We start from the raw sequence: 58,229 nt of genomic DNA on the forward strand, positions 1-58,229 counted from the left end.
TGTGATCCCATTTCCTGTCCCCTCACCAGCCCTGATGCTTAGGCTCATACCAGACTGGCTCTGATTAGGCCCAGCCGCTTTAGGGCTCCCAGTAGGCATGGCAAGGAGTTTTCCTTCTGGCAGGGATCCAGTGGCCCCAAGGGGCAAACATCAGCAAGGCCCCAATCTTTAAACATCTTGTTGTCTTAATAGGCAAAGATGAATACTTTCCCAGAGCCTCAGTAGATTTCCAAGTATTGCCTGCATTGCTCCATCTATGTTTATCTCCAGATTGCTAACTCCCCCTACCCATCCCTCAATTTGTATTCCCACAAGGCAGCCAGGGGTGGGGCTGCCAGCTGCGAGCCAGGCCAGGCAGAGGGGTGCACACCGAGTTCCTCCAGCAGGGGTGCACACCGAGTTCTCAAGTCTGCCCAACCAGCAGGCTGATTTTTAGATAGACTGTCATGGGTGCTGGTGGAAGGCTCCAAGGGGCACAGATGATGGGCTTCGATTGGGGTGCACACTTGTGGAGCTGGAGGAAGCAGAGCAGGTCTTTCTCTATGATCAGGGGCTGTTCCATGGAACTGTACGTACCACCTCACCGCAACTTCTCTTGTCAATAAGGATCTTGTTGAAGTGCCCTTCGATGGAGTTTCCCCAGTGCCCCTCCCCTGGGGCTGGACTTTCATCCACTTCCATGCGGGTGGGCGTCATGCCCATCCACACAGATCTTGCTATCGAATTGGACATTATAGCCAGCAGCGAACCCTTTGATCTCGGCAGGAATCCCTGCCTCCTGCCTCCCAAACTGGTTGCAAGGGAAAGCCAAGATCCATAAACAGCACTCAGCATATCAGCGCGCAGGTCGACCACCTGAGTGTACTTTACATCTGTTTTGCCTCATTGGGAAACCACGAGGCACCTTGGTGACAATACACACGAAGCCCTAGTACTAGTCCAGGTTAACCATGTGCTGGTCGATGCCCTTGGCTGAGAACTCGGGCATGGACTGAGCACAGCGCCAGTCGTCCAGGGACCACACATGGTGCTGGCCAGAGCCCCACCCCACCCCACCCCACTGCTAACCCTTCCACCCTCACCTCCCTCCACCCCCGGCACCCCTACCCCCCTCACACAAAGAAGTGCTGGCTTCAGCAGGCGGCTCCAAAGTGCTTTTAAAATGTGAATTTCCCTTTCCAGAAAGCCTTTGAAAATAGCATAGTTATCTATTTATCTGCGTGCTTTTTGCAGAGACAAGAGAGTAGGGAGAGTAATTTGTTGAGTTTTATTTTTAAGCATAATATAATCCTTAGCAGTAGAATAAATATTTATTGACCGTTTGCTATGAGCCAGTCAAATTCCAGTCCTCAGATGAGACAAAGAAAAGTAAAACAGAGTCCTTGCTCTTGAAGAGTTTTATGGTCCAAAGGGGACTTAAACGAGTACACTGCAATAATTACATTCAAAGCAGAATGCAATAAGGACCACAAACCAAGTAGGAATAAGGTGAATCGGGGGTTTTGAAGGAAGGGTAGCATTTACTATAGGGGACTTTTATTACATCAACAACGTTCTATAAAAATAATACCCTAATAAGTACTGATTTTCCTTTCTCTGTGTTCTCTTACACATCCTTACTCATACATTTACATGATTTTTATAGTATAATCATAATACAATTTTGTGCTCTCCTAAGCATTACAAGCATTTCCTTTTGCTAGTTTTCATCATAATTTCCATCTGTTAGTGAATGTAATTTCCTTTTCAGTACCCTCTTGTGTGGTAAATGGGTTATTTCCAGTTTTTTCATAGTATTTTCATAAAAATTTTTCATAAAATTTACAGTATAAGGGGTATCTTTATGCATGTAGCTTATTTCTTCTTTAATATCCTTTCGTTAGCTCTGCAAAATAAGATTGATGGGGGTCAAAGGGCAAGAACATTTCTCTACCCTGAAATATATTGCTCCATGGTTCCCCCCAAAATATTGGACCCATTTACAATGTCCCCGGCAGTAGATGTACCTGTTTGGCACAATTGTGTTGGCATTGGGTATTTTTTGTTTGTTTGTTTTTCCGATCTGCTGATTTCATAGGTATCTGGGATGCCTTGTTATTATCTTAATTTACGTTTTTGATAACTATGTTTCCAATATCCTTCCTGGTGGGAGCTCTTCAGGTCAGAGGGGCAGGATTTCCACAGGCAGACGATGGCATTTTGTCAGCCAGAGGGAGGGGAGCGCGCATGCACGAGCAGGAACACGTGTTTTTGCCTGGGAGAGAGGGGCCACTAAAGAGGGAACTGGTGGAGGTGAGGCTGGAAAGGAAAGTGGAGGCCAGCGTGTGCAAAAGTTTGTTTTGAATCCTGTATGGTTTTTAGTTTAGCTTGTACACTATGCCTCAGAGGAGTGAACAAGTGGATTGGCCTGTCTCTCTCTCTTAACTCTGATGAATCCATGGGCCCAGCAAGCTAACTCCACTTGCCCCTGTTGCCTCTAGCCAAACTCCTGCCCCCCTATCACTTCTTTTCCACCTGGAGCCCGCTGATTCCCACAGCTCCTGCTCCACCTGGCTCCCGCCCACCCACCTGCCTCACTCTCTCATCTTCAGTTTCACCCTCCTGCACCCCGGCCCCTCCTCTCCTCAGGTGCCCTCACTCACTGTCCCTGCATACTGGGGTGCAGTCTCCTCCTGTGCACTGACCCGCCTGACCCAGCCAGGACCCAGCATCAGTCCCGGCGTTGGATCTCCGGTTCCACACTCCCCCTGCCAACCCTCGCCCCTCCAGGATGTGTTCTCTCTGTCTTCCAAGAGGGTTAAAAACCACCAGGACTGGGAGGGAGGCATCCACTGTGTTGCTCCTCCTCTGCGAGGAAAACTCGGGAAGCCTGAAGCAGAACCATAGACGAGAGACCTTGGTTCCCAGGAGCTGCTAAGCCCGAGGGGGTTGTTTCCCTGATACCCAGAGCTGATAGGCCTTGTGAAGAATCATATTTCTTCCTGCACATCCCCCAACCGAGTTCCTTGTGCTGCTGAAAGAGGCAAAGATCTGACAAATAGCACAGGGCACTTTCCAGACTCAGTCCCATAACCACAGAGAGGCCTCCAGAAGGTGTGCAGAAGGCCTGGACCAGGAGACCCAGACTGTGCGAGTGAGCCATGCCAGGCTTCGCATTGCCCCGATGGACACGGGACACAGTGCATTTTGTAGAATCTTAGGTGATAGTGCTTGCAGGTATGAAAACCCCAGGTGTGAAATAAGGGTCCCTAGGCAATGCCCTGGCAGCACCTGCTGACTTTCTATAAGCAGACTCTTTATAGAAGCCCTTGGTCCCACACTGTCTGCTGGGTGCCTTTGGGAAATTTCTTTACTAAGTCTCAGTTTCCTTATCTGTGAAATGGGAATAATAAAACCAATGCAAGGTGTTGTGAGGACTAAACGAGTTAATATAAGCAGAGTACTTAGTGCCTGAAGACAGGTACTCTGTAAATGGTAATCGTGATAATTTGGGTTGCTTTGGCTGCCTGCCTGCCTCTGCCTCTGCTGAGGGCTCCAGCCTGAACCCCCATGATGAGGCTGTTGAGCACCTGGCCCCAAGCCCTGAGAGGAGCCACCCTCGGGACCATTCCCACCTATCAGATCTGCAGACCAGAGCTCCCTTTCAGACATCTGTGACTCAAAATGTGGGTCTCCTGCTGTCCACCCATCTTAGGAGCAACTGTTCCTCCAGGGCAGGCAGAGGAGAGGCCCCAAGGCCGTGGGGCACAGCACAACAGCCTCCCCATTGGCTGGGCCTTGGTGGAGCAGATGCCCTGGGGCCCTGCGTGGGTGTTTCCCTGAACGCATTGCGGCTTCCACATTGGTTGGGGGTTTTGCAGAAGGTGGCACAACCGAATCCCAATGGCCACTGATGGGCTACTTCCTGAGCACACAGTGCTTCGCCCTCCTCCCAAAGGTAACGTCATGCTCTCCACATGGGAGTTTAAAGGATGCGGAGGGTGCAGGCCCCTGGTGCTCAGTATGGACAAGCACCACGCCTCCATCAAAGGGTGATGTGAAATTATGTCTGTGGCAGCGCCATGGAAACAACCAAGTGCTACCCACTGTGATTTCTGGCATGAGCCCCATCCCCTGCAACTTCACTGGCCTTTGAAGATGCTCCACAGGTAGTGAGTTTTTGATATTTAAGTGGACTGCACAGCCCATCGGCATGGCTTTTCGGCTCCTCCTTTCTTTTCAGACAAGGTGGATTAAATCATATCTTCATCAGACTGGGGTCTGGCGTGAGCTATGTTGATGATATCATTCCAATTCTAAGCCTGTCCCCACAGTTACCAGCTGCACACCCCTTAGGGAATTCTGGCAGCTTTGAAAAGTAGAAAAACAATTGCTTTTGATACTGGACCACAGTTTGCTCTGCTACAGTGGGAGAGCAAGTCCTAACTTGTCTTAACTTGACATTTAAAAACATCTTAGTATCTGTTTTTTATTAACCATATCCCACCAGACAGTGTAAGACAAATGAAGGGAAAGGTGAAGCTTTGAACATTATCTTAGGGACCAGCTGGGGAAAACAGAGAAATCCTATCAGCATGTATTAAGTGCTTCCCTCCACCAGACGCTGCCTGCATTCACATCGTATCCTCACAATAATATAGGGATTTACTATCACCATTTTTTAAGCAAATGAATCTTAGTTACTGGGATAATCAATATTTTATCTGATTTTTAAAATGAAAAATAAATTAAGCTTTCAGTCCAGGTTTCTCAATGCAATGGCTTCAGGGATACTCACTACAAGGCCTCACTCTGGGAAAGGCAGAACAGTACCAGCGATGTGTAGGTACATGCTGAATGAACTCAGGGCCTGGAATAGTTCTTAGTGAACAAATCAGAGCTTGGATTCGTAAGAATCAGAATTTCCAAGAGAAAATAAGCCCTATTGTAGAGAAAGATGCCACAATATTCTGGAACAAAGGCTAGGTAAGATGGATCAAATTTCAGGGAATGAACCAGGGAAGGTGTCTTCATCCACTATGGTGATAACATTTAAGCCCTCAGGATAAAGGAGGACAGATAACCCAGAAGAAAAGAGAAGAGAAAATACTTACTTGACTGAGTAGTTTAAAACCAAAATGACTAAGAAACACCTTCAACTGTCTGCATTTGCCTGGAATAGACTATTGTCTTGTTATTGTTGTTTATTTATATTTAACCAGGAGGAAAAATGGGAGCTCAGGATAGTGTTTAAAGTTAAAATACAGAAAAATAAAGTTAGATTTTCTTTTTTAGATACTAAGGCTGTAGCCTGGAAAATACAATGCCCACAAAGTGCATTATTTTGTTTAGTCTTCTCAATCACCCCTACAAGTTTGGTATTATTCTCATTTTACAGATGGGAAAACCAAGACTTGAGAAGTAAAATAACTTAATATTATATATCTTCTAAGTTCTGAGATTTGAACCTAGACTCCAAAGCTAATGTTGTCTTGGGAACTCCAAATTCCCTCTCACGTGGGGTTTATTTCAGCATTTCTAAGAGAAGTTCATAGATCTGCCAACTGTTTGGCTCTTAAGGACCAAATTATATTCTTGAGTGGAGAAGGTAGGAAAAATGGAAACAAGGGAGGAATGGGAGAAATAGAGGGAAAGAAGTGAACCTCCCATCTCTGGTGCCCTTTTTGGAGAAAAGCCTCTTATCTGACTGTTCTCTCTCCCTTCATTCAGCACAACTCAACCAAGGTGTGTCTCTCACTCTGCCCTAATTCCTGGAAACCCAGTGCTGTAGGGCCTGATCTGAGAAGGCTTGAGTTGACAGGATAGATCATGGTTTCATGCAACAGGATACCTTTTTTCCAGAGTGCCCCCAAGGGACAATGATGGTAATTTCTCCTGAAGGCAAATAAGATATGAAATCTAGTTACTCTTCAATAGGACCAAAGATCAGGGAGCCACAAGTGAAGCTGTCCCCCACCCCCACTCCCTGACCCAGAGTGTTAGTGACTACTTATTATATGAATGAGTGAGTGGATGGATGGATAGACAGATGAAGGGTAAGTGTTGAACAGTAGATAAGTAAGTAGGGGGAAGATGGATGGATGGATGGGTGGGTGGATGGAGGATGGGTAGATAGAAGGATTGTCTCCTCAGTAGTTCTGCCCATTCTTCACTATCCCCTAATTATGGTGGTTTACATCATTTCCTGGTTTCAGCCTTCTATGCTTGGAGTCTCTCAGAGTGCATGTATGACTAGACTAAAAAGCAGGTCTCCTCTCTGTTGTAGACTGTTCTCTCAGTTTGATTTTATAAAATTCAAAAGATTCTGCTGCAGATGGTCTTGTATGATCAAAGAGCAACAATATTCCTATTATAGATTGTTTATATAAAAATAGGAAGGATGGTTGAGATTCTGGAAGCTGGAAATCTTCTGACCTAATTATAGTTAGTAGTAAGAGAGCTTCCTATTTACCAAATATTTCCTTTCCCTTGGCCCCAGAGTTACTGAGTTCATCAACCCTGTTTTCACATTTTGGCCAATTATCTGCCCTTAAGGATTGTTAATTAATCTCCTCCTCACTCCTTTCCTGCACCTTGGATCAGATTTTTTCTGTTCAGTTGTCCCATCAGTTGTTGATAGAGAGGTTTTAAAATTTCCGACAATACTTGTGGATTTGTCTATAATTCCTTGCAGTTCTATCAATTTTTGCTTCATGCATTTTGAAGCTCTAGTATGAAGTACATAAATGGTTAGGATTATTATATTATCTTGATGAATTGACACCTTTGTCATTATGAAATTACCCTTTTTATCTCTGGCAGTATTCTTTCTCTAAAATCTACTATGTCTGGTATTTATGTAACTACTCCAGTTTTCTTTTGACTACTGGAGTATTTTCTTCCATTCTTTTACTTTGAACCTATTTGTGTTTTTATATTTACAGTTGGTATCTTGTAGACAGCATATAGCTGAGTCTTGCTTTTTTATCCAATATAACAATCTCTGTTTTTATTTGGATATTTAGTCCATTTACATTTATTGTGATTGTTGATATGGTTGGCTTTAATTCTACCACCTTCCTATTTGTTTTCTATTTCCCCCTCTATTTTTTGTCCATTTTCCCATCTTGTTCTGCCTCTTTTTTGATTAATCATAATTCTTTATTGTGGCTGCTTTAGGGTTTATAATATACTAGTGGCCCGGTGCACGGATTCGTGCACATGGAAAGGAAATTGATTACTGCAGCTCAGCAGTAAAGCAGATTTGGGGCCAACAGTGCCCCAGCAACCACATAACCCACAGCCAAAGGTGGAATGATGTGGCCCCACGAGGAATCGGGCTCCCTCCTCTCTGGTTCCGGGGTGCATCACCCAAGAACTGCCGCTGCCAAGTCACCACAGCTTGGCAGCTCCTGCGTTGAACATCTGCTCCCTAGTGGTCAGTGCATGTCATATGTACTAGCCGGTCAGCCAGTCGATGGTCACCTAGCCTTTTATATATAGAGATATCCTTTAACTTATCACAGTTTACCCTCAAGTGGCATTATGCCACTTCATCTATAAATGTCTTGTAATAGTAAACTTCTATTTCTCTCCTCATGGTCTTTGGGTTATTAGCTATGAAGAAAAATATCTTTAAATTTCTGATGTTCTTTATTCCTTATATACATCCAGGTTTCCCTCTGGTGTCATTTTCCCTCTACTTGTAAGACTTACAATAACATGTCTTATGTAAGTCTGGTGATTAATTCTTTTAGCTTTTGTATGTCTGTAAAAGTATTTCACCTCCTGTTTTTTTGTTGTTGTTGTTTTTTGTTTTTGTTTTTTCCTGTTATAATTCTTTCTTTTCAAGGTTGTTTTAGGGCAGTTTTACGTTCACAGAAAAATGGGAAGAAAGGAAATACAAAAATTTTCAATGTACTCCCTGCCTCCAAACATGCATTCAACCCTTTATAGCTCTCCCATTATCAACATCCCACATCAGAATGGTACATTTGTTGTATTTGATGAATCTACATTGACACATAACAATCAAAAGTGCACAGTTTGTCTTAGAGCTCACTGTTGGTGGTGTACGTTCTGTGAGTTCTGGGAAAATGTATAATGGCACATATCCACTGTTATGGTATAATACAGAGTATTCTCATTGCCCTAAAAATCCTCTGTGCCTACTCATTCTTCCTTCATACCCCACCCCCTGGCAACCGCTGATATTTTTATTATCTCCATAGTTTTACCTTTTCCAGAATATCATATGGTTGGAATCATAAAGTATATAGCCTTTTCAACTAACTACTTTTACTTAGATATATGCATCTTTTTTCATGGCTTGTTAGCTCATCTCTTTTTAGCACTAAATAATAGTCCATTGTCTGGATGTACCACAGTTTATCCATTCACCTACTGAAGGACATCTTGGTTACTTAAAAGTTCTGGCGATTATGAATAAAACTGCTATAAACACCATGTGCAGGTTTTTGTGGACCTAAGTTTTCAACTACTTTGGTAAATACCAAGAAATCTGATTGATGGATCTTATGGTAAGAGTGTGTTTAGTTTTATAAGAAACTGCCGAACTGTCTTCCAACGTGGCTTTACCAGTTTGTATCAGCACTAGCACTTAATGAGAGTTCCCGCTGCTCCACGTCCTCACCAGCATTTGATGTTGTCAGTGTCCCATATTTTGGCTATTCTAATAGGTATATAGTGGTATCTCATTGGTTTACTTTGCATTTCCCTGTTGACATATATTGTGAGGCATCTTTTCATGTGTTTATTTGCCATCTAAATAACTCCTTTGGTGAGATATTTGTTAAGATTTTGGTCCATTTTTTATTTCTTTTTTTTTTAACCTTCACCTGCGAATATGTTGGTTTTTTTAAAATATATTTTATTTATTTTTTTACAGAGAGGAAGAGAGAGGGATAGAGAGTTAGGAACATCAATGAGAGAGAACATCCATCAGCTGCTTCCTGAACACCTCCTACTGAGGATGTGCCTGCAACCAAGGTACATGCCCTTGACCGGAATCGAACCTAGGACCTTTCAGTCCACAGGCCGATGTTCTATCCACTGAACCAAACTGGTTAGAGCTATTTTTTGTTGAGAGAGAGCGAGAGAGAGAGAAAAGGAAGGAAGGAAGGAAGGAAGGAAGGAAGGAAGGAAGGAAGGAAGGAAGGAAGGAAGGAAGGAAGGAAGGAAGGAAGGAAGGAAGGAAGGAAGGAAGGAAGGAAGGAAGGAAGGAAGGAAGGAAGGAGGAAGGAAGGAAGGAAGGAAGGAAGGAAGGAAGGAAGGAAGGAAGGAAGGAAGGAAGGAAAGGAAGGAAGGAAGGAAAGGAAGGAAGGAAGGAAGGGAAGGAGGGAGGGAGGGAGGGAGGGAGGGAGGGAAGGAGGGAGGGAGGGAGGGAGGGAGGGAAAGAAAAGAAAAGAAATAAAGATCAATTGGTTGCCTCCTCTAGGTGCCCCACCGGGGATCAAACCCACCACCCAGGTATGTGCCCTAACTGGGAATTGAACCCACAGCCTTTTTGGTACACAGGACAATGCTCCAACCAACTGAGCCACCTGGCCAGGCTATTTGTTTGTTTTCTTACTGTTGAGTTTTAAGAGTTCTTTGTATGTTTTGGATAACAGTCTTTTATCAGTAGTGTCTTTTGTAAATATTTTCTCCTAGTCTGTGGCTTTCTTCTCATTCTCTTGATCATCTTCATTTTTTTTTTTAATATATTTTATTGATTTTTTAAAGAGAGGAAGGGAGAGAGATAGAGAGTTAGAAACATCAATGAGAGAGAAACATCGATCAGCTGCCTCCTGCACACCCCCCACTGGGGATGTGCCCGCAACCCAGGTACATGCCCTTGACCGGAATCGAACCTGGGACCTTTCAGTCCGCAGGCCGACGCTCTATCCACTGAGCCAAGCCGGTTTCGGCTCATCTTCATTTTTAAAAGATATTTTCAATGGGTATAGAATGCTAATTTGATCATTTTTTAATACTTTAAAAATTCTATTGTCCTCTAGTTTGCTTTGTTTCTGACAAGAAATCTGTCATCTTTACTTTGTTTCTCTGTGATAATGTGTCTTTGTACTCATCTGCTTTTGATTTCCTCTTTATTTCTCACTTGAAGCAATTTGATTCTGATGTGCCTCCATGTTGTTTCTTCAGGCTTTTATGCTTGGGGTTTGTTGAACTTCCTGGATCTGTGAGTTTTAGTTTTCATCAAATTTATAACATTTTGGCCATTATTTCTTTCAATGTTATTTTTGGCTTTGGCCCCCAATTTTAGGGACTCCATTCTCTAAATTACACATATGTCAAACCACTTGAAGTTATACCATAATTTAATGATTCTCTGTTGTTTTAAGTCTTTTTTCTAAGTTTCATTTTGGATAGTTTCTATTGTTATGATTTCAAGTTCACACTTCTTTTTTCTGTGGTGTCTAATCTAATAATTTTAGTTAGCCTGTTTTTCATCTTAGACATTGTAGTTTTTCTCTCTAAAAGTTCACTTTGGGTCTATGTTATATCTTTCATATCTCTAGTTATCATGTTGAGTCTTTCCTATAGCTTCTTGAGATATAGAATACTAGAGGCCCGTTGCAGGAAGATTCCTACAAGAATAGGGCTTCCTGCGCTCCCTTCTCCACTGCCTGGCTCTGCTCCTGTGTCTGCTGCCTTGACTCCTCTCCCGTGTCCGCTGCCTCAGCTCCGCTCACGTCTCCGCAGCCTCGGCTCCCTCCCTTCTCCGCCACTTCACTCCCTTCTGCAGTGCTTGGCTTCCTTCTAGCTGTCTTCAGTCTTTGCTCCACGCCTGCATATGCAAATTAACTGCCATCTTTGTTGGGTTAATTTGCATAATCGCTCTGATTGGCTGGTGGGTGTAGCGGAGTGACACCAATTTGCATGTTTCTCTTTATTAGTGTAGATACTCATAATTACTCTTTAGAAATATTGTTGTATATGAATTTTATCATCTGTATTCTCTCTGGGTCAGTTTCAACTAATTGATTTTTCTCCTCATCCTGGGTGTATTTTCCTGCCTTTTTGCATGTCTGATACTTTTTGTTTGGATGCCGAACATTGTGAATTTCACTTTGTAGGATGTTGAATATTTTTGTATTTATAAAAAACTCTTGAGTTTTGTTCTGAAATGCAGTTAAGTTAATTGGATATAGTTTGATCATTTCAGATCTTTTTTGTTGTTGTTGTTAGGCAAGATCAGAGCTACATTTAATTTAGAGTTAAAATTTTTCCCCAAGGCAAGACCCTTCTTGGTATTATAATCAGAGCCTCCTGAATTCCACTCTGACTGTGGAAACAGGCATTCTTTTTGGCCTTGTGTGAACTCTGAGTACTTTTCCCTCCAATCCTTTCCGGTGGCTCCTTCCCTGGTCTCCGCAAGAATCTTCACACGTGTGGGCTGAGCAGTACTCACATGGATACTCACAGGGGTCCTCGGCAGATCAGAGGTCTCTGTATTCAGCTGTCTCCTCTCTGCTACTCTGGCCTGTGAGCTCTAGCTGCCTTGGCTTTCCCAGACCCCATTTCTGTAGATTCAACCCAGAGAGTATCCTGTGCTCTGCCTGGACTCCCCCTCCATATGCCACAGCCTGGAAACTTTCTCCAGGTAGTGAGCTAGATAATTGCAGGGCTCACCTCATTTGTTCCCCATCTTATTTATTGCCATTGTTTCAAATATTCTGTTCAGTTTTTTAGTTATTTTATCTTATTTTTTAGGGTAAATTCAATCCTTGTTACTCTATCTTGAATAGAAATGGAAGTGGGTTTCTTTTTTTTTAACTGATGTTAAATGCCCCTCTACATTTATGGGAATAAACAGAGAACCCTCCCAGACCAGTTCATGGCTATGAATCCTCAAAGCAGCCCAGCAGGTCTACCCCTCTGGGGACTCAGGTACAAACCCACCTGGCCTGGGCACTCTTCAAAGGCAAATTGACAGCCAAACATTGTGCTGGAACAACAATGAAAATGAGATGAAAAATCAGATGACATTTAACAAGATAGACTTGTATTCCTGTAAGACCACACTGGTCTATATCTTCCACCGTGACAAAAGTGAGGAGTAAACTAGAATTGACATTACCCCCAAATCCACCAATGGTCCCTAGATGCCTACTAGCATAAGACCCCTCTAATATCCCAATGGTTTAGTCCAGTGGTCGGCAAACTGCGGCTTGTGAGCCACATGTGGCTCTTTGGCCCCTTGAGTGTGGCTCTTCCACAAAATACCGACTTCGGCGCATGGGCCACGAAGTTTCAATTGCACTGTACATGCGCGCCTGCACGTGGTATTTTGTGGAAGAGCCACACTCAAGGGGCCAAAGAGCCACATGTGGCTCGTGAGCCGCAGTTTGCCGACTAGGGGTTTAGTCCATAGCCATAGCCCATTCCCCTCTCTTAGGTCAGCTCTTTCCACCCTATTATGTTAGCAATGGTAAAAAAAAAAAAAAATCATGGATCTTATACTTTGATATTCTGATAGCTCCCTAATCAGACTCATTCTCTAGAGCAGCAGTTCTCAACCTGTGGGTCGTGACCCCTTTGGGGGTCGAACAACCCTTTCACAGGGGTCGCCTAAGACCATCGGAAAATACATATATAATTATATATTGTTTTTGTGATTAATCACTATGCTTTAATTATGTTCAATTTGTAACAATGAAAATACATCCTGCATATCATATCAGATATTTATATTATGATTCATAACAGTAGCAAAATTACAGTTATGAAGTCGCAACGAAAATAATTTTATGGTTGGGGGTCACCACAACATGAGGAACTGTATTAAAGGGTCACAGCATTAGGAAGGTTGAGAACCACTGCTCTAGAGGTCCATATAAGGTCCATGGAGCAGCAGAAGAGCATCATAAGCTTAAAACTGTAGAATTTCAGCCCTGGCCAGTGGGATCAGTGGTTAGAACATCTGCAGAGCACCAAAGGGTTGCAGGTTTGATTCCTGGTCAAGGGCACGTACCTGCCTGGGTTGCAGGTGCCATTCCTGGACCAGTCAGAGCGTGTGCCAGAGGCAACCAAATCCATGTGTCTCTCACATTGATGTTACTCTGTCTCTCCCTCCGTCTCCCCACTTCCCTCGCTCCCTTCCTCTTCCTCTCTCTCCCTCTCTGCTTGTCTCTCTCCTCCTTCCTCCCTCCCTCCTTTCTATTCTCTAAAAATAAATGGAAAAAACATCCTCAGGTGAGGATTAAAAAATGACAAAAATGTAGAATTACAGGTCTCAGCCTAAACCTACTGGATTAGAATCTGTAATTTAATAAGATCCTCAGGGGGTTTGTATGCACATTACAGTTTGAGATGCTCTTCTCTAGAGGCAAGATTCTGAGGGTTGGTCTGTGATGAAGTCCATGTATCACAAAACCTTTTCAATATGAGGCTGTCCCCGAGTATGTCCTAATCCTCAATCTTGACCTCAGCTACAGGGCCTTGGTCCAACCCCTGGTAAAGTCAAAGACATGCCTACCTTATAACCCAAGAACTCTGCTTCTAGGTATTTACTTTAGAACTTCCACAACATGTACGCAAGGAGACTTGTACAAGAGGGTTCACTGCAGCAGAGTTTGTGGTACCAAAAAATTGAAGACAATTTGGATGTCCCTTCACAGGAAAATAAATAAGTACATTGAGATCTTTTCATTGTCTTAGTCTGAGTTCCCCCAAAGGCAGATCCTGAGACAAAGGACACAAGTACAAGTAGTTTGTGTGGGAGGTGATGCCAAATATGTGACAGGAAAGCCAATAAAAGGTGTGTTCTTGTGTAGACATGGATGTGCTGTGAAGGGCTGCCTAACAGGCCTCCTTGGGGATGTGCTACTTTGGCATGTGGGGTTTTTTGAGCTGAAGACAACCCAAGACCCTTCAGGCTCAGGAAAAACTTTTCCCTCGTTCTGAAAGAATTTAAATTTGGACCCTGCCCATGAGAGTTATTACCATAGATAAGCTTTTATGGCCTATGTAGAGGACAGGGCGAAGTTTTAATTACTGCACATCGCTCTTCTTATCACCCTGCAAATTATCTTCTGGCCCGCTGAGGCCTCGGGCATTACCTTATTCCTTTATATATATAACTAGAGGCCCAATGCACGAAATTCGTGCAAGGAGCTCGGCCCTCGAAGCCCTGGCCAGCCCTCACAGCCCTGGCTTCGTCCGGAAGGTCATCCAGACAGTCATTCTGCTGTTCGGTCTAATTAACAATTAGCTCTTTATTATATAGGATTCTATCTTTTTGTGTCTGAACTGCTCATGTATGTGGGGTTCCCATACATATGTATGTAATTAAATGGATTGTTTTCTCTTGTTAATCTGTCTCCTGTAATTTAATTATTGGACCAACTGAAAGACCCTATAGAGGAAAATTTCTTTCACCCCAACATACTTCCCAGAGCCCCCTTTAAGGAAGGCATTGCTGCCCAGCTGTTGGTTTGAGGTCAGGGGTCAGCCTCCAGTTGTCATTTCCTTCAGGGTCTACCTCAGTTATCAGGAGCACCTACATCTGAGACCATGCCCTCCCTGGGGCAGCCTGTGGCCAGGGCCTGAGCAAAGTAGGGGTATAAAGGCCTATCCGTTTTGGTCCACCTCTGAGGCCATTACTGGCTCCCTAGCGCTCAGTAGGCTGGCCAGAGCTTCGTCAGCCCTGCATCACAGTTCTTCTTCTCCCTCTGCCCAATCCTGCTCTCTCCCCTTGCCTTTTGCAGGTGTTGATTCCTAGTAAACTTTACCTTGTGCCCCAAGCTCTGGTTCGGGATCTATTTTTAGAGATGATTATCAAGCAAGTTATTACTGTGGGCAACTACCTGGAGCTTCGTCCCATCTGGAATTCTAGGAAACGGTGTAGAACAAGTGCCTCTCTCTGAGTCATCCCACCTGAGGAGCAAGGGAGTGGGGAATCCATCCATCAGCTCCCCTGAGGGATTGGGTGCAGCCTGTTCCTGCGGGCTGTTAAATCCAGAGCAAAGCAGGCACCAGCAGCCAACGAAAGCCTTCAGGCAGTGATGTGGGGACCCAGGCCTGTGTGCAGGGAAATGGTGAGCGCTGAGGATATAGGCAGGTGGGACACCAAAAGGATTGCTACTTTCATACAAAGCAATTTTAAGCAGCAGCAAAAACGAATGAACTATTGTATCAGTGTGGATAAATCTCACAAAAATAATATTAATTGAAACAAGCAAGTTGGAAAGGAGACATATAGTATAATGTAAATTATAGAGAAACTTAAAACAGGCAAGGCAAGAGCAGATATTTTTGAGAGCTATATATACATAGCAAAAGTAGAAATACATGATGAACAGCAAATTCAGGAGAGTGGTGACCATGAACAGGAAGGGAGGAAGGGATGGGATTAGGGGGTATATACAATGGCTTTAAAATAAGACTGTATTTTAAATACAAGTTTGTTTTTTATACTGGGTAGTAGGTATGCATGTGACCATTACAGTCCATTCTAAATTTTTTGTATGTCTGAAATATTTCAAATTTTAAAAAATGGTAATAAACAAAGTAAAATCTTACTAAAAGAATCAGATGATCTGAAAGAAACAGGTACTGGCTATTGGCGGGGGGGCGGGGGGAGGGTGTGTGAAATGACTTTTTTTGCTGTGTTTATAACTAAAAGTGGCATTGAGGAGTTTTTTAAATTTAAAAATTCTTCCATGGAAAGGGCACGAGAAAATAGGAACTGCCACTGAAAAGTAAAAATACTTGTGATTTCACCCCTTCTTTATTGTTGGAACTATTTTTTGACAGGAGCAGAAACTGCTTTTTTAAAAATCTAAAAGCACCTACGATCCCACCAACCCAACACCACTAGTTTCATTTTCATTAATTCCAGACCATGCCCACACGCACACACACTGGGCTTAGGTACATATGTATTTCATACTCTACTTGTCCCACTTAATCATATGTGATGTGTCCATAAACGTCTGTCCATTTCTAAATGGTCTAAAAATCACCACTTTGATGGCTGTGTAATGACCGGGCGTGCGGATGCATGCATATGGTTCACAACCAGCTCCTTATTTGGGCATTTATGTTGCTTCTAAATTTTAGATATGAAAATAACTTTATGATCAGCATACTCAGGGAGGCTTTTGTTTATGTTAAATATAACCTTAGCAGAAGCCCAGGGGTACAATTACTAAGTCCAGGGGCGTGGACTGTCCACGTGGCCTTTGTCACAGAACACATAGAGCTTTCCCTTTGACAGTGGCTGGTTACTTAAAGCCCTGGGCTTCACAGGTGCCTAGAAATCTTCATTTTACAGATAATCTATATTGGCTTGTTTTTGTTTTACTGGGTTGTGGGGAGGACAAAGGAGGCAGCTGGGAGGAGATGGGCAAACCCCAGTTTGCCCAAAGAAATGTCTATTTCCTAAGGGGCATGAAGAATTTAGGAGTCGGGCAAACCTGATCTCTAATTCTAGCTGCCACTGGTGAGTTACATGGCCTTAGGAACGGGCCTCTCTGGAGCTCAGTCTCCTCGTCTCTGAAATAGAGATATATCACTGCACCTACCTCACGGGTCTCTTCTGAAGATGAAGTGAGAAAATACACTCAAAGTGCTGGCTGCCATGGTTGGCCCATAGCATGTGCTCAGCAGATAGCAAGCTGATTCTAAGATCTGCAAAAACGCTCCTTCCTGGACATCAGGGGCAGAGCCCAGCCCTGCTGAGGGGAAGGCTGCAGGAGCTCCCACAAAGCTTCCTGGTGACCAAGCAGGTTCCTAGGCCGGGGACTGTTACTCCTTACGCTGGTGAAAATTACATGATGGAAGGAAGAAAGGAAGTGGGTGATGAAGAATGCTCAGCACCCTGGCTGGTATGGGTCAGTGGTTAGAGCATCGGCCCATGCACCAAAGTGTCGAGGGTTTGATTACCAGTCAATGGCCTGTGTCTGGAATGCAGGTTCAATCCCCAGCCCCGATCCCTCACTCCCTTCCACTCTCTAAAAATCAATGGGAAAAATATCCTGGTGTGAGGATTAACCAAAAAGAGAATGGAAAGAATCTTCTCTGAAATTGTGAGCCTGTATTATCTGTGAGAGAAAGACAGAGAGAGAGAGAGAGAGAGAGAGCGCTGGTGGTCACTGAGCAACAATTATGTCCAGGTACTTCACGTGTATTTCCCGCCCCAGGCCTCCCAGCCTTACTGAGCAGAACTGGGGTCAACCCAATGACCTGTGTCTGAAGCCTGGACGCCCACTAGCTGGGACCTGCACTGAACTGGAGGTGCTGTCTCTTCATGTGCAAAACGGGAGTGGTTTTCAGGCGGGACGAGCTCTTTTCTGTGAAGCACCTGGCACTTTGCTGGCAGCCAGCAGTGGCTCCCATCGGAATCTTGCCCCCGGGTCACACAGCTAGGAAGTGGCAGCACGGAGATTGGGCCTGGGTTCCTTCCACCACACCGCACTTATCCCTGTGCTACCTCGGTCTGTGATACAAAACGCTGAGAAACACCTTCAGGTGATTCAAATACTGTACAGGATTCTTCTGGGCTTTTAGCGTTATGTTCAGAGTGTTCTATACTCATGAACTTCATCTCTCCAGGCACTTCTGAAATTTTCCCTTCTTATTCAGGAGCTTAAAAAGGATGGAGTCATACCGCCCCCCCCCCCCAATCCCTGCACAACCCCCAATATACAAAGATTTACCCCTGATCGGAGCAGCCAGCCAGAACAGAAACCCTGGTGACCTCACCTGAACTCTCTACCCCTCTCCAGTGTTCCCAGAATCCACACACAGGGAAGCAAGTTGAGAGAAAAGTGAAACCCCATTGTAGAGCCTCGGGCATGTTCACAACACCTCGTTAATCCTTTTCGATAACAGATAAGGAAACCAAGGCCTCCCAGCAGTCACGTTGATCACGACTGCTCTGTGCTTTCCTTTGTGTCTGAAAACAAACTTACTAACCACCCTTGTGTTTCTGGTAAATAGTGTTTGAGGTTTAGCTCCATGTGAGCAATCGTATATGAGAATGTCTCTGGCTGGGCCGGTAAATTACCACCTTTTTGAAGTAATCTCGGCCTGAAAGACGCTGTGGCTGGAGCAGTCGGTGCCTGGGAAGGGACCGGGCTCCGCACGCCCGCAAAGGTCTGAACTAGGAGATGTCCCACTTGTCAAGGTGGAAGGTGACTTCATGTATTTCATCGTTCTGGTACCAGCCTGCTCCTGTCAGACAATCTCCCTTGACATGTCCTTATGTGAGGGGCTTGATCTGCCACACAGGTGACTTTCAGCCCACTGAGCAGGCAGGGCTGCTGAGTAGAGGAGGACCAGGGGTAAAGAACAGACTGCCCATAGCAGGTACCACACTTCATTGTTCTTAGCCTCCGTTTCCTTGTCTAGAAGATGAGTGCAGTGACATTTACCCCATTCAGTCCTATGACTTTCAACACAGTCTACAGCCTAATGCCTCCCAAATTTGAATCTCCAGCCTCAGTCTCTGCCCTGAGCTCTACTTTGCTGTATACGACGGTCCACTGACCCTCTGCTCTTGGAGGTCCGCTAATCAACATGCCCCAAATGGAGCTTTCCATTTCCTGCGCCACCCCCTAACCTGCTCTTCCCCTAACCTGCTCTACTCTGTGGTAACACTCAGTTTTCATCCACCTGCTCAGGCCAAAGGCCCCTGTGTCCTCTTGCTTCCCACTCCAACCTAACCCATCAGCTAGTTCTGCCGGCTCTGCCTGCAAAATACACCCAGAACCCGCGCGGGTGTCCCCACAGGCACTATCTCCACCCAGTCCTGGCAGCTGTTTCACCAGGAACCTAGGGATCCCTGCATCCGACTTTTTTAAAGACATAAACTAAAATAGTGAGGCTTGCAAAAGAAACTAATCATTTTGAAATATAGATAACAAAATATTTTAAGTAACAAACATATTAATAGATTGCTTCAATATTACCACAATAGGTGAACGGATCTAGTGGTGAGTCTGATGACTATCATTTCAGAGCAGAGGTGAATATAAGCACTCTGTCTGCCTCCCTGAGGGGATATATTTATATATATTCTGCCCCTCTAAGTGCATGAACTCCCAGATGAGAGCTTCTGACCGAGTTCACTCCACCAGCACTCTGGCCTGGAGTTTTGCAGGAGGCTCCAGGCTTCAACCTGGCCTCCCTCAGTCCATTCTCTACACAGAAGTCCCAGTGTCCCCTCTCCTGTGTGTGCCATATTATACCATTGCCCTGTGGCAAACCCTCCAGCAATACCCCATCACCAGGAATAAAATCCAAAGTCCTCACAACAGCCAAGGAGGCCCTACGTGATCCGTGATCCAGGCCCTGGCTGCCTCCCCCACCCCTACCCGCCCCCATTGCCCCTACCTTCCCTCGCTCATTCCACTGGGCCTGCCCTTGCCCTTAGGGCCTTGCCCAGCAGTGCTCCTCTCCCCAGCTCCCACCCACATGACTTCCTCACTTCCTTGAGGCCTCTGCTCAATGTCGCCTCCTCAGAGAGGCCTTTCATGATCCCTTCCCGACCTGCACCATCTAAAAGCCCTCCTGTCTGCCAAGGGTGACCACAACAGCAGTCCAGCCTGAAAAAGAGGTTGTGCAGGCCCTGAAATTACACTTGGAGACCCTTGGGCAGGGAAGTCGGGAGTTCCTGGTACCTTAGGGATGGTAGTGTGTGTGTGTGTGTGTGTGTGTGTGTGTGTGTGTGTGTGTGTGTGTAAGGGGGCCGGGGGGAATGGCTTCCCGTACACAGCCACTTGGCCCCATGAACTCCTCACTCCAGGGAGGGGCAGGAGGGCGGGAGGAGGCCAGAGCAGGCCTTGTAAAGTGTAAGGCCCAGGACAAGTGCCCGTCTCACGCAGGTCTACAGGCAGTGCCTCCCAGACCCATAACTTAGCAGGCATGGAGGGTATTGGGGAGAGGGGCCAGAGAGCTTGCCCGAGGCAGGGAAGAGGGGATACAGGTCTGTTTCAGCGGTTCTCAACCTGTGAGTCGCGACCCCTATGGCGGTCGAACGACCCTTTCACAGGGGTTGCCTAAGACCATCCTGCATATCAGATATTTACATTATGATTCATAACAGTAGCAACATTACAGTTGTGAAGTAGCAATGAAAATAATTTTATGGTTGGGTCACAACATGAGGAACTGTATTTAAAGGGCCAGACGGTTGAGAACCACTGGTTTAGATGGTGCTAAGGACAGAGCTGTTTAAGGTTCAGAGGCAAATCCAACTCATTTTTGGCTGTTTCTAAAAATCTTCCCTGAAAGGAAGGTTTTGCTCATTAAGGATCTGAAAAGAACCCTCTGTAAACAGTTTCAAACACCCTGTTGTAAAAAACATTCTGGTATGTTGGTGAAAATAAGCTTTCTTGCTTAATGGTTTCACCATTCATAAAATATTCTATCCATCCAATTTAAAAACCAGAACAGGGTATTTAAGACTCAATAGATGTCCTTGCCAGTGTGCTCAGTGGTTAGAGCACCAAAGGGTCACAGGTTTAATTCCTAGTCAAGGGCATGTACCTGGGTTGTAGTTTTGGATCCCTGGCCCCAAGGGTACATGCAGGTGGCAACTAATCTATGTGTCTCTCTCACATCCATGTTCCTCTCTCTTCTCTCTCTTTCCCACCACCCCTACTCCTTCCTCCCTTCCACTCTCTCTAAAAATTAATGGAAAAAATATCCTTGGGTGAGGATTAACAAAACAAACAAACAAACAACAAAAAACCCACACACTCAGTAAACACAGGTAATAACAATGAACCTTGAATAATCATTGTTTTTAACTTTGTTTTTGAATTATGACCACTTTAAGGGTGAAATACCAAAAGAAATGGGAATGAAAAGGCAAAGTAATTTTAAACAATAAATGACATGGGATAAATATAGGGAGAAACAGAAATGTACGCACAGACAATGAGAAACAAACTATAAAAGACCTGCCGACACAGGTGAACATTCTCCAACCCTTGCTAAAGATTCTGAAACATGTTGCATGTTTCACAGCCACAGATAGCATAGCATAGCTTCTCTGTATAGCATAGCATCAGCGATAGCATCTCTGAGGACCTGCCCTGTGAGGTTGTGTGACAGACTTCTGGTTTCTCAACCCTTTCTAGAGCTGTCTGGGCTTGACGCTGCAGCCCCAGATCGAAGGGTGATTCCTCTTCCTGCATGGCCACAGAAAAGCAGACCCAGGTGGGAGGGGAACCCAAGGGACTCTCTTTTGTCCCTGCAGCAGTCTGTCGTTCAGAACAATATTTTATAGGACTGGCATCTTTTTTTTAAAAAAATATATTTTATTGATTTTTTACAGAGAGGAAGGGAGAGGGATAGAGAGTCAGAAACATCGATGAGAGAGAAACATCGACCAGCCGCCTCCTGCACATCCCCCACCGGGGATGTGCCCGCAACCCAGGTACATGCCCTTGACCGGAATCGAACCTGGGACCCCTCAGTCCGCAGGCCGACGCTCCATCCACTGAGCCAAACCGGTTTCGGCAGGACTGGCATCTTTTAACGTGTGGCATCTCGTTGTGGCTAATGGTCCTCCCTATAGCCCAATAGTCAAAGCAAGCGCCCATCCTTGAAATACAGATAGAGAAACTGAAGAAGGGGAAGGGGAAGCCACTTGCCTGGGGTCTGAGAGCAAGTTGTTTACTGGCAGAGCCAGGACAAGAACCAGGCAGCACCAGGTCTCCTGCCCCACCCCACCCCCCGGGGCTGCGTGCTGTCCACTTCTGCCGCACTGTCTCCTTCCCTGCCCACCTTCCTCCACATGTTGATGGGGGAGGAGAGAGCTTGGGGCCTCCTGCTCCTGACAGCCATGTGACTCCCCACTCGGGGGCGGATTCCTGACAATGACAATAGGAAGTCATCATTCTGGGCTCTTCGGATGAGGGGGTGTGGGTGTAACCAGTTGTATGGGAGGTGGGAGGGGGAAGGAGCCAAGAGTCAGTCTGGGAGGACCTGTTCCCAAGAAGCTGAGGGGAAAAAAGGGTCCAAGGGTGCCTTGAAATTAAACACATGGCATCAAGGTGCGCTGAATATGGAAACAAAATAACAGCCGTGCTTTGGGAAATCACCATCCTCACCACATCTGAGGACACTGCCCAGATGAAAAGGGAAGGAGGGAGGGAAGGGGCACACTGAGGAGACCACGCTGCTGCCTGGAGCCAGGTTTGCCCCTGAGAGGAGGCGCCAGGCTACTGTTCTTGGCTGTGGTTCACTGTGACCGCTGGGTGAGCCACAGCAACTCGGAAAGGCACCTTAGGAGGCAAAGTGGATGCCCCGGCTGGGTGGCTCGGTTGGTTGGAGTGTCGTCGTGTAATCAAAAGGCTGCGGGTTCAATTCCTTGTTAGGGCACATACCTAGGTTGCAGGTTCGATCCCAGGAGAGACAACTGATCTTGCATTGATGTTTTTCTCTCTCTCCCCACCCCCTTCATCTCTTTCTAAAAGCAAATATATATATATATATACTAGAGGCCCGATGCATGAAATTCGTGCAAGGGTAGGCCTTCGCAGTCCCAGCTGCCTCAGCCCTCTCAGCCCCGGCTGCCTCGCCGCCCCACAGCCCTGCCCCCCACCCACTGGTCATTCCGGAAGGTCGTTCCAGAAGGTTGTTCTGCTGTCCGGTCTAATTAGCATATTAGCTCTTTATTATGTAGGATAGATGTAGCTGTAGATATCTATCCTCGAGTGAGGACCGGGGTAAAAAAAGAGTCAAAGCTGAGTAACTCTGTGTTGGATGAAAGAATGCCCGTGGGGATGGACTGGTGGGTGGGTGGGAGGAACAGAATGAAAGAGTCGCTGCTTTGCTGCCATTGTTTCCACAGGCAGAGGGTTCCAGTTGCATTTGTTCCTCCTTATTTCTGGAACTATTCTTCAGGGTGGAATATTGGATTCTGCCTTTAACCAAATATTTTCATTCTCACATTGAAGTGGGAATTTAAGGAGAGCAGTTGGACTCTAGTGAAAGAACTACCTCGATACAGCTAGTTGGAAGCAGTCATCTGACTTCTCATGTCCTCCCTCCTCGCCCCCCCACCCACCCACCAACAGCCCAGAAAGAGTCCATCTGTTCCCCAGTCATCTTGGGGGAGACTAGATCACTCCTCTGAGGTCCTCCTCACAGAGCCGTTGTCACCTGGCAGGTCCGACCTGACTCTGCAGCTTTGCAAAGCTGCAAGCATTGGGGTGGGGAACTCACCATTCAAAAGCCGCCTCCAAGCCTTTGCTTGGTTTTATGTAGCCACTGACAAAGAGTTACAACAATATTGACCTGTGTCATGACTGTAATGAGCTTTTGTTGTTTGGCTTTAAAGAGTACCTCTGTCCAGGTGGCAAAGAACGATAGGGAGAGCCCTGGTCTTGGAGTCGGAAAACCTAAGCTCCGTGATCAGACGAGACATCTCATCCGTTTTGAGTCTGAATTTCCTAACCTGTAAAATGGGTATGATTCTCTGCCTCTCCCAGGACGATGCTGTAGGGCTCAGTGCACATTGAAGGTTGCACCTGAGCCCTCTCTACAGGCGTAAACTGCTGGTGAAGTAATATTTGCGGAGTGCCCTGGCCTGGCTGCAGAGCCTGCACTGCTAGCTGCACACTCTGAGCATCGCTGCCGCCATCACCCTCCGACTGTAACTCAGACAAGCCTGTCCGTGTCGAAGTGGATGGATGCCAGCATTGACACTGTGACGGAGGCTGATTTCAAAACTCACACAGGGCGCACCACTATTGCTTCCATTTGTCTGAAGCCAGTGACAGAAAGGTTTCTGTAGGTGGGTGGCCCGCGAGGCCATCACAGAAAAGTAAACAGAAGCTCAAGTAGGAGAAGAGCCTTCCCCCACGGTGACGGGGCCAGGAAGCAGCAGGGGCAGGAATGGAACCAAGATTCCAGAACCCACACATCTGTCCTCTCACCTGTTCGCCTCTGTGCATCCTGCTCAGATCCTGAGACCAGGCATGCTGCACGCGGACAAAGGGAGGAACACTTTTCTCCTGCCACTGAGGGTTCTGCATGGAAAAAAAAAAAAAGCGTTTGTTTAATGAGGTGGGTGTGGCAAGACGAAGAGATCGTTTTGGAGCACAGGGTGCTGTCTGGGAAAGGAGGGTGTGGACAGGACTCAGCAGTGGGGCAGGGAATGGGCTGTGAGTGACAGGAGGCAGCACAGGACACCAGAGGCAAACTCACCCTATTCCACAGCCTTCCCTCAGGCCAGCCTGGTGCTGAGAAGAGGTTTGAAATGAATGTGTTTACCCACCAGGGCCCCGCCGCGTGGCTCATTTCCGCAAGAGAGCGTGTCCCTGGTGCACGTAGCGTGTGTGGTTCCCAGGTGGGAGCTGGCCTCTGGGCTCCCCTTGGTATGTCTGCAAGTGCCAGCCCCTCTGCTTTGGGAGGCTAGAAACACACTTTTCTTTGAACGGGTAAGTCGCCCTCCCAGCCAGGCTATTTAAAAATAACAGTGGGCAGAACGGGCAAGCTGGGCTCCCAGACACCAGTGCTTTTCATCCTGGCCCCAACAGCCAGGGGGATGATTCCCAAAAGCTCTTCCAGTTGCCTAATCATTGTGTCCACCTCACACCATCTAACGACGTTCAGAATAGCCCCAGACAGGACCCAGAGCATTTTGAGCCACTTGGGAGCTCAATCGAGCCACAGCCTTGCCTTTTTTTAGGGCAAGACTATTCATCTAAATAAGGCACGCCAGGAGCTGGTGTTTTAGGCCATTCGGACAGGATGAAAATAGCTCCCAGCCTCCCGGTCCCTTGCTGTCCTACCTCCAGCCTGACACAGAAGTCGCTGGGCCCGTGGCCAGGGGTCCGTCACCACAGCTGTGGTGAAGGGCACATGCACCAAGAAGGCTCCTCTGTGAGCTTTGGGTCAACAAGTGAGGACGGGCCTCCGACCGCCGGCCCGCAGACCCCGAGTGTCTGAGACGTGAGAGAGGACACGTGTGGGGCTCTGATCGCCCGCCCGTCTGTGGGCACCGCCGACCACACTGAGGGAAGTGCCAGCATCTGCGGGCTTGGAGGAGGCCTGTGTCTGGCCGATGGGCAAAAGGAGCGGCCTTTTCGGGAGCGCGTGCCGGTGGAGAATTACAGCAGAGGCTCATGCCAAGGTCATGTTGGAAAGAGCAAGCACCCTGAGCAGAGGAACAAACTGGAGATGGAGAGTGACTCCTGGTCCAGCTCCATTACACTGTGGCTCCGTGAAGGCAGGCAGCATGTCTGTCCCCTTCACTGTCCTTCCTGACACGCAAACAGTGCCCGGCTCGTGGAGTAAGTAGTAAATAGTCACTGAGTGGACTCCGCCTCTCCTCTCTGGCGACGGGAATCAGTGTGCTTTCTTGGAAACATCAGACATTTCAGCCCCAGTCCGGTTGCACAACTTTAGTCCACAGTTTCTATATCTGTAAACTGGGTAGAAGGTTCCCCTGCCTTTCTCCCAAGGTTACTGCGGCGATTATGGGAAATGCTTTGAAAACTGGAAGCCTCTTATAAACATAAGGAAGTGTGACTATGGCTGCTGGGGACCTCTTTCCCTCAGCTCTCCGGTGCCTGACTTTGAAAGCAGTCAGCATCTGAACGTCTGTGCGAGAGGGGAGTTGTTTCTTTCCGTCATGAAAGGTAGTGAATGTCTTGAAGGACTTTCACACATTCTGCTTTCCATTGTGGCACTGAAGTGTGGCCACCCCTGGAAGGGTAATGATGGATCAATACCCATTGAGAGACACTAACTATCATTATAGTGGCTCACTGCGAACTCTGTGTTCACATCCGAGCAGTTAAGAGGGGAGAATGGAAATTCTTCACCTTTCCTGTGCACATTCAAATGGAACTGGCTGCTCTAGTATCCTCTTTAAAATTCAACTCTGAGAATGGGTGAATGCAAGCATTAGCTACTATTCAGTGAGCGCCTTCCCCAGGGGCAGGCGCTGGGCCAGTGTTTCATCCATGCCCTCCCACGGATGCCACGGGTCCTGCCCACCTTGTCTCATCTTGTGATGGAGGGTTCCCAGTGGTAGGTTCTAGGAAAGGAATCAAAGTGTCAGAGAGGAACAAAACCTAGGACAGACCAACAAGGGGAAGGGGAGCCCATGACGATAGCCTTTCGTAGTTAATACTGTGTTCCGACCACTAATTCATGGTGTTACCTTAGTGGGTGTCTAAACAACTGTAGACCTCAGTTTCCCCAACTGTAAACAAAGGAAATTTAAGTGGGTAACTTTTAAGATCCTTTCCAGCTTTAATGCTGTGAGTGTAATTCTATGGACATGAATTTTAAAAATCAAGACTGGATGACAGAAAGGAAAAGAGGAAATTAATGTCTAGAGAGGAGACAGGAGATCTGGTGAATCTGAGGAAGGCAAAGAGAGAGGGGGAGGAGGGGAGGGAGAGAGATTGAGAAGGAGAGAGGGAAGGCGGGGGTGGGGGGTGGAGAGGAGAGAGCGTTAAAGATGCTAAAGTGCCTGGGTTTCTGGTCCCAGTCTTGCTCACCATGGTCAGTTTTCACCCCACATCCAGGTGAATCCCCATCTGCCTACTTGTGTTTTGCTTCAGTTACTTTGGAGTGAGTTTCAAACTAGGAATGAAAGAAACAAAGGCAAAGACAGCTACATCCCTGCCCTCGAGGACTCTCCCATTGCTGAACACTGAATGGCCGTGTCCCCTCCCAAGCATGCATCTGTGGAAACCTAATCCCCAGCGAGGTGGTTTAGGAGGTGGGAGGTGATTAGGTCATGAGGGTGGGGCCTCATGAATAGGATTAATGTCTCTATAAAACAGATCCCTTCCTCCACACAAGGACACAGCCAGAAGACAGCTGTTTATGCTCCAGGGAGGGGCCCTCCCAGACACTGAATCTGCCCACACCTTGGACCTCCCCGTCTCCAGAACTATGAGAAATAAACATTTGCTGTTTAAGCACCACCTTCCCCCCAAAAATCAAGACGAAATGTTAAGATTAAATTAATTACAACTCTAGCCTCTGCTGCCCAGGGGGACCAGCACTGGATGGGCACCAACACAGAGAGGCCACAATGAGTGTGGAAACAGAAAGACATCTTGAGGCCCTAGATGTGTCCACACAGTGAGCTTCCCAGGGAAGGCTGGGAACCGGCCCCTGGGAACAGCCTGAGTGAAAGACCTGCTTTTCCTTGCTGCTTGTTGGCCATATCTGTGCGGTGGTGATCGTACAGGTCAGAGGGAGTCTCTCTGGAAGGACAGTGGGACTTCTGCAAGTACTTCCTCTCCATTTGACGGTTGTGGAGGGGCACCTGGACAATTTGAGAACCACCTGGACTACTTATTGCGTGATCTATGCATCGGGCCTCCTTGCAGATGGAATCAGGCATTTACCTGGGAAAGGGAAAGATCTCCAGGAAGCAACAGCATCTGCTCCAGGCAGAAAGGGGGATCCCAGGAGCCAAGACTCCTTCCTGGGTCTTGCACTGGCTCTTCTCACCACCCTTTGACAAAGCAAAGGGATACAGCCCTCCGTCTTCGGGGGTTCGGGCATTAAATTAGAGGCTCTCCTAACGTGCTGGCAAGAACTAATGTAGACACAAAGCCTTGTTGTAATTCCCAAGCCCAGATTACTCCAATGTGGGCCAGGGGCCAGCCCCGCCTGGGAGGGCCCAGCCGAGGGCGCCCACGTGGTCTCCTGGAAGCCTCTCCACGCCCGACATGTGGTCAAGATGACAATTCTCCACCTAACCCCAGGTTAAATGCATAATGTGCTTATTATACACGTAAGTATATTGTTGATGTTTTGAACAGGCAGCTTCAACAACATTTCACTATATAACTATCATTAAGGAGGGTTTTTAAAAATAAGATCCTATGTCCTTGGGGAGGGGGTGGGGAGGCATCGGCGTGTGCTGCAATCTGACCTGTTTAGCTTTCAAATGACATCACTTAACAAGTTCGACCTAACTCTCGTGAGGAAACAGGCAGCCCTGATGCGACAGTTGCTCATGTGAGGGAGTCTGAAAGGCTCGCCCATCCTGAAGTGGCTTCCTCGCTCCCTTGCCCCCAGGCCTAGAGTGGCCGCCATTAGCTATCTTTTTGGGTTATGACCCCACGAAAGACCAGAGAAAAAACAGCAGGAGCTAGATTTCAATGTTTTAGCTCACTTAACATTGGTATCACCTGGGGAGCTTTGAAAACTACTGATGCCTGCTCTCAGCTCCCAGAGTTTCTGATATAATTGTTCTGGGGTGCAGCTTGGACATTGAGATTTTTAAATAGTTCCCCAAGTGATTCTAGGGTTCAGCCAAGATTGAGAATCCCTGCCCTATGCCCTCTCACCCTGACACTCAACCCTCACCTCTTTCCCTCCTCTGGCTCCAGCCCTGTCAGTCAGCAGACACCCAGGAACAAATTACAAGTAGGTATTGTGATCCCATTTTACAGATGAAGACACTGAGACCCAGAGAGGCTAAGTGACTTTGCCCAAGGTAACTATAGCAAACTGGATCTCTCTGGCTTCAAAGTGATTGCCATTTCTTCAAACTGCTCTGGTGACTTGAGAGGGTTAGCTCATTAAGCTATTAATACATCAAAAGATTTAGTTTACAGGAATCATTATTCCCTTACCTTTTAATAGAGGTGTTATGGTTCACAAAGCACTTTCATATTAATTTATTTTATATTAAAGATTGTTCCTCCATTTTAGAGCAGAGTAAACTGAGGCCCAGAAATATTAACTTGCTCACCGTCACACAGGTAGAGGAACCAGAGCCTGAGTCAAAATTTTATATTTCCAAAGAATGGAGCCATTGAAAAATGGGGGGCGGGGGGGAGGTGTAATTTTTTTTTTTAAATCCTCATCTGAGGATATGAGAGAGAGAGAGAGAGAGAGAGAGAGAGAGAGAGAGAGAGAGAGAGAGATCGATCAGTTGCCTCCAGTACATGCCCTGACCCACAACCCTTTGGTGTACAGGACTACATTCCAACCAACTGAGTGTCCCAGCCAAGGCAGCAAATTCTTTGAATGTAGAAGGTTAAATAGTTTCAGAACAGGACAGGATCTCAGGCTCACCTTCAATTCCCAGGAGGCAGCAAAAGAGGGCAGGAGGCCACCAAAAAGTGGCTCCACCATTTCTGCAGCTGGGCCTCCTTCAGCCAGCCCAGCGCAGGGAAGCAGGTGCGGCTGAGTGAAGGGCTCCAGGCCCGCCCGAGGGCCATGCGCAGGGAAGACAGCAAGGAAGGGAGAAGCCTGCTGTCTGGCTCCAGCGCCGCTTCCCTGACATGACCTGCTGAGTTTTATTTTATTTTTCTAAAATGCATACTCTACCACACCCAGCACCCAAATCTTGTTTTCTAAAAACCATCCTCCACTAACAGAATGGAGGGCTCCTTGGAGAAATGGTTGAGTCCAGGACTAGAGCAGGGAACTACAAGGTGAGCCTGGAACATCTTGTGGGACCCAGCAAATGAGAGAGTGCTAAGAAATCTATGAGAAAATTCTTAATTAATTTAAAAAGAGCTGATAGGGACATTAAAAATACATAAAATAAAAACAGGAGCCACCATGAGGAGTTTACTCTTAGACAAATCAGGGACAACTTCGGCATCAAAGTAAATAATAACAGTAAAAGAGTATAACATTTTATATCTATCAAAAGAATCTATTAGCCTATACTGATACTTATAAATATAAACATATATACATATAATAAATAAGTAAAGAATAAGAACTAGTAAGGGAAAGGAAAGCTCTTCTTCATGTCAAATAACAAATGTGGAAGAAATGATAGGTAAGAGAATTACTATTTTGTAACTATTATACTAATAAATGATACGGGCAAAAAGTCTCCAAAGGATGATAAAAGCATCAAGTGAAAATGTGTTGGGAAGCAGAATATTTACATAGTTGCAAGTCTTCTCCCACAAATTATTTATTAAGTACAAGGGTGAAGGGACCCTTTACAGTTGAGGGATCTGGAAACACAACCTTAACCAAATGATCAACATTACCATCACCAGTAATGAAACAACTGACATCGTGTGCCTCCTGGCCTGACTCACAGAAAAGGACACTATTCCTGGAATATTTCTGCCGAAAATTCATAAATCAGATCTGATCATGAGAGAACAATCAGACAAATCCAAATTGAGGGGCATGCTATGAAAAAAACTGGCTCATAAGCTTCAAAAGTGTCAATATTTTGAAAGACAAAGAAAGACTAAGGAATACTTCCAGATAAAGAGGATTAAAGAGAATGCGAAGTAAAAAGTAAATAAGATATGTGTGTTCTTGAATTGGAAACTGGATTGGGGGGAAAAACTTACTTTAAAGGATATTGTTGGACTAATTGGTGAAATTCGATTAAAGGATGTGTATTATTATATTAATGTTAAACTTCCTGAATTTGGTCATTGTGTTGTAATTATATAAAAGAGTATCCTTGTTCTTACACGTTACATGCTGAAATATTTAGGAATAAAGAGTTATAATATCTGCTACCTACTCTCAAATGGTTCAGAAGAAAAATTACATGTGTGTGTATATATATGTATACTAGAGGCCCGGTGCATGAAATTCGTGCACTGCGGGGGGGGGGGGGATGTCCCTCAGCCCAGCCTGCACCCTCTCCAATCTGGGACCCCTCGGGGGATATCCGACTGCCAGTTTAGGCCTGATTCCACAGGATCGGGCCTAAGCCGGCAGTCAGACATCCCTCTCACAATTGGGACTGCTAGCTCCTAACCACTCACCCGCCTGCCTGCCTGATTGCCCCTAACTACTTCTGCCTACCAGCCTGATCACCCCCTAACTGCTCCCCTGCCGGCCTGATGGCTCCCAACTGCCCTCCCCTGCCAGCCTGATCACCCACAACTGCCCTCCCCTGCCAGCTATCTTGTGATGACATGGGAGCGGTCATCTTGTGATGATGTGAGAGTGTGAGGGCCACCTAGGCTTTTATTAGTACAGATGTGTGTGTACATATATGGAGAGAGAATGAGTCAAAATATTGTTAGTGAATTTCATTGAAAGATATGCAAGTGTTTGTTGTATTGTGTTTGCAACATTTCTGAATTCTTTTTGTTGTTACTCCTCCCCCAAGGACATTTTTTTCCCATTAATTTTTAAAGAGAGTGGAAGGGAGGAGGAGAGAGAGAGAGAGAAGAGAGAGAGAGATTGATTGGTTGCCTCCTGCACCTGATCCTGACCAGGGCCAGGATCACACCTGTAACCCAGGTACTCACCTTGACCTGTAATTGAACCCTCAACCCTTCAGTACACAAGCCAAGCTCCAACCACTGAGCAACACTGTCCAGGGCTTGAATTTTTTAAATAAAAAGTAAAAAGAAGAAAAGGGAGGAGGTACAAGTAGTTTTAGAAATGGCCAATATTCAAGGTGAGTTGTGAAAAACCAGGAAAGACACTGTTATTATAAAACTTGGCTACTGTTTCTAAAAACACAGAAATTATTGGATTATTTGCCTGTGTCATTGCAGAGGTGGGACATGCTGTATGCCCAGTAAGCGTAGGTGAACTTTGATAGTTACTGGGGGAAGCTCTTCAAAGAAAAGTTATTTTTAATTGAAAATGCAAATAAAAATAGTAAGTCATATTTTTCTATATACTTGGCAGAGTTGCTCAGACTTCACAATTACTTATCAGGATTTATAATTCAATAGAAATGAAATATATACTATGGTACTGTGTTCAAACAGCTACACATATAATGTAGCTGCCTTTAATTATTGGTTATATAAATAAAATCCCATGAGAATTTTTGTTCTGGGATGTTAATGTAGATGTACACTCTATGACTTTAAAATGCGTTAGAAATAAAAATTTTTAAAATATATAGTTCATTGTAATAGTCTTCATGATGAGACAACATAGAAAAAAAAAACACATCCTGTGATGTCACTCTCCTACTTAAAGGTTCTCAGAGTGTCCCATTAAGCCAACAGAAGCCCATAGTCCTTACCCGGACACTCACAGTCCTCACAAGTGGCTGCAGCCCATATTCCAGAATCATCTCCCTCCCTGCCCCAGACACCCCACGGGCCCTCCATGCAGGGTCTCCTGACCCTTCTCTGAACAGGCTCTCCCCTCTCCAGCAGGTGCTTCCTTCTTCAAGGCCCCGCCCAGCCTCAGCCCCAGCCTCATCCCCAGCCTCCCAAGAAGAGGTAGCCCGCCCCCCTTCCTGCTGTAAACATCCCTGGTGTAACACCTGCCTGGCTGTATTTTAACAACATATCATGATAGCAGGGATCTTTCCTGTTTTCCAGAATTGCCCACCAGAGTCCATAACTGGAAACATTTAACATTTTTAAAGCAACTCTACCCGTGTGGACAGCCCTGTAAAAACTTTCTGACAGGCCAATCGCCATTTCTGCAGAACTAGCACCCCATTTCTCCCTCCTGAACCCTATCCCCCCACCTCCAGTCTCTGCGAGATGCATTGGGGTGGGGTAGATGATTATCTTTGCCGGGCAGTGCAGTTTATGTAAAGTGAGATGGTTCTTTGCCATCTCCTCCCATTGACGGGTATCACCTGATTGGTCCCACTCCTTACAGCCTTCAAGATAATGACTGCAACAACCTTTTATAGAGCTGCAGAGCTTGCTGGCCTGACTGGAGCTGGAGGGACCTGTTCAGGACAGAGACAGGAGTGCCCGCCTGGCCGGCCTGTGGGGTGGCTGGGACAGGGAGGGAGATGATTCTGGAGAATTGGTTTCAGCCAGTGGAGTTGATCAACTTAAGAGATGGGTAGACCCAACCCTGTTCCTAATCAACGTTTATTGAGCATCTGACATACACCAGGTGCTGCTCCAAGAACTGGCCATGCATCATCTCCTCACACCCCCTCTTAACAAGGACTAAGGTGAGGCCAGTGAGGTGCCTAGGATACAAAACTTAAGGAGACACTCGTGCTCAGGATCATGTAAGTGTGTCCTCTTCTCCTCCTCCCAGCTGTGCATCCCTTCAACAGCCAATAGGCCCATTTCACAGATAAGGAAACTGAGGCTTAGGAAGGCTGAGCAGTGTGTCCAGAGTCGCTATATTAGTTAGCACCGGAACCAGGATGCAAACCCAGAAGGTCTGTGCCCATGACCCCGTACAGGTGCTGCCTTTCTGATAGCAAGTGGTTGAGCCAAGAAATGAGCCAGCTTCCTTTCCAGCCCACATTCCATACCCACAACTCGATTTGTGTGGAATGGAGTTCACATGACATTTTAAATTCAAGGTGAGCAAAGCCTCCAAACATAGGACAGAGTAGAGAAAAGTAGCCTGCTTATGGGGTTGATGTAGGGGGATCTAGTCAAATCCTTGACCTTAGTCTGACAATTTGCAACCCTGGCTGTCTATCAGAATGTCTGGGAAACAAAACCCTGGCCCCACCACAGATCTCTGGGGATGGGGCACCAACATCAATATTTTGAAACCTTCAAGGTTGAAAATCACACACAGCCTTAGACTCATGAATACCTAACTCAGTGATCGGCAAACTGGCCCCTTGAGTGTGGCTCTTCCACAAAATACCACGTGCGGGCAGTGCGAGTGAAACTTCGTGGCCTATGCCACAGGGCCAAAGAGCCGCATGTGGCTCGCAAGCCGCAGTTTGCCGACCACTGGCCTAACTGATTAACACACATAAGCTCCAACTGTGAAGAGAAATGGTTGCTGCTCCCCTACCCTCTCCCCTTCCCCACAAAAGTCTAAGACAGTGGTTCTCAACCTTGGCTGCACATTAGAATCACCTGGGAATCTTTTTAAAATCCTGATTTCTGGGCCTCATCCTCCGGAAATTCTGTTACTTTGTTATGGGGTGAGGCCACAACATGAGTAACAAAGAAACAGAATTTCCGGAGGATGAGGCCCGGAAATCAGGATTTTAAAAAGATTTCCAGGTGATTCTAATGTGCAGCCAAGGCTGAGAACCACTGGTCTAAGAGCTTTCAAGGGCCAATCAGATAGGCCCAGGTGTGCTGTGTGAAAGGGAGTCAGGCTAGGTGCTGAGCACTGGCTGCTGTGACCTTCCTGCTGTCCTGTAAACAACAAGTGCGAGAAGATAACAGGATGGGTGTTTGCATCGCAAACATGCTTGTTTTGGTATAGGCAAGACTGTGACATTTTAAAATCCTGAAGTACGGAGTGGGGTCAGGGAGAAGGGTATCAATGCACTAGCTCTATTATCTTGCACCTCTGACCTGGGCTAGGGGTTCTCTAGTCTCCTTATCCCCAAAGCTTCCTTGCTTGTGCACACAGGATCTGAAGTTGCATAGAATCCTGTGTCACGTCATCATAAGAGGGAGGGACCCAGGACCCATGTACAGGGAGGGGCCAGGGACAATCCAAGTGCTTTAACAGATCTCTTAATCTGGCTGAGCCTCAATTTTGTCATCTACAAATGAGAACAATTATTCTGCTCTGCCTAGACTTGGTCTAAGCCAGCGATTTTCAACAGGTGTGCCACGGCACACTGGTGTGCCACAAGAATTTTTAAAACATGCAGTACCTGACCATTTAGTCAGGGGCATTAACCTCTTTCCCCTTAGATTGTCAAATTAAAAAAATGACAACTAACACATCAACAGCCATCTGGTGTGAATGAATCAAAATTATACCTATTTTTTTTTTGTCAGATTGAGGAAAATATATTTTTTGATGTGCCACAGAATTTTAGTAATTAGTTTATATGTGCCATGAGATGAAAAAAGTTCAAAATCACTGGTTTAAGGGGGCGGGGGGGGGGGGGGTAAAAAAGATACTAGATATAAGCTGTGCTTGGAAAATGTTGACACTCCGTGCAACCATTAATTTTTATGGTTCAAATTAGATTTTATATGTCAACTCTGGACCCTCATGGAAGTCTAAAAATATTTCCATGAACACCTAAAAGGACTTTAAAAATATTTTCTAGTAAGTCAGACTCTGTCTTTGTAAGCATTTTAGTTATGAAACCCATATTAATTTATTTTATCTTGATCTACCTTAAGTAATTACTCAGTTTGCTACTTGAGGAGGGTGCTATAAATCATTCTAGCTTAACGATTCCAGTGACGTAGTACCACACTATGCAGGTGTTTCTAAGGACCAGACAGCAGCACGGCCTGGGAGAATTTTGGACATGCAGAATCCCAGGCTGACCCAGAGACTCTGAATCTACATTTTAACAACATCTCCAAGTGATCTGATGTACGTATTACAGCGAGTATTAAGTGTGAGGTGCCTGGTCCTAGTCACTAACCTACAGAGTTTGAGAAAAGTTATGGCAAAACAATGACTCCTATGGATGTTACAGCTTGAGAGGGAAGGGCGTGGTGGCTGCTAGGGCTTATGAGCTCAGGAACAGGGTGAGCTACCGCCAGGACCACTCGGGCCAAGAAGCACTCACTTAGAAAAGCTTCCAGACCCAGAAGCCAGGAGGGCTTTTGCACCTTCTAGGGGGTTCAAGCACCCCCAATACTGTATCAGTGACTCCCGAGATTAGAGATGAGATGAGAAAGGGAAACCAGAGGCAACTAAATGGACTGCAAGGCACTGTACATGCAATTACCTGCAAGACAGACTTTGTTATCTCATTGTGCAGATGAAGAGATTGAGTTGGATAAAGGGTGAGTAACTTGACTAAGGTCTGGCATCTAGTTAATGGAGGAGCTGGGATTCAAATTAGTATCTGGCGCACCAGCCTTCCCTGTCCCAGGCCTCAGCCCCTCGCCCTGCTTCTTGGCCGGAGTGGTCCTGGCGGTAGCTCACCCTGTTCCTGAGCCCATAGGCCCTAGCAGCCACCACGCCCCTCCCTCTCCTAGTGCCCCTGGTCGTCTCGGCCTCCCCCCAGGACCAGGGCCGGAGTGCATCACGTTTCCATCCCGCCCTCTGCACCAGGAGCCACAGCAGCTCAGGCTTGAACCACAGTAGCCTCTGACCCAATAACAAATCTTTACTGGGTTGTCTCCCAAAAGACATTAGGGATCAGAAAGTTCCCAAGAAAGGAGATAGAGCAAGAGGTGGGAGGGCAGATTCGAAAGCAAGACCCGCTGGGAAGCTTTGGTGTCGTTCCTTCAAAAGCAAGAAGGGAGAGAGGCCTGGGACCAGCGGTTTAGGCCCAGGGTGAAGCTGGGTGAGAGCAGGAGGACATCGGCTGAGGCAGAAGCGCTGCCCCTGCGGCCTGCGGGGAGGTAAGGGCACCCTGGCAGAGGCTGGGCATGAGGAGTCCCTGGATGGCTCCATCTCTGAGCCGCGCAGGCTGCAGGGAGCTCCGTATCTGGTGTGAGGGCGCCCCCTAGAGCCCTGAGGCCGTTAGAGAGCGCAGGACACACGCGGCCTTCGAGAGCTAGGCCTGCAGCGCCCACTCCAGGAACGGAGTCAGAACTCAAAGCCCTCCGTGCTGAGAAGACCCACGGGAATAGAAATAGCCTCAAGCTTCCAGGAGCACTTTGTGGAAAGATTCGGGAGCTCAGGTGACAGAACAGCCCTAAGAAAGACATTTGGCATTTTTAAACTTTATAGGAGATCATATTTCTGACCTCGGATAAAAAAAAAAAAATTTCTTGAACAAGATGCCAACAATGAAAGGAAGAGATGAAAGAAAAGATTGAGGTTAACTGCACTACAATTAAAAATGTCTATTCATTTAAGAAAAAGAAATCCCACACAGAGCGCGAAGACCAGCCGGAGACCAGGAGAGGATAATACACACAACTGGCAACCGAGTCGTGTGCAGAATCTATAAAGAGCTACTACAAATCAATCGCACAAGAGCATGCACAGGAGACATATACAAGTGTTGTTTATAATATTCCCAAACTGGAAACCACCCAGGGCCCATTCGTTGTTGGAGGATAAATAAATTATAATACATTCCCCCAGGGGAGTACTATCCAGCAGTGAGCGTGAATGAGCTACAGCTCTACAGCTGCATCTCTCAACACAGGGAGGTCACAGATGCAAAAAGCAAGTTATAGAAGAATACTCATACTATGACCCCCTTTATAGACGTTCAGAGGCAGGGAAAACTAAAGAATATATTGCTTAGGGATAATATATGTGGTAAAGCTGTTTTTTAAATGGAAGAGAAAGACTGACACACAATGGGAACAGGAGAATGAAGGGATTACATCAGGGATGGACAAGTAGGAGCTTTTCAGATACTGGAGATATTTTTTCCTCAGCTCAGTGTGTGGTTTGTTTTATTGTTCTTTAAGTTGTATTCCTAATATATATATATAAATGACCTTTACATCAAAAACTGTTTAAAGAACAAGAGCTGGGGTTTTTTTTTTAAAGGGCAGTCAGATCACTATCAGGGGGTATTTTCTATGTAGCTGAAATCCATACTAATTGGGCTAGTGGTACAACAACATCAGGGTGGGGTAGGGATACTAACATGGGGGGCTTGCCCTGAGCCAAGCTTTGGTGCACAGATTCTCAATAGGCATCAAATTCACCTCATTGATAAAACACAGCTGAAAACACTGAAATTCTGAATGATGAGTTAGAACTTATAGCTCTACCTAGTAGTCCTTCTGTGACATTTGCATAGTGTTTCATAATTTATTAAAAACTGCCATATGAGTTAACTCAATCATTTCCCATAATCCTTCTGAGAGGTAGCCAGAGAAGGTTATTTTTATGTCTATTTTAAAGAGAAAGACACCCTAGCCAATGTTGTTCAGTGGTTGGAGCATCAGCCCACACACCGAAGGATTTCAGGTTCAATTCCCACTCAAGAGCACATACCTGGGCTGCAGGTCCGATCCCTGGTCCCAGTTGGGGCACATGGGGGAGGCAACCTCATCTCTCTCTCTCTCTCTCTCTCTCTCTCTCTCTCTCTCTCTCCCCCCCCCCCCCAACCCTTCTACTCTCTCTCTAGAAATCAGTGGGGAAAATATCCTCGGGAAGAATTAACCAAATCAATCAATCAATGAAACCAAGTCACAGAGCGGTGATGTGACTTGCCTGAAGTCACATAGCCAGGACTAAGTCTTAGAACTCCTGATCAAGTGCTCCTTCTACCAGAGCTGCTGTCTCTCTATACTACTGTGGTAGATCGAGATTCTGCCACAAGTGCCCCCCAAATCCTGCACCAGGCCCCCCTCCCTGACCACATTCTCCCTGGGAATTGGTCAGCCTCCTCTGGGCCTGCCCCTGGTACGCTCCCACCCACCAAGACTTCTCTCTTCTCTGGTCTTGAGTTATGCTCCCCAGTGTCACAATCCTTGGAATTCTTCTGTCTCTTCTTCTATAAGGAATTTTCCCAGGTACTTACTTTCCTTGTCTTTGTTATGGCCCCTCTACGTGGATTCCTACCTCCCACTAGACAGCGCCAGTTTGTTGGCACCTGTCCAGAATAGATGTCTGTGGGGTAGCACCTGGGCACACAAATCCCACAGGTGGCACTGTAGGATGCACTTGTTCTCAGTGGGAGAGGTGCATGGAAACACGCACGGATAGTTTGGAAACGCTCCTAGGCCGTTCTGACTGGCCATCCTAGGGTCCCACCCCAGTTGAGGATCAATGAGATAATGATACCTTAGCTGTTATGCAACCTCTCTGAGCCTCCGTTTCTAAATCTGTGACTGGTGTGAAGGCGGCTGTGTTTTTATGAAATTAAAAGAGAGAGTACCTACTACACAGTATGTGTTAATCAAAGGTCAGTTCCCTTCTTCATCTAATCATCGGGAAAACAGAAATGAGGTATTAAACCAGAAAGCCTTACTGACTGAGCCAAAAGGCTCACCTTCATACAAACCCAGCTTCTAACACTCATAGGTTCTTCCAGGAGGATTTGTGCTCTGGCGAACTATTTCAGCTACTGCTCAGGCCCTGCATGGTACAATACTTTGAGTTCCCGGAAAGAAAAGGCCCAGAGTTCTCATTGGACGCTTGCAGGAAAAGGAAGCCAACTCCCAACACAGAAAGCACTCCCAGGGCTGTGTTCTGGAAATTGTCCAGACTGGGAGGCAGACAATCCCTGGAAGGAGAGAATCACAGGTTCATTTACATTCACATTCAGGACACAGGTAAGATGCAGTGAGAATTGGGAGCTGGGCTTTTAGCTTGCTGTGTGAGTTTGGGCAAGTCACTTCACTCCTCTGGGCCAAGGGTTTGGATCATATCAGAAGGATTCTTCCAAAAGGAGACACTCAGGGACACTCTGTATATTTCAGAGACATTAGGGAACAAATTGACTCTCCAATCACATAATTTTCGTTTGCATTATTGTAACTGGGCTGGTGTCCAACTCTTTTTCATAAACAGTAAGAAATTATGTCATTTCCACCACTGAGCCAAGCACAGCCAAGGGTATTTATTATACAGTCACTTTTCTCACTTCGCAGTTCAGGGCGGCAGAAGAGACTAGCACTTTAGATTCTGGAACAGCTAGGCTTTCTTAGGAAGATTCCAGGAGGAGTTATTAACCCAATGAATAATGTAGTAAGCACCACGCTGGTCCCTGGGCTGCAATACTGCGCTCTCTCTCCTATTGCTTTTCTCTCTTCTAAGGAAGGACATCAAACAAGAAACTCATTCAAAATTTAACCACAATATGAGCAGACATTTCACACAAGGGCAATTATAAACAGTGCACGTGCGAAAAAGAACCTGCCTACTGGCATCCAAAAAAAGTGCAGATTAAAGCAAATTTGGGACCCAACTTTAAAATATTAATTCTCAAAAATGTATGAAAGCAACAATATTCAAAGCACCTGATGCAGGAAATGTGACTCACTGGTATCATATTGGTGGCGTTGTAAATTAGTAATAGTTCTTTTGAGAAGCACTATGGCAGCAAAGGGGATGAAGCATATTCGTGATTACTGAAATGCAATAAAAATCTGCATGAAGAAGTTAACATCAGCAATATCTATTACAGCAAATGGAAAAAAAAAACCCAGAAATTGCTACATAGATTTTGATACAGTCACACTTTGCCTCTTATAGAGCCATAGTGATAATTATGAAGATTAAGTAGCAATACGGAGAAGCATTTATTATGGGTAAAATATAACAAACTTCAGGATAATGTGTATCATGACTATGGCTCTAAAAATGTGCTTACAACCATACAGGGACTGGAAGATAGTAAAAGTAGCTGTAGTGTTCAGGAAGTGAAATATTGTGTGTAAAATTCTTCTGCTATAGATGCCATTTTGTCTTCAACTACATAAATAAAAGAGTATAGTCCTCACCTCGGCAGCATGTATACTAAAACTGTGACCATACAGAGAAGATTAGCATGGCCCCTGCAAATTCATGAAGCGTTTCATGTTTTTAAGTATATTAATTTAAAAAAAATGTTAAGTCTCACACGAGGATATGTTTATTGACTTTAAAGAGGGAGGAAAGGAAGAGAGGGAGAAACAGTGATGTAAGAGAGAAACATTGATTCAGGTTGCTGATGGGGGATCAAACCCGCAACCTGGTTATGTGCCCTGACCGGAATTGAACCCACAACCTTTCAGTGTTTGGGATGATGCTCCAATCAACAGAGCCACACCAGCCAGGGCAAAAATTATACTTATTTTAAAGTAAGTGATCTTATCCCCTAGCTTTCCCACTAGACAAGAACAGTAGGGACCCTGACTGTCTTATTCAACGTTGTTTGCCAAAGCACTTATCTGGCACATGGTAGGTTCTGTAAATGTGTGTGGACTGACTGACCACCGCCGTCAGCCTCCCTAAACAGGGTTTAATAGATCACTGGCAGGCCTCCTGCTTTTGCAAAGGTGCCTTTGCCAGCACCTTCACCGTCTTCAAAACCCAAAACACCATCATTTACAAGCAGCTTTTTCAAGACCCAGCCTCTCCCTCCACAGGTTTCACTGGCAGGAGGAGGACATCACCGTAAAGCACCACCAACACCAGGGCGAGTCTAGGTGGGGAGGACCTCCCCTTCCTTCTGCAGCTTCGCTGTTGGGGCAGACCCTCATGGTGACACTCGGGGAGCAGCTCGGTGCCCTGCGTCATCTGAACACTGACGCTTTACACCAGAAGGTGGCAGTCTACAAACTGCCTTCTGGTACAAACGCAGCCCCTTCCAGGACACGGAGAGTTAATCTCTCAAAGGTGAGTCCTGGTAAGGGCGTGGCAAGGGTGGCCAGGGCCCCAGGCCAATGTCAGGAACAGACAGAGGCAACGGATGCTACTGTGCCTGGTGCTGAGAGAGATGGCATCTCCCCTGTTTTACAGTTGGGGAAACCAAGCTTCAGAAAGGCTAAAAGACTGCCAGGTCCCCAGGCCCTACCGAAAGTAACATCGCCCTGAACTGAGCCCAGCTCTCCTCATCCCAATGCCCACCCTCTTTTCACTGCACCATGTGCCTCCCCAGGCTCCAGCAGCAGTAGTCAATGAAAAAGTAGGTGAGGATGTTTCTAAACCATTGGTTCATGCTTTTTAAATCACTGCATCAAATTATGAAATTGGTCATACCCTTTGACCTTGGAGCACTGCTTTGAGAAATGTGTTCCAAGGAAACAAATAAATAAAAAATATGAAGGATGTGTTTATAAATACACATATATCATATAAATATATTTTTAGATATTATAAATTATAACAAAGGTGTATACAGAGATGCTTAGAACTAAGCTAAATACTGCAGTTAAAACTGGAGGCAGTCCAGCCTGTGTGGCTCAGAGCATCGACCTATGAACCAAGAGGTCACCGGTTCGATTCCCGGTCAGGGCACATGCCTGGGTTGTGGGCTTGGTTCCCAGTAGAGAACATGCAGGAGGCAGCCAGTCAATGATTCTCTCTCATCATTGATGTTTCTGTCTTTCTTTCCCGCTCCCTTCCTCTCTGAAATCAATAAAAAATATATATTTTTAAATGGAGGCAGCCCGAATGCCTGACCCTGATGCAGAATCAGGGAAGATTGTGCCATAGACAGTATATTGACAGTGCAAATGGTCTTGTGAGAATTGGAGCCAATGTCCAGCTTGTCCCATGGGTACCGTCATTCTGGTTGTTAAAATATTGAAATAAATACTTCCATACCAGTTGAGAAAGCGGACCTGAGTGTCTTCCCAGCCTTCCTGGCCCTTCCACTCGGTCTCCCCATCCAGCAACTAAATGGTGAACTCTGGCGCAGCCGAACCCTCCAGGCCCTGCCCTGTGCAGTGGTCCATGAACATCCTGGAAGCAGTTATTGAATCTTTTTAAAATCTTCCCTGGCTAAGGTTCTGTGCACTCAGAAATTGGAGACGTTATTTTGGAATGAGACAAGAGACAGAGGGATAGATGTAGAGACATTATGTAACTTAGCAAGTAAAAAAGTAGAACTTTATACAATGAATATGAGGAATAGCAATGAGGCGACTTTATATTTGTATAAACAGGAATTTCTAAGAAGCCAGAGTCTGTAAATATTTGGTAAGTAAATGGGAGAGTTGACAAATACTGTCAGTTGCCCTCTCAATAACCTTTCCCCCTCTTTTCTTCTTAAAAGAAAATTGCGATTTTGTTCACTCTCCTCTTACTCTTCTGACAACCCAGTGCTTTGGGGACGGTTGAGCCAGGAGGTGGTCTGGGTGGTGGCAGGCATGGTGCCTCACGCCTCTTGCCAAGTGGTGGGTGTAGGCATGGGCTGGTGATGTGGTTCTGGCCAATGAGGTGGAAGGGAAGTCTATTGGGAGGATTCTAGCGAGACTTTCTTTCCCAATATACAGGGATGTCCCCTTTGTTCCCTTTGAGGATGTCTTGCTTAAAACTAAGGCAAACATCTTGTTTCCCAAGGGGAAAGCTAAGAGAATTCCAGAGACTATAAACCTTAGCCCTGACATCTTGGATCTGCTCAGTCAACCCTGGAGCTGCTCTACAGTGAGCCTTCTTGTTATTGTTCAAGTCACTTTAGTTGGATTTGCTGGTACTTGCAGAGTCCCAGCACACTCTGATGCAAGCTATTTGTTCACTACCACACCCCTATTATCTATAACACTGCCTGGTACCTAGTAGACCCACCATAAACATTTGTTGATGGGCTACATGAGTAAAACCCATCTTCACTGATGTAGGATGGTATTAAAGTATTAAGGTTGTTGTTTTTTATGGTTTTGGTGTTAGATTTTTTCCATTTAGAACATTTTTTAAAACAATGGATGTTATTGACTGTCTATTGTCTCCGGGGCATTAGTGTTATGGGAGGTGGCAAATGGAACTGGATTTGAATCTGGATCTGCTACTTACCAGCCAAGTGCCCTTAGGCAACTTACTCCTCTTCCCTGAGCACACCTGTCAACTGAACACAACCACCACTAAATGACTAGTATAGGGCTGCCGGGAGGCTTAGCTGAGAAGCAGCCACAGAGTCCGGCTGAGTCAGTGTTTGACTCTCACCTAAATGCATCTCCACATCTTCAAGTACTGGACATCAGATGGAGCCCCTCCTTGACCTTGAGAAGGGCCTCATGGGCTAGGGGAGGAGTCATATGTATCAACAAGTCAACCACCTGACCAATGTTAACATCACCAGAATGGGACAAAGCAACATCATATGCCTCTTGCTATGACACAAAGACGAACACAGCATCAGCTCTGCGATGCTGATGCGCTGACCAAATCTATACAACACGAACCCCTCATGAGGAGACATCAAACAAACCCCAAATGAGGTACTTTCTATAAAATAACTGCCCAGACACTTTAAAAATGTCACTTGTCATGAAAGACCAAAACAAACAAACAAAAGACCAAGGAACTGTTCTAGTTTAAGGGACACGAAAGAGAGATACTGAAGAGACATGACAACTAAATGTAGTGCATGATCTGGGATTTTCCTTTGCTATAATATCTGCATATTAGGTAACAGTTGGCATCAAAGTTAACTTCTTAATTTTGATAACTGTTTGTAATTATGTCAGAGCATGTCCTTGGTTTTGGAAAACATGCACATTGAAGGAATAGAGAAGTATAATGTCTACAGATAACTCACAGTTTAGAAAAAATAAAATAAAATGATATATCTAAATCGATAAGATTAAGGCAGATGTGGCAAAACCTTAATAGTTAGGAAATCTGGGTGGAAGGTGTACAAGAATCCTTTGTACTATCCTTGCAGCTTCCCTTTAAGTCTGGAATTACATCAAGAAATCATTTTATTTATTTATTTATGTATTTTGTTGTAGTTAAATATATTTTATTGATTTTTTTTTTACAGAGAGGAAGGGAGAGGGATAGAGAATTAGAAACATTGATGAGAGAGAAACATCGATTAGCTGCCTCCTGCACGCCCCCTGTTGGGGATGTGCCCGCAACCAAGGTACATGCCCTTGACCAGAATCAAACCTGGGACCCTTCAGTCTGCAGGCCGGCGCTCTATCCACTGAGCCAAACCGGTTAGGGCAAGAAATCATTTTTAAAAAATTTTAAAGCAATATTAGAGTCAAGTCCTGAAGAGTAGGAATCCGTGGGTTGGAAAAGGAGGTAGAGGGACGTTCAGGTCCAGTAGAGACTTTGGAACGCATTCAAGAAGCCACGGTGCGTTGGCGGGCCCACTTCACACAAAACTGCCTGGAGCAGGGGCTGGGAAGAGGTGTCCAGGTCCTCCAGGTGGACAAGAGCAGCCCGGGCCCGTCAGTCAGGGGCTGGGGGTGTGGCCGAGCAGGGCTCTAGCAGGCGGAACTTAGGTGTGGCCGAGGTACTGACTGTGGGTAGTAAAACTGGACATGGAAGTTGGGACCCAATTGCCAAGGACCCTGGCCGCCCTGCCCAGGCATGGGGACTTCATCCTGCGAGCAGGGAATGGGGGTGAATGATAAGACAAGTGTTGTAGACAATGGGGAAGCTGAGTGGAGAAAGTCAAGCTAGAAGCAGGGAAGCCCACACGGCGACTACTGCAGCCCTGGGCGTGAAAGATGCCATGTGCACGGCCAGGGGTGAGCGCCACTAGCCGTGTCATCATAAAAGGCCTTCACCAAGTTCAGAAAACCACCTGCATCCCCTGTCCCAGTGACTTGGTCTCTTCTAGTCCCCCCAGTGCCTCATTTCTCCAGATTTCAATGTATTGCCCTGTAGGTACTATGGCTGCCATGCTTCCTCCACAAGAGGCTAAAGGTCTGGTCACAAATTGGTTTCCTTATATTGCACAACAGCTGGGCATTTTCAAATCAAATTGAGTCAATCCGTTCATTCAACATTCAGCAAATATTTACCCAGGGCTTCTGTGTGCTTAAGGGGCTTATCTAAAGGGGAAAGGGAAAGTGGTGGGGTGGGGAAATGTCTGGTTATATTATAATAAGAATTATTTCTCTCCTCGGGGCTTTACTTGGTATATCCAAATTAGATAGGGAAGTTAGTTTCTCTTCAAATTGGAAAGTGCTTATTATCTTTGCGTCGTCCCTAGCTTAATGAGGATGTAGCCAGGTGACAGGTGGCACAAAGTAACATCCTGAGCAGCTTATTAAACACTCGTGGGCCAAGATGCTCCCTGTGTGGCCTGATGACTTTCCTTAGATGCATCTATGGTTGTTACTCAGCAGGGGCTCCTTCCTGGTCATGGTGCTGATGGTGGCAGTGATGGTGAGCACCTACTATGTGCCAGACACTCTGCTAAGTACTTTCCATACGTGCTCTCTAAACCTGACCATCTAACCCTGCATAGTAGAGATGCTACACTTGAAGAAGTCAGGATTCGGAGAGGTAAATGGGTTCGCCCAAGCCCACACTGCCACTTGGGGGCGGAGCCAGGCTCTGAACTCAGATATTGTCTCTGAAAGTTATAACCATTCCAGTGTCATGCCATCTCCCATCACTTCAAAATGGGAAGGAGATTTCAGGTTAGTGAGCAAGGCACCCACCAAGTCGATGGTTCTCAAACTTCAGCCAGCATCCACATCACCCAAAGAGGGCTTATTAGAATCCAGACAGCTGGTCGCACCCCCGGAGTTTCTGATTCAGTAGGTCCGTAGGGGGGTGGATGGGACCTGCTGATCTGCATCTCTAACAAACCCAGGTGACACTGACACAGCAGGTCCTGGGACCCCTCTCAGAACCACTGCTCCCAGGGACAGCAGCAAGTTGACCTCATTGGCTGCCCTCCCCTCTGCTGCCACCACCTTTTTGTTCAGTGTGGCATCTCCCAAATGTACCCATTTCACCAGTCTGGCCAAGAGGGCACATGCTGCCTCGGTTCTCCCGTTTTCCTGGGAGTCTGTGTCGGAGACTGCATGCTCCACCCTGCCGAGGGCAGAGGTTCCTGGGTGAGCCCTGTGCTCCCAGCCGTCTACAGAGTCACCTGCTCTCAGGTCACGGCCCTCCCTCTGAGCCCCAGGGTCATGCCCAGGCCTCCCGGAGCTCTCCTCACTCGTTGCTTCTCGGAAGACCGCTCCTGCTTTCACTGCTCTGTCGGTGTGCTGTGTGAGCTCCGAACTCCTTCCACACCGGCTTCCTGCCCAGCTTTTCACTGGGTGAGGCTGTTCTGTGGGACACCGAGGTCGCCTGGGGTCCTTGTTCCTCTGGGAAGATAAACTTTCTAGCAGCGTGGTGACCTTTCCAGGTTGTAGTTTAACATGGGCACCTGTGTTTCAAAGGCTCGTGGACTTTTAGACTCGGACGAGACTTCCCTGAAAACAGGATAGGAAGGAAACAGACACTTACTGAGAATCTGCTGTGTGTCAAGCACAGGGCCAGAGGCTTACTATGTGTCATCGTATTTACTCTTCACAGTGACCCTCTGCATTCGGGGCGTGTGTGTGTGTGTGTGTGTGTGTGTGTGTGTGTGTGTGTGTGTGTGTTAACGTGCGTGTACAGATGAGAAAACTGAGCTTCTAAGAAGTTCAGTGGCTGGTCCTGGTCACACAGCTAGTAAGGAGCTGAGCCAGGACCTGAGCCCAGGTCTGCCCATGCTTGGCTGCAGCCCATCAGTTGACAGCACTGATGTTCTCTGTAACTCTGATATAAATGCACTGAGCTTGGGATCACACATGAGGCCTGAAGTCTGGCTTAAGGAGACAAAACCTGGGTCCGTCAAGCAGAGCTCAGTGCTGGGGAGGCCATGGCAGGTCCTGTTTGTGAACCTGCCGGGGGGGAGCTGAAGAAAGAGGCCATGGTCAAGTGCTGGGTGGCAGGGGGAGTAAGTGGGGGGTGCCAGGAGTCTGGAGGAGTTGGTAGCAAGAGCTCCTGGGAGCAGCAAAGGCAAACCAGATCATAGGAGTCCCAGAGGAAGACCAGCCAGGGCCTCGCCACAGGCAAAGCTAGCAGCTGTGCTGCTCTAAGGCGCCAGGTGCCAGCCTTCCTGGCCTGGCTATCGGCGTGGGTAAAGCAGCTGCCCTGCCTGGCACGTCTGTCAACTGCCTACTTTTGTACTCAACATCGTGTAAAGTTTGAGGCTACATTTTTACACAATGTGGCTCAGTCCCATGCACCGAAAGGTTGCTAGTTTGATTCCCCATCAGGACACATGCGGGAGGCAACCGATCAATGTTTCTCTCACATCAATGCTACTCTCTCTCTCTCTCTCTCTTTCTCTCTTTCTCTCTTTCCCCATCTATCTCTATCTCTCCCTCTCCCTTCCCTTCTCTCTAAAAAAATCAATAAAAACATATTTTAAAAATATAAATAAATAAGTAAAGCATCCTTGTCATCAAAGAGCTCATAGTCCAGAAACAGGTACAAGCAACTAACTAAACCCAGCCAGCTCTTATTTTTAATGTGGTGCTTCGTAGCTTATGGCACCAGTTAGCATACACACACGATGTCCAGTGGCCCTCACAGGATACTCCTGCCGGGGAGAGAGGAAAGGCGCTGTGCCAAGCATTCTGTCCTTCCAACCTGGCGTCTCATGGGCCCCGGGCCCACCCCAAGGGGCACACAGAGGACGGGGTCCTAACTGCTCCTCGGGGGGTGAGTGAGGCTTCCCAGAAGTATAGCCCTTGAGCTGGGCTTGGAAGGATCGGAGATTACTGCCGGGAGAGGAAACTGCCATTTTTATACTTACTGTGATGGCGGTGTCTGTAAGCACTTGCAGCTTTACCTGGGGCAAGGGAGGCTTGAGACAGGCCTTGCCTTCTTCCATTCCAGTCTGAAAAGCCCTAACATTTTGACATGTCTTCGGTGACAGCTCCCTCAGAGGAACCAGAATGTCTAAAGTGCTGGCAAGCAGGCGTCTTGGGGGGGTGGGGGTGGGGGGCAGTGAGCGTGCTTTCAGCCGACAAGGGCTGGCGTGGGGACAGAAGCTAAGAATGTCTGTTTCTCCTCTCTCTCTGCCATTCCTTTTTCCTCAACGACTGGTTTCCTAGAGTCCATCGCGTAACGACTGTGACAGGCCAGTGACCAACGAGGGAGGAGCCATCAACCGCATGCGGCATCTGCCCTTATTGAGTGGCTGAAAGAAACTGTTAGCCTGGTGTCAATGAAAAACTGAGCTTAAAGCCAGAGGAGGAGGAGAACTAAATGCTTCCTGTAGCTAGTGGCCAGTGCTAAAGCAGGCAGCGGGCTGGAATTCAGCAGAGCTTCACCCTAAGCGGCTGGGGCGCCAGAAGCTGGGAGGACACAGGGACTCTCAGAAGGAAACCAGGCATTTGTTGGCGGGGAGGCCGGGGGCGGCGGGGGGCGGGGGAGGGGGACCTTTGTGTTGCCTGAGTGGTCAGTCACAGCCAAGCTAGTACCAGGAGAGCTTTGGAATGGGGCGGGAGGCAGGGAGGGGGGGGTAGACATAGCTGCCCCGTGGGGTCCTCAGTGGGGCCTGGCTGAATGCTGCCCCAGGAAGCTTGTCCAGCACCCACACTGGAGCAGGGAGAGAACCGCCATCCCCGGCAACACCCAGTGGAGGCTTTGTGGCCAGGAGCCACGTGGTGATGACTCAGGCAAGGGAAGCCCCAGGAAGTGACTGTGAGCCAGTTTTGCCACCTCCCACACTCAGCAACCTGCCACCACGTGCCTCCTCTCCGCCCTCCCCACTCCTCACCTGTGCTCCCTGCAGCCAGGCACAGCCCACCTGGTGCAGAAGCAGCAGGACCAGGAAGAACAAGGATGCAGGCAGCTCTAGTTTTATTGTGCTTTACAGATGATGTGTCTTTAACAAACTGAAGGCGAGATCCTCCACCAGAAAAAAGATTACAACTCGATTGATCGCCATACTCGCTTTATTACCGGGGTCTGGAGCCAAACCCGCAGTATGTCTGAGCTAGGCCTGTACTGAAATTATAAACTGCACCATGAGTGAGATTTTAGTGACCAAGTTGAACTAAAAGCCTGGAAACCTTAAAGGGATTCCAGTAAGTTGTTGCCCAATGCCTGTGGAGGGATCCAGGCACAGAAGGGTTAATGCAATTATGGGAATAAAGCTAGTTTCATGTTTGCCCACATGCGATAAAAACAAACCCACTGGACTCGCTTAATCTTCACAACAACGCTGGGGGTTATTTTGTCTTTTAATTGAGGTGAAATTCACATAACATAGGATTAATTACTACGGTGTGTACAATTCAGCGGTATTTATTGCTGTTCACGAAGTTGTACAACCACCACCTTTAGCAAGTGCCAAAGCATTGGCATCGCCCCTTGGGGCTGCTTTTGTGCCCTTGTGACAGATGAGACCGTAAGGCTCAGGAAAGTGACTGACTGATTCCATTTCATTGATGGAAGAGGCCACACTTGATCCCAGAACCTTTAACTCCCCTGGAAGGAGGGAACATTTGTCTTCAGACTTTGGTAAGCGGCTGAACAGGCTTCCTGTCCTCTTGCCTCCCTCCCTCCAGTTGTCTTACACACAATTAGCAGATCCATCTCCTACAGCGGGGGCTCTGACAGCCTCATTCCCCTCCTCGGCCTCCCAGAGGGTCCTCATTAGCATGGAAATAAAGTCTGAGCTCTTTTACCCGCTGTAACCTTTATGCTGATGCAATCACCCAGCCTCGGCTTTTCTCAGAAATGCTCACACCCTCAGCCCAGGGGACCGGAGGCTGATCCCTGCACAGCCCCTCGCCTTTATCTTGTCCATCAGTTGCCAGCCTGCCTGCATTTGCCCTTTAGATTTCTTAGGCAGGATCTGATACCAATGCTGCTTCTCAAAACTGTAGGAAACACATATCAAGTTCACCAAGTGTAGTCATTGTAGCCCCCTCCCCCACCTGACTCGAGAGAAAGGACAGGAATCCCCCATCTCCCCACCTCCGTTAACTAAATTATTTTAAAGTCAAATGACAAATGCAATGCAGATATTAAATACGTCGATGCTAATACTAGTATATATACATGTGTTAGTTGAAAAGACGTTCATGGTGTGTTGTGAGATTCCAAAAGGCAAAATCCTATATATAATACTAGTAGCCCTGCACACGAATCCGTGCGCCAGTAGCTCCCCCTCCCCGCCCCGACCCCACCCAATGGCTTGCTGTCCTGCCTTCTCCTGTAGCTCTCCGCCACCTGCTTGTAGCTCGCTGCCCCACCTTCCTGCTGATCCGAGATCCGGTCATTAGGTCATTACGTAATGACTATTTGCATATTACATCTTTATTATATAGGATAATTCTGTTTCGGAAAAATAGAGCGAGAGGGCACGTATTTGTCTTGAACTCATGCATATATTTGCATAAGGTCAAAGTCTGGAAAGGATGTACTCCAAAATGTTAATGATGCTTCTCTGAATGGGATAATGTAATGCGATTTTCATTTTTTCCTTTTGCTAAGTTTCCACCCCCACCCCTATAAAAACATGGCCTTACCCTAGCGGATGTGGCTCAGTTGGCTGGGCATCTTCCCATGCACCAAAAGGTTGCTGGGTCTATTCCTGCTCAGGGTACATGCCCAGTTTCCGGTTTTCAGGCTCAATCCCTGGTAGGGGGTGGGCAGAAGGCAGCTAATCAATGTTTCACTTTCACACAGATGTTTCTCTCCCCCTCTTCCCCTCCCTTCCTCTCTCCCTAAAAATCAATGAAAACAACAACAACAAATCCCACCATGGCCTCTATAAGAAAAAGACTACTGAAGAGAAAAAGAGTTCCTGTAGTGCTTTGTTTACCCACCTTAATGTGGCTTATATCACTAGTCATGAATACGCATCGGCCTTCCCCTCCCCTTGGGGGCCTGGGCCTCATCTCATTCATTTTGTCCTCCCCATGACATCTCCACGACATGCTCAAGAATTAATTAGCTGGCTAACGAGTGGACTGGGGCTCTCCTCTCTCTCACCCCTCCTGAGGGATAGGGCTGGTGTTAAGGCTCTGATCCATGCCCCCAGGCCAGCCTCCAGGAGGTTAAGCTCCTGACGCTTCCCAGTCCTGGGCTCCTGAAGTTTCCTGCCAGGCAGTGGTGCCAATGGGCCAAAGGGGCAGCCACAGGCATACAGGACCACCTTATCGGTTTTTCTACATTCACGAGGCCAAGATGGAGGGAGAAACCCAAGTCTGTAGACTCACAAAGTCTCTTGTGCTTGTGACTTCCTCCTCAATCCGATTTCAGTTTTTGCAAGGCAGACATTTCACTGCCCAGGCACCTGGATGGGACTAAGGCACAGAGCAGCCTCCACCTCCACCTTCACTCTATTCTGTTACCCTCCCACTGGGCTCTGAGCTCACTTCACATTTGTGGTTGCAAGAATGTAAACAGTGTTCCGTTCTGCTGGGGTTTTTCTTCATCTTGTTTGGTCTCTCTTTGTAAGGTCCCGCTGACATGTAAGGTTTCTCCGGCAATTGACTAGTTCAACTCATTTTCTTTTCGCCAGCTAACCTTGACATCTGTCACTCCCCGCTTATTGTTTTGTGGTCAGTATGGCCCACTCACAGTAGATGAAGATACATTCTCAGTGTGTTAAAAACTAACCAGGATGTCAGAATCGGAAATTTCCGGTTGAGAAAATGCTAGGGGGACAGCTTTAACTGTGTTTGTTCTTCCCCCTTGTCCAGCTCCACAGAGACGTAAACACGCACGTTTATCAACTACAGTGGAGGAGCAGCTCTCGGTGGCATGGCCTGTTTGGGGTGAGACGTGAATTAATCCTCCCTCTCCCTGGCGAAGCACAACAGGCAGAGAACTAGGCTCCTCAATAATAATAAAACCCACAGAGCCTTCAAGTCCCTCCCATTCCATCCCTTGTTGTAGTTAAAATATCTGCGGATTAGGCTCCATTTCTGGAATTACATCCCTAACCAAGTTGTTTTCTGAGGAGCTGAGCTTCAGCAACCTAAACACACTAACTTTGCCCAGCACCTGCCACTTCACTGTTGAAAGGAACTAAATCTAATTAAGTAGAATCAGACAAATTGAATTGTAAACAAGCCTTGAAAATAAGGTCCACTGGCCCCTTAAATGCAGCCTCCCTGAAGCCACAGCGTCTAAGAGGAGGCGGGCACAGCGTGGGGCCCATTCTGATAGTTTGAGGGGTTCCTCTTCTTAGCTCACTGCTCTGTGGGTCCACTCTGGTTTCTTAGTCCCTGCCTGTGGGAAACGGCTGGCTCTCAGGTCAAGAGTGTGAGTCTCTAACTCATGAGAGAGCCTGGGTATGAGGTCAGCCTAGGCCTCGAGGGAGGGGGCCTCCCCCTACTGTCAGTGAGGGGGAACATCTAACTATTAGAAACGTTGAGAGCATGAATGATGTGAAATGAGCCGTGGAACTCACCATCCTGCCCTCTGTGGTTAGGCACAGAGCAGCCAGGCCCAGAGAGGGACAGCCAACCTCTGAGTCAGCCTGACCCTGCAGCTGGGACTTGGAGGGAAGTCAACCCTGTGCTAGGCTGGGCAATTCGTTTTCATGACAGATCTGGGATGTAGATGTTATTCCCATTTTACAGGAGGGGACACTGAGGCCCAGAAAGGTGAAGCAGTATAATGGAAAGGGCCTCACCTTTAGTGGCAGACAGAACTGGGTTCTAACCTCACAGGTGGCATCGCTTACCACCTGCATTACTTGGATAATTAATTACCTGCCTCCCCAGACCTTCCAAGTCTTCATCTGTGGATGGGAGATGTGACTGCCCACCTCACGGAGGGGTTGTCAGGATCAGGTACAATCAAAGGAAACGATGCACAGAAAATAAGACCCTGACACATAGGAAATAGGTTTTCACCGAATGTGACTCATCTGGCTCCTTGCTCAAAATCAAGCCGCTGGCAGGCCACCAGGTCACAAACCCAGCTCGCCTGTCTCCCTGGAGGGTGAGGTAGGGACTTCTCTTTAGGGCAGGACCCCATGCTTCCTCCTGTCTCCCTGTGCCTGCCCCGGAATCAGCAGCTGGCAGGGTTCTCTCACAGGTGGGAGGAGACAGGAGGTTCTCCCCACTCCTAGCCAGCCCCTCCCCTGACCCTGCCTCACTGGCCCAGCCTGGTGACCCCCCTGCTGCCATGCTTTCAAGTGACACACCCTTAAATGTCCACAAAAAGGCCAGTTCTGTCCCAGGGGACTCACAGAACCCCAACTGAGACCTCAGCCCCTTGCCCGATCTCACTGCTTCAGCCACTGGGTTAATACCATTTCCCCTTACTGGCCCGGATCCCAACCATCTTTCACTCGGAGGCAAAATATTTGTGGCCTCCTCTGAGAAGCCTTCCATCCACTGTTACCTGCAAACAGCTCGGCCTGGCACAGCTCACTTGCTCGTGGCCCTCATATAGCACTTGTCACCTCCTGCTCTGTGAAAGGGCGAGTCGTCGCGGGGCCTGACCACGCTGCTGGCGGCCTCAGGCACCGACTCCCCAGCCCACGGTGGGAGCCCGGCGCAGGCTGCCACCCGCCTGCCGCCCCCTGACCGGACCCACGCGGCAGCAGCGGCGGCGGGGCGGGGCGCGTGCCCTCGCCCGAGGAGATGGAGGAGGAGGCGATCGCCGGCGCCCCCGGGAACAAGACGGAGGACGTGGACTTCCTGTCTGGGCTGGAACTGGTCGATCTGCTGGACCCCCAGCAACCGGACTGGCCCCTGGAGCCCGGGCTCAGCTCACCCTGGTGGGGGGGGGGCTAGGACTGCGCCCTCCATCTTGCCCTGGGTCCTCCATTTTGGGGGCGGCCGCCATGTGCTCAGGAGAGTGCCTTCTTTCCGGAAGCCCAGGCCCCTGCTGGCCACGCCCAGGATTTCTTTAAACTAACCAATGACAATCAAGGGATGTGCGCGCCATAGAGATGACCACATCCTGTGTAACAAGACCCGACTCGCGCCTGGCCAATCTTCGGGGCCCACAGTCCCCTCCCCTGCCCTTACTATAAAACCCACAATCCCATCAGGCCTCGCTCTCTTTCGGCCACTGGGCTTACCGTTGTTGTATCGGTGAGTGTGGTCGGGGAGCCGAACTAGTTCGAAATGAAGGACTCTTTGCTTTTGCATCGGACTCGCTGGCTCCCTGATGGGCTTTTTGGGAACCTTGAAATCTGGGCACAACACTCTGCACCCAGGGACTCATCTGGGAAGGAGTTTGTGTGTCTCATCCAGGTGACTGCACTCCACTCCCCAGGAAGGAAAGCCGCCTCCCTCCTTGTCCCTTCAGTGGCTTCTCTCCTGCCTCCTCCTCCACCAAGTAGGCCCTGCTACCTGGGGAGCGGTCAGCAGGGGCCCTCTAGTTTGCACCTGACCACTTGGGTCCAGTGAGAAAGGAGAAGAAATCCATCGGCCTCCACTTTCTCAAATCCGGCTTTGTCAGCCACAGAGCCGAGCCTTTTCGCCCTGCGTCTCTTCCTCAGTTGGTTAAAACCCAGAGGCAAGAGGGATGTGATTTCCACTCAGACCTCAGCAGCAGGCTGGGAGCCCCTGAAACCGTGTCTTCCTATATTTAGTAAATAAAATATTTACACAGCATGTAATACATATAAACGAAGACTGCAGCCTATCTGTAAATTGTAAAGTACAATAATAAACTATAGGGATTCAGAGTGAGTCACCCCAAGATGTGCTCTGAGCATGTGGGTTATTCTGAGCTAAAGGCAGACAAGACCCTGAGAGCTCATCGGAAACTTTTACCTGTCCCTAAAGAATTTAAGTCAGGGACCTTGCCCATCACAAGTGTTACCATCAGAAGTAACTTTTTTGACCCATCTGTGTGGCAGAGCAGACGATTAATTCCTGAACATCTGCTGCTATCTTTCTGCAATGGCCGTCTAAAGCCCAAGGCACTTGACCTCATCCAGCTCAGCATGTCATACGCCTCATTTTCCATTTCTGTCTCGGAACCTCTCATGTATGTAGGCTCTTTGACTCTCTCATGTATGTGGAGTCCCCCATACATACCTTTGTAATTAAATTTGGTTATTTTTCTTTTGTTTATCTGTCTCATGTCAATTTTTCTAAAATATATTGTTATTGATTTCAGAGAGGAAGGGAGAGGGAGAGAGAAACATCAATGGTGAGAGAGAATCATCAATCAGCTGCCTCCTACACGCCCCCTACTGGGGATTGAGCCTGCAACCGAGGCATATGCCCTCCCCCACTCCATCCACTGAGCCAAGCCGGCTAGAGCTGTCTCATGTCAGTTTACTTGAGACCTGCTGAGAGGACATTAAAGTCTAGAGAAAAGGTTCTTCCTTCCTTACAAAACACAGGCCAAGAACTAGTCCAATCTGCCTCTTCCCATCGATGCCCCTGCCTCCTCATAAAAGGTAGCCACTATCCTGCATTTCAGCTTCACATTGCCTTCTGTTTTTTGTTTTCTGTGTCAGTAAATATGTATGCATTCCTGAGCTACATATACTTTAATTGTGCTGTTTTTTGGGGTGGGGTTCTATATAAATAATATCAATCTGGCCCCAGAGTGTTGGCCCACAGACCAGAGAATCACGGGTTCGATTCCCAGCCAAGGGCATGTACCTCGGTTGCAGGTTAGAACCCCGGTCCCGGTCAGGCAAGAGCCAGAGGGAAATCTCTCTACCCCTCCTCTCCCTTCTACTCTCTCTAACAAAATAAAATAATAATAATAAATTTAAAAAAATTTTTTTAAATAAACCTGAATTTAATTCTCAGTAGTTATGAGATCTACCATTTAAAGATGGACATGTGCCTAAATCGACCACAGGGACTCCCATGAGTCCTTAGATCGCACTTGGAGAACGACTGTCTTAGTGAAACTTGCACATAGGCAACAGGAGGATGTGCCCGGTTGCTTATTGCAGTACTGCTAGTAACAGGAAAACTGGAACCAACCCAAGGTTGTGAATCAGCAGGAGAATGAATAAATGACTTGTGGTTCGTTCCCACGACGGAGAATATTTTACCGCAGTGAAAAGAAAGCCCCTTCTCCCCATGTTTGCACCTGGGAAGTCTATGTATTAACAGAGCGCTTGCATTTTGACTGTGCAGCTCATTTGGTTGGTGTAGACTGCAGTGTTAACGGAGGCCCGTGCACAAATTGGGTATTTAAGAGATGGTCGAATGAATGAACACGCTGTGAATGGAGAGGCAAAGCCAGAGTCACCTAGCTTCCTGTTGTGACTTTTGTCATGTTAAATTCTCAGGCTGAAGACTTTATTTTCTGAAGCACTTGATTTCAGACTAAGGATGAAAAAGCTAACTTCCTGTTTTAAAATGATGGCTATGTCACCTGCAAAATACTTTGCCAACAGAGGGGCTTGATGAACACAAGCTCACAGAGAATTTAGCAAATTTATAAAAGATCTTCCCTTTGGAAGTTTGAGAGCAGAGCACTAAAACAAGTACATGTTGTGTTTAAAGCTGAGCCTGCTTGCTGGCACAAAATCATTTCAAAGCAAACCCTTCCCACACATCTGACCCCCAGTTAAAAGGGAAGAAGGAACAATTGAGAGCTTTTTAGAGAGGCCAGACAGGCCACCCAAATGGTCCTAATCAGCACAAAATCCTAAAGGTTATAGGGAAGTAGACTAGGATTCCTGTGAATGAAATTGTTTCCCAAAGGGCCCCCCTCCACCATATCCCCACTTCCTGCCAACAAACACATATGGGTTCTGTACAGTGTTTAGGTGCAAGTGGTAGCATTGCAGTGGCCAGGGACCACTGAACTGCAAAGGGTACAAGCTGTGTCTGTACTTCAAACACACACTTACGTCAATAGTTATTAATATAGTGATACCTCGTGCATCCAGAGGCCTTGGCCAGCAAACTCCCTGGTCTTGAACATAGATTTTCCACATAGTAGTACTTTAATGCTTTGTTGAGAAGTCAAATGTCAAATTTCACCCCCCCCCCAAATTTTCCCATTTTGTAGTGTCCCTGTGATGCCAGTACCGCCTCCCCACCCCCAGTTTCTTCCCTAGCTTAACTCCCAAGGAGCAGGCCGCCAGATATGTACCCACTAGACAAGAGACTGGAGGTTTCTTTTCAGGAGAAACTTGCCCAAGAAAAAAAGGCTTAAGAGATTGACAGTTGAAGGTCACCTAAATAAACAGCGAGGTCTCTGCCTGGTTATCCTGCCTGAAGCCTTTTAATCAATAACCCTATTCTCTCTCTCCCTCTCCCCACCCCCCACTTTCCAATGAGCCTTTTCATGCTTCACTCTTAAGGATAAAGAACCAAAATCATAGATATAACTGAGGAAAATCTCTAATTTAAAAGATAAAAGATAAAACAAACAAAACGATGAACTCAGAGAATATAAAAGCAGAGAGAAAAGAGAAGAGAAAGTAATATATCCATGAAACAAGAACAGGTGCTATTTTAAAAAAGGAGCTTTGGGAAACAACAAGGAACTCTCGGAATTTTTTTTAAAAAAATGATAGCAGAAGGGACAGCTCAGTAAAAGAGTTGGAAGATAGAATTTATGAAGTTTTCCAGAAAATACATCAACAAACAAACAAAAAAATCCCATAACTTTTGGTTGAAATCAGACATTTAAGATGTATTTGCTTTATCAACCAAAAATTATTCAGGAAGCCTTGGTTTAAGAGATTAATTTTCCAATATATCTTTTAGAATCGGCCTCTGACTTCTCAGACATGAAGGGACTCCACCCTCCTCTTTTTGTGTTTTCACTTCCAAGAGTTACTTACTTCAAAGGTAGAGGTATTTAAATGAATGAGTCCCTAAAGTCAAATGCTGATTTCTGGTTAAATAAAGTATAACTGACTTATAAATAGACAGATAGGCCAATAGAAAAAAAAGTCTAGAAATAGGCCCAAGTATACATGTGAATGTAATACTTAATAAATTGGCATCTTAAATTAAAGGAGAAAGGAAGAGCTATTCAATAAATACTATTGAGACAATTGACTAAACACCATTTTGCATTTGGGAAAACCATTTAAACTATACTGCTACCTCACTCCTTACTCCAAAATGAATTCCAGATGAATAAAAAACTCAATGTAAAACATGAAAGTATTATCAAGACAATACAGGTGAATGTGTTCATAACTTTGGAATAAAGAAGGCCTATCTAAGCAGGCCATGAAATATGGA

The 58,229-nt window shown here is 46.7% G+C and overlaps 2 pseudogenes; one reads left to right on the forward strand and one right to left on the reverse strand.

Annotated features, from left to right (window-relative positions):
* Positions 1 to 403: 403 nt before the first annotated feature.
* Positions 404 to 27,232, reverse strand: LOC118676950 (annotated as a pseudogene).
* Positions 27,233 to 40,128: 12,896 nt separating this feature from the next.
* On the forward strand, positions 40,129 to 40,220 carry LOC118661539 (annotated as a pseudogene).
* Positions 40,221 to 58,229: the final 18,009 nt, after the last annotated feature.

The sequence above is a fragment of the Myotis myotis genome, unplaced genomic scaffold, assembly GCF_014108235.1.
Source record: "Myotis myotis isolate mMyoMyo1 unplaced genomic scaffold, mMyoMyo1.p scaffold_m19_p_1, whole genome shotgun sequence".
NCBI lineage: Eukaryota > Metazoa > Chordata > Mammalia > Chiroptera > Vespertilionidae > Myotis > Myotis myotis.